Source organism: Miscanthus floridulus, chromosome 2, assembly GCF_019320115.1.
Source record: "Miscanthus floridulus cultivar M001 chromosome 2, ASM1932011v1, whole genome shotgun sequence".
NCBI classification, from domain to species: Eukaryota; Viridiplantae; Streptophyta; class Magnoliopsida; order Poales; family Poaceae; genus Miscanthus; species Miscanthus floridulus.
The window spans coordinates 155,387,826-155,458,816 of record NC_089581.1 but is presented as its reverse complement, the minus strand read 5'-3'; the positions used below and the strand labels follow the sequence as shown (position 1 = coordinate 155,458,816).

The following is a 70,991-nucleotide window of genomic DNA, read 5'->3' as shown; positions in this document are numbered from 1 at the left end:
TTAACCTATCATAAGAGAGTCAGTTACTGATATATGTAGGGAAAAGCAAAAAGGAGTTAAAAGAAACTTACTGCATCGTCAGGGATGGCATATTCAGGGTCGATCATGTGCCGATATGTGTGAGCAGAAGTTGCAAACAGTTGTTCCTTCCACTCTCGCCACCATTGCTTGTATGACTCGGTGATGAAGGATACTGGCGTCCAGGTGGATATATCAACATCTGTGGTATCGGCATTGGGGGAGAGTTGTACTACCTTGTTCCAATCTGTTCCACAGGTGATTGTTTCCCTAGGTTTGATCACATCGTCAAAGCAAAGTTTGATTGGCAGTTGCCCAAAAGCCAATTGGCGGGATACTGCCGATGGGTTGTAAAATTCATACGAAATGTTGGTGTTTTTCCCGCTACCAAATGTATTTACTGGAATTGCCCTGGGAGTAATGATGGCCATCATGAGTTCCTTATCCTGATTCAGGGTGTCATCGGCAAAGTTGAAAAGAAGGGGAAATCTGTTTTCCTCGTCAATATAAGGTACCCAGGCCCTATGGTCACGAGAAAGACCATTGTAGAAGTTTTGGAAGAATCTGCCGATCTGGTCTTCATTGGCCTCTGTTCCAGGAAGGACAATTATGGCTTCACCAAAATTGAGGGGTGAGCGTGTTGCCGATTCATCATCCCCAAGCACATGGTCTTCAGCAATTTCTCGTGGGAATTGTTGGGCAAAAAAGTCCCATTGCAAACTGTTTGTGCATATGGGCATTCAGCCACATGTTGATAAACCACCACGGGCCTCCTAGATTGCCTGATGGGTTCGCCAAGCAGAAGTTTCTGAGACACTTGATAAAGAAGATGATAAGTGGAGCTCAGAAGGTATCGGCCAAGAGGAAACCTTACACCATTAGCCAAAAGTTCAGCTGCGGGGAGGAAGGCGTTGGTTGGTCCTACTGATCGACCACAGAAGATAAATTTTTCTAACCACATATTCAAGAATGTGGCATGTTCCCTCTGGTTAAGTGTCCCAGTCTTCTGGTATTCTTGAATGTATCCCGTCCAACCGCCGATGTTGCGGGTATTCACTCTATATTCAGATTTTCTACCATAAATGGAGCCTTCATCGGCAGTTGAAATATCCAAGCCAGTGAGCATGTGGACATCGGCAAGTGTGGGAGTAGTTGGGCCATGTCCAAACATAAAAGTGTTTGTTGTGTCTGACCAGAAGTAAGCAGCTGCAATCATCATTGATTCATTCTTCTGCATATCGGCAACAGATAGCCTAATGCATTGGTCCAACTTCCGTTCTGCCCAGTATACTTGCATCGATCTATTAACCCTCAAGTACCAATCTTTCCACCCTTTGGTGGTTTTGGGCCAAGATCGGAATGTATCTTTCCATAAATTCAGAGAGAAATTTTGGGCTCTAAAGGGGATTCTGTTAACCTCTGCATTGATCAGATCGGTTGGATCTGGGTTGCCCATTGGTCCTAGGCATTGGACATGCGGTTGATCGGTTGGAATAACTAATTTGTTGCGCAGTTCCTAAGTTTAAAGGATCCGAAGAACAAAAGAAAGGAAAAATGACCAACTGTATAGATTTGCAAAAACTAGGGGAATCAAAGTAAAAGGTAATGGAAGTGAAGCGAACCGCGGGGACGTCAAAGTTGATTGCCATTATCTTGAGGAAGATGGGGGCACGAGCCGGAGACTTGAGGTAACGCTGGAGAAGAGTTCTTGTTGGTTGAGGTCGCGCAGTTGTTCGTCGGAGTCGCCGCCGGAAAGAGGAAATGTCAAAGATTGGAGTCTGAGGGTAGAAGGCGAGGGTTCCGAAGGAATCTATTTATAAGTCGCTTGGAGTAGGGGTATTTTGGACTTATCTCTATACCGTGCGCATGTAGGTCGAAGTGGTTTAGGTTGATATAGTAACTGTTCGCATGATAATCAGGGGATTGTACAGATGGGTTGATGGCAAGTAATCATGACTTGGAAGAGATATCAGTACAGGATATTTTAATTCTAAAAATGACAGCATTATCATGTTAAGATCTTGCCAATAGGTTATTGTTTCGGTATCTTAACCATAATCAAGGCAAGAGTGGTTGGCGATTGTGCGATATTTACTGAAGTGCGTGAATCAGGATTAGATTTGATTAGATTTGATAACAGATCAAGTTTTGGCTTGGAGAATGAGTTATGGTAATCGGGCGAAGGCAAGCGTTATCTGGAGTAAATTTCGGAGCATTAATGGTTTTATACTCCAAAATTGGGGGGCATATGTTGACACCATTTTTTGCACGTGTCAAAATAATCGGAGTTGACTAATCGGCAAGGGGAAAGTTGCTGAATACTTTGATAGCCGATGAAAGCCAGCTTGTAAAGATGGTTGCCGATAGCTGGTGATGGTCAATGGAAAGGTTGATTTGGACTCGGGCGTTGCCGATGAGGTTGGAGGTGTTACTGCCGATGAAACAGGGAGTATGCCGATGAAGGGAGGCTTGAAGACTACTGCCGATGAAACAGGGAGTATGCCGATGAAGGAAGACTTGAAGACTACTGCCGATGAAACAGAGAGTATGCCGATGGGAAGGAGGACGGTGAGATTTCCATCGTAATTGAGGCGGATAGGGAAATAGATAGGAGTCGATTTCCTTTTCTATATTTGTTAGAGTATGATTCATGTAAGAGTCACGTGTTTCCTTAGATATGGGATTGGTGTCCTAGTTGTGTTTGGTTGTGTCTCTTTAGATCAGGGTATAAATATGGAGTAAGGGGCAATGTAATAGATATATCAATCAATATCAAAACCAATTTTTACTCCTATTTGCATCTACTTACTTTTCGGCGACTTCGTCAATTTGCATTATTTTTCCTTTTTACGAGTTCTCATTGATTCGGCAAGCTGCATCGCTTCAGTGCGACCTTCGGCGATCCTCGAGTTCCGCGTGAGTACCTCTTGGCCGTGACTTCTAGGCGTATCGCTGTTGTCAGGACCAAAGTGCTCGTATCTTCATCCTTGTCGATTAACAGGACAAATCGACTGGCACGCCTTGGATATCGATTCGGGTATTAGCCCTTTGTGTTTGCGGATCCACTTTTGCATCAACAAGTCCATCGGCAAGCTTACTGCCGATGTAGCAGAAAGCCCCTGCTATGAGTCAAACTGGGGTTCAGTTCATGCCTCAAACTGGTTATAATTATCCAACAATGTCAGCAAATTACCAGCCATCGGTAAGTTTTGTACCGATGAGTTCTAATAATGGTTGGTCAGGACAGTTACATGCTCAACATACAGTTCAGCAAAATCAGCAGGTTGCAGGGATTCAACAAGGTCATATGCAAGCTGGTTTCTAGAATCAAGCATCGGCAGCTCAGCCGATGAATCCTTTCCAACAGGTTAATGGACCACAAGTAACGGCAAATATGCCGATTGCTGGAGATCGTGGGCCACAAAGATATGTGGAGGGATATCAGCAAGCCCCTCCTGTAGAAATTCAGCCAGTTCATCAGCAGGAAGCTGATGCTTTTTGGGCCGATAAGATAGCAGAAATTATGAAGGATCAGTTTGGGATAAAGCCCAAGGTCAATACTTATTCTTATCGGACTCCATACCCTCCTGCATATGATTTAATTCCTCTCCCAAATCGGTACAAGGTACCATATTTCACTAAATTCTCTAGGCAAGATGATACATCAAAAATGGAACACGTTAATCGCTTCATTATTCAATGTGGAGAGGCAGCTAGCAGAGATGAATTAAGAGTTCGATTATTTTCATCATCTTTGTCTGGATCGGCATTTACATGGTTCATTTCATTACCACCAAATTCTATTATTACTTGGGCTGATCTAGAAAAACAATTTCATAAGTATTTCTTTGCTAGAATCCATGAAAAGAAGCTTACCGATTTAGTAAAATTGAGACAGCGTAATGATGAATCGGTAGAAAGCTTTGTGCAAAGGCTACGAGATGTAAAAAATAATTGCTACAGCCTAGTGCTGGATGATCGGTAGCTTGCCGATCTGGCTTTCCAAGGGTTATTGCCACATCTTAAAGACAGATATGCTTCTCAGAAGTTTGAAAGCCTCAGTCATCTTGTGCAAAGGATCTCTGATCAAGATACTAGGGTCTTTGAACCTAAAAAGAATTGAAGTAAAAAAGTATCATTTGTTGAAGAAGTAGGAGATTCTGATTCTGATGAAGAACCAGTTATCGTCTTAGCTGAGTGGGTTAAAAATAAAAAGCCGATATCTTGTCCCTTTGGTCAGAAAGAGCCAGAAAAGTTTACCTTTGATATCACCAAGGCCGACAAGATATTTGATCTTCTGCTTCAAGAGGGCCAAATTAAGCTGTCACCTAATCATGTGATCCCATCGGCAGAAGAGTTGAAGAAGATCTTGTACTGCAAATGGCACAATACAACTTCACACAGTACAAATGAGTGCAAGGTGTTCAGGCAACAGTTACAATCGGCTATTGAATCTGGGAGAATTAAGTTTGGTACTTCCAATGCCCAGAAGCCGATGAAAATTGATCAACACCCTTTTCCAGCAAATATGTTGGAGGTCAAAGGAAAGACCAAGGTATTGACGTCAGAGGCTGCTGAGAAAAACGCATCAGTAGATCCCCAACATCGGATAACTACTGGTGATGCAAAAAGTAAGGGTTTGCTGGGAGAAAGCAGTAGTTCCAAAAATCCTCCTCGACCTGGCATTGTGATTACTCATCGAAGGCAGCAGGAGGGTTGGCGTCAGCGTAAGGACCGATATCAACAATAGCAAGAAGAGAGACGTTGGGAAGAATGGTATCGGCATAAAGATCATTGGAGGTGCCCGTTTTTCATCCATTGCTGGGAAGAAGGTATTAGATTGCCAACTGTTGAAAATTGCCCTGAGTGCAATGGTTATTATGGGGTCAATCGGTCAGAAAGGAGATTTCAGCCTGGCAATCAAGGTTTATTTATCAATGAGTTGATCAGAGGTAGAGCATCAGTGCATGATCGGCTGGGGGGCAGACTTAGTGTACATGAGAGGCTTGGTAAACGCGCTGGATATTTTCCAAGGAATCAAGAGGAGCTAGAGGAAATGGCAAACGCAAGAGTTCCCAATGAAGAAATATTCTACAGGGACCCTAATATACGCCGTGTAGAATCAACTAGGACCTATTATCAGCCGGTTTGGAAAACCAAGTTTCCTCGATGGTGCCCGGAGGGTCTGACAAAGACACAGAAAAGGAGGATGCAACGTAAGCATCAGGAGGATTTATACCGAGAGGAAAATTCCTCCAATGAGAGGTCCAGTCATCAGCAGTGGCAGGTAAAACACAAAAATAAGGGTCCATCGGCAGATGTTAATATGGTATTCATGTTGCTGATGGAATTTTTGGCACTATCTGATAATGTGGAAGAAGTTGTTCTCTCTGATCAAGTAGCTCAGTTGACACTAGATCCGATGATGGCTATTTTTGAGAAACCTACCGATGACGAGAGACAGCATCTTAAGGCTTTGTTTGTGAAAGGCAGAGTTGATGGGCAGCCTGTATCTAAGATACTTATCGACGGAGGGGCTGCAATTAATATTATGCCTTATGTGATGTATCGGAAACTTGGTAAGGGAGATCAAGACTTGACCAAAACCGATATGATGCTGAAGGATTTTGAAGGCAATGTGTCACCGGCTAAAGGGGCAGTATGCGTTGAATTGACCATCGGCAGCAAGACCTTGCCGACAACGTTCTTTGTTATTAATGGCAAGGGTGCATATAATCTACTTCTAGGGAGAGATTGGATTCATGCTAATTGTTGTGTTCCTTCTACAATGCATCAATGCCTTGTACAGTGGATTGGGGATAAGATTGAGGTTGTCCCTGGTGATTCTTCTTATATCATCGCATCGGCAGAATTAGATACTTATGAGCGAACTAAATGCATATCGGGAGAAGTTTGGGAAAAAGAGTTCCTTAGAGTTGCTGATTATGAAATTCCACCGATCCAAGCAGTTGGTTCTGAAGAAGAGTTTTAATGGATAGGTTTGCCGATGATGGAAAATTAGGTCAAGGGTTCACATCGGCAGATGATTTAGTAAAAGTAGATATTGGTGATGGCGATAGGCCAAGACCTACTTTTATTAGTGCTAAGTTAGATTCCAAGTGTAAGCAGCAAATAACTGATTTGTTAAAAGAGTATAAAGATTGTTTTGCTTGGGATTATACTGAGATGCCTGGATTAGACCGATCGATAGTTGAACATTGGTTACCTATCAAATCTGGATTTCGGCCACATCAGCAGCCAGCGCACCGATGCAACCCTAACATACTTTCTGACATTAAGGCCGAAATAACTAAATTAATTGAGGCAAAGTTTATTCAGCAGTGTCGATATGCAGAGTAGATCTCTAATGTGGTTCCTGTTTATAAGAAAAATGGAAAACTTCATGTTTGTATTGACTTCAGGAATCTCAACAAAGCCACACCGATGGATAGTTATCCAATGCCTATTGCTGATTTATTGATTGATGCTGCAGCCAGACATCAAATTATCAGCTTCATGGATGGTAATGCAGGTTACAATCAAATATTCATGGCTGAAGAAGATATTCCCAAGACTGCTTTCAGATGTCTAGGTCATGTAGGGTTGTTTGAGTGGATAGTCATGACATTTGGTTTGAAAAATGTCGGCGCTACTTATCAAAGGGCTATGAACTTTATTTTTCATGAATACATCGACACATTAGTGGAGATCTACATTGATGATGTAGTGATTAAGTCTGGAGATATCACAAAACATCTGGCCGATCTACGAAAGATACTGGAGTGCACAAGGAAGCATGGATTGAAGATGAATCCTAATAAATGTGCATTTGGTGTATCGGCAGGTCAATTCTTGGGTTTTATGGTGCATCAGCAGGGCATCGAAATCAGTAGGAAGTCTATTGATGCAATTAACAAGGTGGTTGCTCCTACCAATAAAACTGAATTGCAATCTTTGATCGGTAAGATTAATTTCATTAGAAGATTCATATCTAATCTATCGGGTAAGATCAAGGCTTTCAGTCCATTACTTAAATTGAAGGCCGATCAGAAATTTGTGTGGGGAGCTGAGCAGCAGTTAGCCCTAGATGAAATGAAGAAATATTTAACAAATCCTCCAGTGCTAGTTCCACCTCAACACGGGAAACCTTTCAGGTTGTATTTGTCAACTGATGATACCGTTATCGGTTCAGCTCTTATTCAACAATTTGAAGGGAAAGAACGTGTTATTTATTATTTGAGCAGAAGATTGGTGGATGCTGAGACAAGGTATTCAGCCATCAAAAAATTATGTCTATGTTTATACTTTTCTTGTGTCAAATTAAGACATTATTTGTTATCTGCCGAATGTACGGTCATATGCAAAGACGATGTAGTCAAGTATATGCTGTCGATGCCGATATTAAGTGGTAGAATCGGCAAGTGGATTTTAGCATTATCAGAATTTGAACTACGTTACGAATCGACTAAGGTAGTTAAGGGGCAAGTTATGGCGGATTTTGTCACTCAGCATTGTAATACAGTGGACTCTCTGGAGGTTGCTCCTTGGACACTTTTCTTCGATGGGTCCACATGTGGTGAAGGAGCAGGGATCGGCATTGTGTTGATTTCACCTCAAGGAAGGAAGTATGAGTTTTCATTGCCGATTGTTGCTACATCAACAAACAATCAGGCTGAATACTAAGCCTTAATAAAAGGGTTAGAATTGCTGAAGGAGATACGTGCCGATGCTGTTGAAATCTTTGGTGATTCTATGCTAGTTATAAATCAATTGGCTGGGATTTATGAATGCCGAAGTGAAGTTTTAATTTCGTATTACGAAAGATGTTTGCAATTGTTGAAAGGGTTTAGAGATTTTCGTCTTGAACATATTTCTTGACTGCATAATGAGGAGGCTAATCGACTAGCTCAGCATGCTTTAGGGTATCAGCCTATTCAAGAAGTGCTAACATCGGCAGTCGATACCGATGATTGGAGAAAGGAGATTGTCGATTATTTAAAGGATCCATATAAAAAGGTTGAAAGACGTATAAGGTTCCAAGCTACCAAGTATGTGCTCCTCGATGATGAATTATATTATCGAACTATAGATGGAGTTTTACTCAGATGTGTTAGCAGTGATGAATCGAAAAGTTTGATGGGTGAAATTCATGAAGGAGTGTGTGGAGCGCATCAATCGGCTTTCAAGATGAAGTGGATGATCAGAAGGAATCGATACTATTGGCCGACTATTCTTGAAGATTGTTTTAGATATTTTAAAGGATGTCAGGGGTGTCGAAAGTTTGGTAATATTCAAAGAGCGCCTGCATCGGCTATGAACCCTATAATTAAACCTTGGCCGTTCCGGGGATGGGCTATCGATCTCATCGGTCAGATTTATCCACCATCAAGCAAAGGACATAAATTTATTCTGGTTGCTACCGATTATTTCACAAAATGGGTTGAGGCAATTCCTTTAAAAAAGGTGACATCGGCTAATATGATCGATTTTGTGAAAGAGCATATTGTTTACCGATTTGGTATTCCTTAGACTATCACTACCGATCAGGGTACTATGTTTACATCGGGAGAATTTGATGAGTTTGCTGTAGGTATGGGAATTAAAGTTTTAAATTCTTCTCCATATTATGCTCAAGCTAATGGTCAGGCTGAGGCTTCTAACAAAGGGATCATCAAACTCATTAAGCGCAAAATTAAAGAAAATCCTAAGAGGTGGCATACAGTATTAAATGAAGCCTTGTGGTCATATCGGATGTCATATCATGGTGCAACCAAAGTAACGCCTTATCAGTTAGTATATGGACACGATGCAGTATTGCCTTGGGAAATTAAAACTGGCTCTAGGCGAATACGTTCTCAAAATCAGCTGACAGCCGATGATTATGATATTCTTATGAAGGATGAGTTGGAAGATGTGGCGGGTCATCGGTTAAGGGCTTTAGTTAGCATCGAAGAAAATAAGAAAAGAGTAGCCAGATGGTATGACAAGAGGGTGAAGGTAAAGGAGTTTGCCGATGGGGATCTGGTCTGGAAATTGATTTTACCGATTGGGACTAAAAGTTCAAAGTTTGGAAAGTGGTCTCCTAATTGGGAAGGTCCATATCGGATAAATCAGTCTGTTCCTGGTAACGCATATATTCTAGAAACCCTCGAAGGGGTTGTATTTCCCAGAGCATTAAATGGAAAATATTTAAAGAAATATTACCCTAGTATCTGGATGGATGCCTAAAAATATAAGTACCGATAACAGTCCTATTGGCTAGAATTATACAAGGATGTCAATGTCTCATAAAGTGCCGATGCAATAGACAAGATTTACAAGTTTAACAAGGATTGGATAGCCAATATCGCACGCAGGCGAATCTAGTCGGCTTCCTTCATTTCTTTGATGTCTTCATCGGCAGCACCCTCCACAGGCTTGAGTTTTTTCTTCATGGCCAAGGCTTTGCGAGCCTGGATGTCTCTTTCTTGCTGAAGGGCCTTGATGTCATCGGGTAGCTGGCTTTCTTCTTGTTGGGCATGAGTTAGGGCTGCCTCGACTTCTTTCAATTTAGCCAATAGAGCCATCTTCTTTGCTGATAAATCTAAGATTTTCTGCTTAAGTTCAACGCCCGAAGTCTGCAAGTTGCCGATGCCCTTGTGCTTCTCATCGGCAATCTGTTTCAGTTGTAGCATCTCTTCTTTGAGTTGAGCCTGAGCTGCTCTATCGGCAATGCGTTGAGCAGCTTGTTGATATTGCAGTTGGCGGCTTTCTAAATGGGCTGCTAGGAAGAGTGCTTCTTCAACATCGGCAGGGACCTGGCCACGGATTGTCTTGAAAATTGCCTTTGCGGGGTCTGAGTCCTCTACCAGTTGGGCGGTATCCTGCTGTAACAAGTCCTGGAGAGCTTCCAACTTGGACTTAATTTCTGCCGATATTGTTCCCAATGCAAGGGAAGAACTTGTTTCCTCTCCCTCATCGTCAGAAACATCAATGGCAAAGGAAAATAGGCTGTTTGGGGAGTCTTGTTCCTGAGAAAAAGAAAAAGAGGTCAGTTAAGGATAAGTATGAATGTTGTAAATCGACTAGGTCAATCGGCTTACCTGTTTCAAGGTAATTTCCTGTGATTGGCTAGAGGAAGCAGCCTGGAGTATGCCGTGTGGAGGATCGGCTGAGCTTGCCGATGGGATATCCTCTGTGGCCTCATCGGTGGTTGGCCCTTGGGGTATTGTAACACCTCTGGTGTTTTGACCTAATACTAAAATTTGACATGTCATCATGTGCATTGCAAAGCATTCATATAGTATCAAGTTTTGAATGCATTCACTAAATAAGGTCTATTTCATAATGTTGTTATTTCATGTGATGTGTTTCAAAAACCCTAAATACAGATCATGACAACAAGGGTCAAATTTCATGTGTTCATGTGAGGCCATGTGTCATTTGACTCAAATAACCCTAATGGGCCATGTTACTGGTCAAAAATCAAAATCTAAGTGAAAGGAAGACAAATCAAATTTGAATTCATATTCAAATTATAAAAGTCCTTTTTGCCCCTTTTTACTAATTCAAAATCCATGAGGAATTTGGGGTTGAGGCAAAAAGCAAAGTTGGAGATTATTTTATAAGGATCAACTTTGGTATTCAAAGTTTTTCAAGTTTACATACAAAATTTGGAGTAATTTTGAAATGATTCAAATCTTTAAATGTACCCCAAATGTGAAATTCAAAATGGAGGCAGAATTTGAAAATGTTTCTTAAATCAAAGTTGTAGTACTTGAAAAGTTGAGCAACTTTCATTTTTGGAGATTTTCAACTTCTTTAGAAAATTTCTGAGTAATTTGAAAAATAGACTCAGTGGCTGTTCTGTAAATAATGCAAAATTTAAAAACTACATCGTCGCTCACCGTCGGCGCCATGCAGTCTGCTTGCCGCCGACCTTCTTCGCCGCTTTCATGCGTGGTGACACGCCGATGTCACCGTGGCTAACCCGCCCGTGCGTTGGCGACACCGGACGCCTCCTTCCGGTCTATAAATAGCCACAGTCACCGCCGTCGCTCCCATTCTTCCCCTCTGCTCTGCTCCGCCACCGTGTAGCTCCGCCGCTCGCCGTAGGCCTCGTCGAGCCGCGTCAGTCGTTCCCAGCTACGTCAACGTGATCGCATTGGTCTTGCGCTCCTCCTCGACTTGCTCTCGTCGCTGGTGTTGGCCGGAATCGCCCGGCGCAACCCGTCTTCCCCATGACCGGTCGGAGCTCCGCCGCGACTGCCCTCACCGTGGCCAGGCTGCTCCAGACCATCTCCGACTGCACCGAGTCCACCATCGTGATCACAGTGAGCTCCTGAACGTGTTTATCACTTCGCTTTTGACGCTACCGCAGTTTTGCCGGGGTTACGCCGTGAGCCGACGTGCTCGAGCCGCCATGGCCGGCGTGGGGTCTTCTCCGGTGTGCCTACTGCCGTTCTGAGGACTGGGATAGATTCGTAGGATGGTGTAGATCATTTTGGTGCTATCCGCCTCGCCGAAGACTCGCCGTCGGCGCGTTTTGGCCATCCAGTATGGCAGCGCCGCCGTGTGTCCTCGTTGTGTCACTAACAGCGGGCCCAGGCTGTCAGTGAAGCCGAGGAAGAAGAACAGTGAGCTTTGGTTATTTTCTGATTTTGAATAGTGCAGCAATTTTGCAATTTTGTAGGAATTTATTTACACATCCAAAAATTCTGAAAATTTTTGTGTAGCTTCTGTACATGTTCTAGTATGATTTAAAAATTTGAAATTTGAAATTTGGATAAATTTTGAATGTTCAAATATTCAGTCCATTAATTGAAAAATGCAATTTCCATGATTTTTGTAGGTCACTGTATAATTCCAAAAATTATGAAATTTGTTTTGGTACACTAATTTGTCATAAGGAAGCTTACATAAAATTTTCAGGTCATTTGGAACAAGTTTATTTTTGGGCTTAATTCCAAATTAATTCAAAAATAGATAAAAGCAAACCCTAAGTATTTGATTAGTGTTGGATCTTGTTTTGGTCATGTTTTGTGACTAGTAGGGTTTCAAGATCCATTTGGTCAAGTCACATGTGTGGTTCATAATGGTAGGATTTCAAGTTGGTTTTGTTGGCTTGCAACTGTACCGTGAAATAAAATCATTTGCGGGTGTTTTTACATTTCATGTGCCGTGAAAGCATCATGTTTACATTATCATCATGTTAAAGCATATGTTATCATTTCATGTAGAACCCGAGAATGAAACGATTCTAGTTGAGCAAGTTCTGGAAGAATCTCCGGTTGTCACGGGATTTGATAATTGTGGTACTAATCCGGAACCGGAAATCGTCAACGAAGGCAAGCCCCGGTTTATGCATTAAGCCATCACCTTGTTACTTTGAAAAGTTTATCACCTATGTTACTTACTGCATTAAGTTGATTACTTCAAATGTTACCTACTTGATGCATTGGCTACCTTGTTAATTGTTTACCATCCTTGAAGATGTTTTTATTTACAAAGGCGTAGAATGCTTAGTATGCTTTATGATAGGCTTTCAAAGCAAAAGTTTTGATACAATCAAAGATGGCATACTGGCCAAAGAAAGAAAGAAGGTAGAATGAACTAGAGACTAGTCGGATAACTTATCTTGAATGTTGGGTAATGTTGCCGGCTATGTCGCTTAAAGGCCACTCATTGTGGATCTTCTGAACGAGACACTTTGTAGTACTAGTCACATACTCTGGTAAGCCTACTTCGGCTAATCCGATACTAAGACGAATGCCCGCACACTGGGAGTGGAGAGATGGCGGGAGTAGCATGTACCCTCGTGGCTGGAATGTGGCCAGATTTGAGGTGTGCTGTGCTCTCGGGTGGCGTGGAGACGGCTTAGTATAGGAGGATCCTGTAGCGAGGTTGATATATGCAAGATTAAGTTCTACATATGTCGTGTGATAAGGAATCCCCAGCTGGGACTTGAATCAATTCGAATTGCCGGTGCTCCACGGATATGGAGACTCGATTCATTACAGAAGCAATGTAGTACTGGTGAATTACTAAAATATGAGAAAAAGAATGGAATGAGAAGGAATGGAATATGGGAAATGTATATTTAGTTGAGATAATGAACTAAAAGAACTTAGTGGTAAACTTGAAAATAGAATGAAGGATAGTAAGCTTTTGGCAAAGAACTTTTGAACCTTGCTACATCCTTACCTTGCCCCAAATCCCTGCATCTCTAAAGTCTTACACCCCGTTACGTCGGGTTAGTCTTGTTGAGTACCTTTGTACTCAGGGTTTGTTAACCCTTGTTGCAGGTGAGTCGCATGCGCAGGCTTGTTTTGGTCCCTGCTGCATGTCAGTGTTTGAAGTCAATGATGATGAGGAGGAGTAATGAATGGCCTTTGGACAAGGCACTAGTTTTTATGATAAATAAAGTTAATGTAATATTATCCCGCTACTATGGTCGTATGACACTTATGGTATTGTAAGTTTGAAAACAACTGGTTTGTAATAATACTATCTTAAGACTTCCGCTATCTTTTACTCTGGTATATATTTGAATAAAATGTTGTAATCTGCAATGACTGTGATTGGATCCTGTTTGAAAAGAGAATCGTGGATGATTCGGGTTTCCTGAGGACACCCGACAGACCTATTGAGTTGTTGGGAACTCGTGTACGCTATCTGAGGTCTGTTAAGACAACGATAGGTGCATGTGGGCCCGATTCCTTAGGAGGTTCTGCCACAGCTGGTATCAGAGCAGTTCCCATCTAAGATCATTGTAGGTTACTTTGGAAAACCTTCAAAATGATTTGGATCAAGGAAAGTAAACATGATATTTTGAAAGTTCAATTTCTTTCTTCTTACCTTTGATCTAGACTCAATCCTGACTTATTTGAAAAGTTTGTGGTGGATAATATGATTAGGTTTGTCCTATGTAATATGAAAATCTAGTACTTATGATTATACTAATCTTTTGTACGTAGATTCGTAAGATCGATTCATGCATCATGCTTGAGCACATTGCATAATAATTCCCCTTAATAGTGGTTGGGTAAGTAATGTCAATCCCATTCTTGCTAACCTCCGTTATCCTCAAGCTATTCTTATAGTCCTACCCTAAATTCTTCAGGCTATGGCAAAGACCAAGAAAATCGCACGCAAGTCCACCGGACCTCATGGAGTCCTGCGTCACCAATTTGCGCCAAGAAATCACGAGCTTGGTGAAGGAAGTTCCAAGAACCTAGGAGAGGAAGGATCTTCGAGCAACCCCGCCAACGTCGAGAACCTTAACAAGGAGCTCAACACTCTTCGTCGAGCTCATGCCAAAGACCAAGAAGAGCTGGCGGAAATGCAAAGGGGCATCACCATGACCATGGAGCTGCAGAATGAAGCCTGGACTCGAGAAGATGCGGCCAATGAACGCGTCAATGAGTTGGAGTTCTACGTAGAGGACTTGGAGATGGACAATGCCATTCTGCATGAGAATGTCCATATGCTGTATGCTCAACTTCATCCTCCTCATGGGGATGGTGAAGTTACCGATGAAGAAATGATTGTAGCTCCAGGAGAAGTTGAGAATGAAGAAGAGGAGGAGGACCCTGAGGAGTTAGTGTACTTCTCAGAGGAAGATGAGGTTTCGTCCGATACAGGCACGGATGCCGAAGACTGAGAGCTTGGAGTAGAAGTAGTTCCTTTACTGCTTTCCTAGAAAACCAGGGTTGTCTTGTGGGATACAAGACATGTAATATAAATAAGAACCCTTTGTAGTATGCAACCTTTTAAAAGCTTTCAATAAAGAATAATGTAAGTAAATGTGTTTCTCTAACAGATGCCTCGTCCTATCACCCGAACTGGTGCTAGTGGCTCGTACGACGATGATGAGTGCCCAAATCCTCCACCAATGCCCTCGACTATGGCAGATGCCATAGCCGCACTCGTCAACGCAACGGCAGAGAATGCCAGACTGTTAAGGGAGTTGGCGCAGAACCAGCAGGCACCATACCCTAATCGTGGCCGTCGTAATAATGGAAACGACGAGTCAACTTATGTGGATTTTACTGACACACGTCCGCCTGTGTTCTCTAAGGCAGACGAACCTTTAGAAGCTGATGATTGGCTTAGGACAATAGAGCAAAAGTTCGAGCTGATCCACTGTACTAAGGTTCAAAAACCAAGGTTTGCGGCATAGCAACTCCGAGGAGCTGCTGGTGCCTGGTGGGCAAATTTGGTAGCAGTACAGCCCGTTGGTCACCAAATCAACTGGAGGGAGTTCAAGGATGCCTTTAGGGCACATTATATTCCAGACGGTGTGATGACCATGAAGTTGGAAGAGTTCTTGGCTCTTAAGCAAGGGGAGCACCCGGTGATGCATTATGTTGGGCGTTTCAACCACCTGCCGCAGTATGCTATTGAGTATGTCAATATTGACAGGAAGAAAAAGAATCATTTTCTTAGAGGCTTGAACACTAAACTTTAGACAATGATGGCAGCCTATGGTAATGCAACTTACCACGAAACAATCAACATTGCTATCGCTTCGGAAGAAAATTACCGCCGACACAAGGAGGCGAAGAAGAAGAAAATATTTGCTTCCGGATCATCAAGTGGCAAGCGTCAGAAGATAGTATACCATCCTCAGAATCATGGCCGTACGCCATTCCGCCCACAACAAGGCCCAAGCAGGCAGCAAATCTTCATTCGCCCTGCAACTAATACACCTTATACACATCAAGCACCGCAGCAGCAGAACCATACAAATAATGCAAACCGCAATGCTACTCCCCAGAATCACAATTTTCCATGCTATAATTGTGGTAAACCCGGGCATTTTTCCCGAGAATGTCCGTATCCTAGGAAGAACAATCCTGATGCAACCAAAGCCCCTGTTAGTCAAGCTCAAAATCAGTACAAGGGCAATGCTCAGAACCATCAAAAGGGTCCCGCTGAGAAGAAAACTGGAAGGGTATTCTATACGCAAGTGGAATCTATTCCAGAAGGAGAACCGGTTATGATGGGTATGTTTCCCATTGCTAAGCATCCTGCAATTACCTTATTTGATTCTAGTGCATCCCATACATTCATCAATCGTACATTTGTTGTGAAGCATGGGATAGCTATTGGGGAAACAAAAGAACCCTATCATATACAGTCGCCAGGGGGACGAATCTGTACAAGGGAGGTAGTTCAGCATGTACCTATTGATTTGGGAGGATATGAGTTCCCTACCAATATGCTGATATTAAAGGATCAAGATATAGATGTGATCCTTGGTATGAACTGGCTAACTCAACACGGGGCTATCATAGATGTCCTGCGTAGAACAATAAGGGTAAATGCACCTGACAGCAAAACCCAACTTCTCATCCAACTTCCTTTTCCTAAGAGTATAGTGGAGACAGTCTGTGCAACTAGTGTTGAAGGAGCCGAGGAAATTTCAGTGGTATGTGAGTTTATGGATGTCTTTCCCAATGACCTGCCTGGTCTGCCACCAGACCGAGACGTAGAGTTCAGAATTGATCTGAAACCAGGGACAGCACCAGTGTCCAAAAGAGCATATAGGATGCCACCGAAAGAATTAGCAGAATTAAAAATGCAACTACAAGAGTTGTTAGACAAGGGTTTCATTCAACCCAGTTCATCACCTTGGGGATGTCCTGCTATTTTCGTGAAGAAGAAGGACCAAACCTTAAGGTTATGTGTGGACTATAGGCCCTTAAATGAAGTCACCATCAAGAACAAATACCCCTTACCCCGAATTGATTTACTTTTTGATCAACTTGCAGGAGCTAAGGTATTCTCTAAGATAGACTTAAGATCAGGCTACCACCAGATTAAGATCAGACGTGAAGATGTGCCAAAGACAGCGTTTACTACCCGATATGGACTATATGAGTATCTAGTCATGTCTTTTGGGCTGACCAATGCCCTGGCTCATTTCATGTACCTGATGAACTCAGTTTTCATGCCTGAGTTGGATAAGTTTGTTGTGGTATTTATCGATGACATTCTTATCTACTCTAAGAGCAAAGAGGAACATGCGGAACATCTTCGTATTGTTCTACAAAGATTAAGAGATCACCAACTATATGCCAAGTTCAGCAAATGTGCATTTTGGTTGGAGGAAGTATAATTTCTGGGTCATGTGCTATCTGCTGAAGGTATAGCTGTTGATCCGAGCAAGGTAGAAGAAGTCCTTGATTGGAAAGCACCTACAACTGTTCATCAAGTTCGTAGTTTCTTGGGGTTGGCAGGGTATTACCGTCGGTTTATCCCGGACTTCTCCAGAATTGCGAAGTCAATTACTGAACTGTTGAAAAATCAAACAAAGTTTGTATGGTCAAAAGAATGTGAAGAGGCCTTTCAGACATTGAAGAAGTTGCTGACAACTGCACCAGTATTAGCACAACCTGATATCGAGAGACCATTTGATATTTATTGTGATGAATCTGGAATTGGTATTGGCTGTGTTCTTATGCAAGAAGGCAGAGTCATAGCATATGCTTCCAGACAACTTAAGAAACATGAAGAACATTATCCCACCCATGATCTTGAATTAGCTGCTGTTGTCCATTCACTCAAGATTTGGTGACATTATTTATTGGGCAATATATGTCATATCTATACGGACCACAAGAGTCTGAAATACATCTTCACTCAGTCAGAGCTAAATATGAGGCAAAGGAGATGGTTAGAACTTATCAAAGATTATGACTTAGAAGTGCATTATCATCCGGGCAAGGCTAATGTGGTTGCCGATGCCCTGAGTCGCAAGAGTCATTGTCATTGCTTGATTGTCGAACCGATGCAGTGAACATTGTGTCAAGAGATGGAGCATCTGAATTTACAAATCATAGAACAAGATTCCCTGTCCAATATTGTAGTTGAGTCCACTATCAAAGATCAGATCATTGCTGCTCAACAGAAAAGTAAGGGCATAGCCCATATTAAGGATAAAGTCAGATCTGGAAGACCAACATGTTTCAAGATTGATGAATAAAATGTTGTAATCTGCAATGACTGTGATTGGATCCTGTTTGAAAAGAGAATCGTGGATGATTCGGGTTTCCCGAGGACACCCGACAGACCTATTGAGTTGTTGGGAACTCGTGTACGCTATCCGAGGTCTGTTAAGACAACGATAGGTGCATGTGGGCCCGATTCCTTAGGAGGTTCTGCCACAGGTATGATGACCAATGGTATGTCCTGTATATGAGGATTAACTGCTTGCTCAGTTGCATCAACTGATTCTGGCCAGCTTGCAGACGTTGGGGCAGATGTGGGGATCAGCATGGACTTCTGTCATTTTGGCTGTGCCTCGGCATCTGTTAAGGCTTTGCGCTTTGCTTGGGCCTCAGCAACGGTTGGCTGGGGGGCATCGGCACTTGTTGGTTGTGGAGCTTGAACATCTGGTACGCTTGCTGATGTACCCATTTGTTGCTGCAAAATAAGTGTAAGGTATGATATTTAACAGATAAAATGTAAAATCAAAGGAATACCTCTAAAGGTTTGCCAGAGGTAGTGGTGCTTGATGTCGGAGGAATTGCCGATGATGATCCAGCAGCGGCTCTTACACCCTGATGATTAATGTTAATACAGTTTGTGATCGGCATGAATAGAAATAAATAGGGTTGTTACCTTGAATGCCTTGACCAGGGTTGTAGCAGCAGCCAATGGAGTGGCCCTAGCTGTAGCCAATTTGGACTTGGAGGTGATGGTTTTGGCACGGGTCTTCTGATGAGCCAAAGCAGCTAAGGTGGGGGCGTTGTAGCCGATCGGTGATATTGGGGAAATGGGCTGAAGATTGAAGGGTTTCCCACTTTTGCTCATAGATGGTGCTAGGTTGTTAACCTATCATGAGAAAGTTAGTTACCGATATATGAAAGGAAAAAGCAGAAGGGAGTTAAAAGAAACTTACTGTGTCATCGGGGATGGCATATTTAGGGTCGATCATGTGCCGATATGTGTGAGCAGATGTTGCAAACAGTTGTTCCTTCCACTCTCGCCATCATTGCTTATATGATTCGGTGATGAAAGACACTGGTGTCCAGGTGGATATATCGACATCTGTAGTATCGGCATCGGGAGAGAGTCGCACTACCTTGCTCCAATCTGTTCCGCAGGTGATTGTTTCTCTGGGTTTGATCACATCGGCAAAACAAAGTTTGATTGGCAGTTGCCCAAAAGCCAATTGACGGGATACTGCCGATGGGTTGTAAAATTCATACGTGATATTGGTGTTTTTCCCGCTACCGAATGTGTTTACTGGGATTGCCCTAGGAGTAATGATGGCCATCATGAGTTCATTGTCTTGATTTAGAGTGTCATCGGCAAAGTTGAAAAGAAGGGGGAATCTATTTTCTTCGTCAATATAAGGTACCCAAGCCCTATGATCATGAGAAAGACCATTGTAGAAGCTTTGGAAGAATCTGCCGATTTGGTCTTCATTGGCCTCTGTTCCAGGGAGGACAATTATGGCTTCACCAAAATTGAGGGGTGAGCGTGTTGCCGATTCCTCATCCCCAAGCACGTGGTCTTCAGCAATTTCTCGTGGGAATTGTTGGGCAAAGAAGTCCCATTGCAAACGCTTGTGCATATGGGTATTCAGCCACATGTTGATAAACCACCACGGGCCTCCTAAGTTGCCGATGGGTTCGCCAAGCAGAAGTTTCTGAGACACTTGATGAAGAAGATGATAAGTGGAGCTCAGAAGGTATCGGCCAAGAGGGAACCTTACACCATTAGCCAAAAGTCCAGCTGCGGGGAGGAAGGCGTTGGTTGGTCCTACTGATCGACCATAGAAGATAAATTTTTCTAACCACATATTCAAGAATGTGGCATGTTCCCTCTGGTTATTTGTCCCGGTCTTCTAGCATTCTTGAATGTATCCCGTCCAACCGCCGATGTTGCGGGTATTCACCCTATATTCAGATTTTCTGCCATAGATGGAGCCTTCATCGGCAGTTGAAATATCCAAGCCAGTGAGCATGTGGACATCAGCAAGTGTGGGAGTAGCTGGGCCATGTCCAAACATAAAAGTGTTTGTTGTGTCTGACCAGAAGTAAGCAGCTGCAATCATCATTGACTCATTCTTTTGCATATCGGCAATAGATAGCCTAATGCATTGGTCTAGCTTCCGTTCTGCCCAGTATACTTGCATCGACCTATTGACCCTTAAGTACCAATCTTTCCACCCTTTGGTGGTTTTGGGCCAAGATCAGAATGTATCTTTCCATAAATTTAGAGAAAAATTTTGGGCTCTAAAGGGGATTCTATTGACTTCTGCATTAATCAGATTGGTTGGATCTGGGTTACCCATTGGTCCTAGGCATTGGACATGTGGCTGATCGGTTGGAATAACTAATTTGTTGCGCAGTTCCTAAGTTTAGAGAATCCGAAGAACAAAAGAAAAGAAAAATTACCGACTGTATGAACTCGCAAAGACCAGAGGAATCGAGGTAAAAGGTAACGGAAGTGGAACGAACCGTAGGGACGTCGAAGTTGATTGCCATTATCTTGAGGTAGATGGGGGCATGAGCCGGAGACTCAAGGTTGACGCTGGAGAAAAGGTCTTGTTGGTTGAGGTCACGCAGTTGTTCGTCGGAGTCGCCGCCGGAAAGAGAAAATGCCAAAGATTGGAGTTTGAGGGTAGAAGACGAGCGTTCCGGAGAAATCTATTTATAAGTCGCTCGGAGTAGGGGTATTTTGGACTTATCTCTATGCCACGCGCATGTAGGTCAAGGTGGTTCAGATGGATATGGTAACTGTTCGCATGATAATCAAGGAATTGTACAGATGATTTGATGGCAAGTAATCATGATTTGGAAGAGATCTTAGTACAGGATATTTTAATTCTGAAAATGGCGGCATTATTATGTTAGGATCTTGCCGATGGGTTATTGTTTTGGTATCTTAACCATAATCAGGGCAAGAGTGGTTGGAAATTGTGCGATATTTACTGAGGTGCGTGAATCAGGACTAGATTTGATTAGATTTGATAACAGATCAAGTTTTGGCTTGGAGGATGAGTTACGGTAATTGGGCGAAGGCAAACGTTATCTGGAGTAAATTTTGGAGCATTAATAGTTTTATACTCCGAAATTGGGGGGCATGTGTTGACACCGTTTTTGCACGTGTCAAGATGATCAGAGTGGGCTAATCGGTAGGTGGAAAGTTACTGTGTACGCTGACAGCCGATGAGGATCAGCTTGTAAGGATGGTTGCCGATGAATGGTAGTGATCGATGGAAAAGTTGATTTACTCGGGCGTTGCCGATAAGGTTGGAGATGTTATTGTCGATGCCGATGAAGGAAGGCTTGAAGACTACTGCCGATGAAACAGGAAGTATGCCGATGGAAAGGAGGTCGGTGAGATTTCCATCGTAATTGAGGTGGACAGGGAAATAGATAGGAGTTGATTTCCTTTTCTATATTTGTTAGAGTATGATTCATGTAAGAGTCACGTGTTTCCTTAGATATGGACTTGGTGTCCTAGTTGTGTTTGGTTGTGTCTCTTTAGATCAGGGTATAAATATGGAGTGAGGGGCAATGTAATAAAATATATATCAATCAATATCAAAGCCAATTTTTACTCCTATTTGCATCTACTTACTTTTCGGCGACTTCGTCAATTTGCATATTTTTTCTTTTTCACGAGTTCTCATTGATTCGGTGAGTTGCATCGCTTCAGTGCGACCTTCGGCGATTCTCGAGTTCCGCGTGAGTACCTCTTGGCCATGACTTCCGGGCGTATCGCTGTTGTCAGGACCAAAGTGCTCGTATCTTCATCCTTGTCGATTAACAGGTCAAATCGACTGGCGCGCTTTGGATATTGATTCGGGTATTAGCCCTTTGTGTTTGCAGATCCACTTTTGCATCAACACCTTCATAGGTGCGCACAATCTGTTTAGCGTCGGCTACTATAGTTGGCCAGTATAAACCTTGTCATAATGTGTTTTCTACTAGGGTCCTAGCTGCGGCATGGTGCCCATAGACCCCACCGTGGATATCACTTAGCAACAACTTCCCTTGTTCGATGGGGATGCAGCGTTGCAGGATCCCGGTGTGGCTTCACCTGTAGAGCTCGCCCTCAATAACGACAAAAGACTTGGCATGACGCGCGAGCCACCGAGCCTCCATTTTGTCCATCGGCAGTGCCTCATGGAGGAGGTAGTTGAGGTAAGGCGTCCTCTAGTCGGCCATAGGGTCGGGCTCTGTCGCTGGATCCTTGTCAAGCTCCATGACTTCAAGATCGGATAGAGCCACTGGTTGGTAAGCCTCTGAGCCCAGGGCAGGCGGCCCATCATCGGTCTATTTTGGCTCCTCATAGCATATCGAGGGCTTGTACTAATCACTAGCGAAGATGCCCATCGGCACCAGCTCTCGGCCGGACGCCGTCTTTGCCAGTGCGTCGGCAGCGTCGTTGAGATGCCTCGGGATGTGATTGCGCTCGAGACCATCGAACTTGCCCTCTAGCTGGTGGACTTCTTAGCAATATATGGCCATCTTGGTGTTGTGGCAGCTTGATTCCTTCATGACTTGGTCGATGACCAGCTAGGAGTCACCTCAGACATCGAGCCATCAGTTGCCCAACTTGATGGCAATACGTAGGCCATTGATGAGTGCCTCATACTCGACCACATTGTTGGAGGAGGGGAAATGGATGTGAACCATGTACCTCATGCGTACCTTGAGGGGCGAAACAAAGACCAGCCCCATACTGGTGCCATTCTTCATCAGTGATCCATCAAAGTACATCGTCCAGTACTATTGGTCGATGACTGCTGGTGGCATTTATACCTCAGTCTATTCTGCAATGAAATTAGCCAACACTTGGGACTTAAGGGCTATCTGAGGGGCATATGAAATGCCTTGACCCATCAGCTCGAGTGCCCACTTTGCGATTCTTCCTATGGCATCCCGGTTTTGGATGACCTTACCGAGAGGGAAGGATGTCACGACCGTCACTGAATGCGACTCAAAGTAGTGACACAACTTCCTCTTAGCGATAAGGATGGCGTATAGGAGTTTCTAGATTTAGGGGTAACGAGTCTTAGAATTGAACAAGACCTTGCTAATGAAGTACACGGGAGGCTACACTTTGAGGGTGTGTCCCTCTTCTTCTCGTTCTACCATCAAGGTGGTGCTGCCCACTTGCGTGGTGGCCGCAATGTAGAGCAGAAGTGGTTCCCCGTGGGTCGAAGGGACCAGGATTAGGGCCTTCGTCAGGAGCTACTTGACCTTGTCAAGTGCCACCTAGGCCTTGGGCGTCCACTCGAAATGGTCGGCCTTTGTTTAGAAGCCGATAGAGGGGGAGACCTCGTTCGCCGAGGCATGAGATAAAGCGGCTGAGCGCGGCGAGGCACCCTATAACTCGTTGTACCCCCTTTATGTTTTGAATCAGGCCCATCCTTTTGATGGCTGAGATCTTCTCCGGGTTGGCTTTGATGCCACGCTCAGAGATGATAAAACCAGCAGCATACCCCTTGGGACCCCGAAAATGCACTTCTCGGGGTTGAGCTTAATGCCGTTTGCTTAGAGTTTTGAGAAGGTTTGCTCAAGGTCGGCCACAACCTAGTCAACCTGTTTGAACTTGACCAAGATGTCATCTACGTAGGCCTCAACGGTCCGCCCGATGAGATCCCCAAAACACTTGAGCATCAACGTTGGTATGTAGCCCCCATGTTCTTCAGGCCAAACGACATTGTGAGACATCACGAGCTAGTCAGACTCTTTCATCATGATTTGATGGTACCTGGAGTATCATGAGGACATGGCACCTTCGGATACGAACAATGATTATAAGGTGCGCTCGTTCCTACATTTGCATAGTGGCTTTGGTTATAATTCACTTGGTTCCACATGTACATGTCACTATTTGATTGTAGGTTCAAATGTGTTTCATTAAGTTCATCAAAGTTGAACTTTTTGTTCGTCGGTAGCCCAATAGTGTCTCATTGGGAAGGCCATAACTCATCCATCCGGAGTGCGATCGAGGTCAATGAGCACTTGATGGAAAGCTTGTTTGATAAGCTTTCAAATAAATCTGGTCCCATCTCAATATCACGTCGGCAAGGCCTCCAAATTACTAATATATTCTGTCGTTATTTCTGACGGGAGCTACACTGTCGTCATGGGCTTGTTAGACATCCTTGGGACCCCGGCCCAAGTTGGAGCACGCCCCAAGAAGATGGAGAACACCTAAGAGATGGCCTTGGACGTCCTCCTCCTTGGCCACCACCTTAGGAGGCCAGCAAGGACGTCCAAGCCAAGCCAGAGGCCCAGTCCAATCCGAGTTCGAGTCTGTCTCGGCCATGAGGACCAGTCTATAATAAAACGGACGCTCCGGATGCATCCGAACTCCGTTTTCGATGATCCACATATGGATGGAAAGATAATTTGATAAGGAAGCCAATCCAAGTGGTTTCACATCAAAAGCTCTTCGGAATCAACGGGAATCGTCGAAACAAGTCAGCGTCCAGAATCTATCAGGGTGCTGCGACACCTTCTTTTGGCCCGTTGGGCCTTGTAACGTGTTGGGACACCTTTAGGACGTGAAGAGGGATCCTTGGACGTCCCTTAGGCTATATAATCAGTAGCCACCACCTACTTTAGGGTTTGGGTTTTGTTTTAGATCAATCTGTCATTGAACAGTCGCCGTTATCGGTTTGCAAGACCCCAACTTCGAGTGCTTAATCATTCATCTGCAATTGCAACTTTAATTGAGTTGCTTTTTATCTTGTTCTTGCTTGTGTTCTTCGATTCGCAGCAGGGATTAGCCTTCTTGGCGAGGTCAACTGGATTGTGACACGGTTGATAACCAGAGGAGACGTGGTGCTAAGGTTGCAGGGTTTGGATCTTTGTGATCTGAAGCCGGATCGGTGTGTCGCTCTCCGAACAAATCGTTGTTTATCTTGAACTTGACGGAAGATCGGGATCCCCGTCTCCATTAAGTGGTAATCAGAGCTAAGGTATACCGTCAGGTTCACTTTTATTCCCTAGTTTGAGAGTTTCGCATTCGTCCTATAGTCCAGTGCCATACTTTTATTTCCTATCCTAGAACCTTCCGCGCCATAGCCTTTGCATATTTCAGTTTCAGAGTTCGCTTTGTTGAGTTTATGTCCTAGGTCAAAGTCTTGTTGCTGGTTTAGATTGTGTTCTTTTCTAGTTTGTGTTGATCCCTTCACCCGCCGCTATTCCGTATCACCATCGGTTTGCATCTTGTGTCCATTAAATCCCTGATTCGAGCAGCTTCCTTAAAACAGTCATAACTTTTGCATCCGAACTCGAAACGGGGAAAATTTTATATCTACGGAGAACGCCAGAAAATTTTAGATCTATTTCATCCCAGCGTTGCTGGGTTCGCAAAAATTAGATTTGCGAAATTCGATTAGAAAAATTGAGTTTCTGAGCCCACAAGTTTTGGTATGCTTTTTAGAGCACAGTTCTAATTTTCTATAGGCCACATCTTTTATTCAATTGAGCTCAAATTTTTTGTGGTTTATTCTTGTGTGCTCCTTGCTGAGAAAAAAATATCAAAAGAGCAAAAGCAAGAAAAAAAAGATTGGACAAAAAAATAAAAGAAAAAAATAGTAAAAGAGAATAGAAGATATCGAAAAGGAGCACATAAGGAACACTCAATAGCTCTATTGTTTGTGGTACCTTTTGCCTTGTTCATATCCGTTGCTACCTTTAATACTTGTTTCCTTTCATCCTTGTTTCCTCTCTTGTTTATCACAACTGGTGATAGGAACACGTATAGGCCAGCAACTAGGACAAGTGCTCTGGACATTTATTCAATATTGCTGTCTGTCACTGACTTGTGTGCCACATATATATATTTGTTCTTTTTTGTGCCTCCCAAGCTCCACATATACTTCAGATCGGTACAGAAAAAGACCCTTGCAATCTCGGTACCACTGCCTCACAGGTATCACGAACTAGCCGCCGGTTGTACCGCCACTGCTTGCGTTGGTAAGAACTTTGTAAGAGCTTGGTAAGACGCTTCCACTTGTTGTGAAAAGTGACACCACTGCAACCACGTAGTCATTTGGTAGGGATAACTTTCACCGTTTGTTCCTTGTTTTTGTGTTTACAATGACAGGTTGTTCGTATCCACCGACTTATGATGGTATAGGTGCTGATGAGTACATGGAGTGGGAAATTGCCATCGATAACATATTTGCTACTCGCTTTATGTGTCCAAGGAGAAAGGTAAAAAATGCAGCTAGTGTTTTGCTACATTCTGCTTTATCTTGGTGGGAGTCTTTAGATCCTTCTGATAAGCCTCAAACTTGGAATGATATGAAACTTCTTATGCGAGAAACCTTTGTTAATCCACCTCCTGTTTTGACTTCATATGATGAGGTGCACCATTTAGAGAAAGAGTCGGTTGTTATTCCTCCTGCTATGCCTAACCTTTTGCAGGACAATGTAGAAAAGAGCAAGGATGATGTGACAGAAAATGAGAAGCTCACAGCCTCATGTGAAAATTCAGAACCATCAACTATTACCCCTGCTGAACATGAGAGCAAAGGTAATGCCCATGATGCTAAACTCACAGAAGGTGAGAGTTCTCTTGATGTGCTGAATTTTTCCACCAATCATGCTATGATAGAGCAAATTTTAGTGGAGCATTCGCTTGATTTACCTTTGTCACAAGATGATTTGCTTGATGTTTCTTGTGACAAAGATGACTTGCATGATGATATTTATGTTATACCCATGCAATCATTGAAGAATGATCACGCTATATGTGTGCTGAAAATGAGCACTTGTGCTGAAAATAGACTTGTTATTCATAATGTTAGTGAAGTTGATGAGCTGAAATTATTGTCTTCTTTAAATACTTTGGGTTACATTGAATTTGATGTTCCGTGTAATCTTAGTTCTTTAGAGGAGAAACTTTATGCATATGCTGATTTGCCATGGTTCTCTAGACATACATATCATTTTATTGGAAAATATAATTGTAAAGGAGAGTATATGGTGCATCGTGTCTATATTTGTTCAAATCTGAAATCTCCTTATATTGAGCAAAAGTATGATCAACCAAAGGATTGCAATTGCTATAATCTTGTCATGTCGAGTTCCCCTAGTTTTGTTATAAAGAAACATGTTAAATTTCAAGAAGGGGAGCAATGTTGGCTACTACCAACAATGTTTTCTTCATCTAATCCCAAACCGAGGACGGTTTGTTGTCAAGAAGGGGAGGATGATGAGGACATGGCACCTTCGGATACGAACAATGATTATAAGGTGCGCTCGTTCCTACATTTGCATAGTGGCTTTGGTTATAATTCACTTGGTTCCACATGTACATGTCACTATTTGATTGTAGGTTCAAATGTGTTTCATTAAGTTCATCAAAGTTGAACTTTTGGTTCATCGGTAGCCCGATAGTGTCTCATTGGGAAGGCCATAACTCATCCATCCGGAGTGCGATCGAGGTCAATGAGCACTTGATGGAAAGCTTGTTTGATAAGCTTTCAAATAAATCTGGTCCCATCTCAATATCACGTCGGCAAGGCCTCCAAATTACTAATATATTCTGTCGCTATTTCTGACGGGAGCTACACTGTCGTCATGGGCTTGTTAGACATCCTTGGGACCCCGGCCCAAGTTGGAGCACGCCCCAAGAAGATGGAGAACACCTAAGAGATGGCCTTGGACGTCCTCCTCCTTGGCCACCACCTTAGGAGGCCAGCAAGGACGTCCAAGCCAAGCCAGAGGCCCAGTCCAATCCGAGTTCGAGTCTGTCTCGGCCATGAGGACCAGTCTACAATAAAACGGACGCTCCGGACGCATCCGAACTCCGTTTTCGATGATCCACATATGGATGGAAAGATAATTTGATAAGGAAGCCAATCCAAGTGGTTTCATATCAAAAGCTCTTCGGAATCAACAGGAATCGTCAAAACAAGTCAGCATCCAGAATCTATCAGGGTGCTGCGACACCTTCTTTTGGCCCGTTGGGCCTTGTAACGTGTTGGGACACCTTTAGGACGTGAAGAGGGATCCTTGGACGTCCCTTAGGCTATATAATCAGTAGCCACCACCTACTTTAGGGTTTGGGTTTTGTTTTAGATCAATCTGTCATTGAACAGTCGCCGTTATCGGTTTGCAAGACCCCAACTTCGAGTGCTTAATCATTCATCTGCAATTGTCACTTTAATTGAGTTGCTTTTTATCTTGTTCTTGCTTGTGTTCTTCGATTCGCAGCAGGGATTAGCCTTCTTGGCGAGGTCAACCGGATTGTGACACGGTTGATAACCAGAGGAGACGTGGTGCTAAGGTTGCAGGGTTTGGATCTTTGTGATCTGAAGCCGGATCGGTGTGTCGCTCTCCGAACAAATCGTTGTTTATCTTGAACTTGACGGAAGATCGGCATCCCTGTCCCCATTAGAGTACGCATCAAGGAAGCAAAGGGTTTCGCACCCTAAGGTCGAGTCGACTACTTGGTCTATGCGTGGCAAAGGAAACAGATCCTTTGGACATGCTTTGTTGAGACCCGTGTAGTCAACACATATTCTCCATTTCCCACTCTTTTTTCATACAAGAATAGGATTGGCTAACCACTCGGGGTGGTATACTTCCTTGATGAACCTAGCCGCCAAAAGCTTTGCAATCTCTTCATCGATCGCCCTATGTTTCTCCTCGTCGAAGCGACATAGGTGCTGCTTCACCGACTTGGAGCCTAGCCTGATCTTTAAGACATGCTCGACGACTTCTCTTAGAATGCCTAGCATGTCCAAGGGTCTCCACATAAAGATGTCTCTATTGGCGCGGAGGAAGTCGATGAGCACCCTTTCCTATTCGGAGGAAAGCGTGGTGCCAATGTGCACCACTTTGCCCTTAGAGCCGCTGGGGTCTATGAGGACCTCTTTGGCGCCTTCTACAGGCTCTAAAAACCTAGATGACCGCTTAGGGTCGGGTGCTTATTTGACGACCTCTTCCCTGATGGCCGCAAGCTCCTTGGATGCGACAATTGTCGAGGTGTGTTCGCAGCACTTGACCTCGCACTCGTAGGCACACTAGAAGGGGGTGCTGCTGATGATGACCCCACATAGACCTGGCATCTTCAACTTTAGATAGGTATAGTTAGGGACAGTCATAAACTTGGCGTAGCATGGATGCCCCAGGATGGCATGGTAGGTTCCATGGAACCCGACCACTTTAAAGGTAAGGGTCTCCATCCTATAATTGGTTAGATCCCCAAAGGTGACGAGCAGATCGATCTGCCCAAGTGGCATGGCCTGCTTTCCTAGCACGATGCCATGGAAAGGTGCCTCGGTCGACCGAATGCGCGCTCTATCGATGCCCATGGTGTCGAGCATTTCAGCGTACATGATGTTGAGGTCGCTGCCTCCATCCATCAGCACCTTGGTGAGCCGCTTCATGCCGATAATTGAGTCGACCATGAGCAGATATCTTCCCGGTTGTGGGACGCATTCTGGGTGGTCGGTTTGATCAAAGGTTATGGCATACTCCGACCATCAGAGGAAGGAAGGCGCGGCCAGCTCGGTCGTATAGACCTCATGGTGTGCAAGCTTCTAGCGGCGCCTGGAGTCATAGGCCACCGATACTCCAAGATCATGAGGCAGCCATCTAGCACCAGAAATCCACCATCCTTCCCCTCAGTGTCATTTGTGACTAGCTTGGGCTCCTTCCTATGCTCTGCCTTATTGGACAAGAACTGCTTCATGAGGATGCAGTCCTTGTATAGGTGCTTGATAGGGAAGGCATGGTTCGTGTATGGCCTTTCGAGTAGCTCCTCGAAGTGGTCTAGGGTACCCTCAGTGGGCTTCCATCCTCCCTTGAGGTCGGTGGTGGCCATGAGCGAGCCCTCGCACCACTACTTGTTCTTCTTCTTGTTAGGGTGGTTGGAGGCACCTTCGCCAGCGTCCTCGTCCTGCTTTGCCTTGACTTTGAGGTGGTAAAAAATTGCCCCGAACACCTCCTCGCCTAAGGCATGCTGGTGGTGATGTCGAGGAGCTCCTTGGTGGTTCATGGGCCCTTACATCCTAGCTTGTGAACTAAGGACTCATAGGTGGTCCTAGACAGGAAAGCCCCAATGACGTTTGTGTCGACGACGTTGGGCAGCTCGTTGCACTGCTAGGAGAAGCGCCGGATGTACCCCCAAAGAGTTTCCCTGGACTTCTATCGGTAGTTTTTGAGATCCTACGGGTTCTCAAGGCGCACGTATGTGCCCTAGAAGTTTCCCACGAAGATCTCTTTTAGGTCCGCTCAACTTTGGATTCGGTTAGGCGGAAGGTGTTCCAACCACGTTCGCGCCGAATCGGCTAGGAACAATGGAAGGTTGCGGATAATGAAATCATCACTATCCGCTCCACCGGTTTAGCAAGCAAGCCGATAATTCTCGAGCCACAGTCCAGGGTTTGTTTCTCTAGAGTTTTTTGGGATGTTGGTCGGCGATCAGTACCGTGGTGGGAAGACGGCGTTGAGGATATGCCGGCCAAAGGCCTGAGGTCCCAGCAAGTCAAGGCTCAGGCTTCGGTCCTCGCCGTTGTCGTAGCATCCGCCATGATGAGGGTGGTAGCCATGGCAAGCTTCCTCCTCGCATCGCCGTGGGCACGCCCGCGGGTGTCGAGGGTGTCACGCGTGTCACAGTAGAGCCTGAGATGCTCATTCACTGGGACCGCGGTGCGTGGCCTGCCGCCATGCTATGCCTGGTGGACTGACACATCCTTGTTAGGTCGCTCTAAGGGCATGCACTGGCTAGCGTCGAGCTTGCGTCGTTGGGACAGCGAGCTCTTGGCCAGCTGCGCTGCCACACGCTCAAGTAATGTGTGAATCTCATGATGGGCCTGACGGTCCTCGGGTGTCGTGGGCCCTGGAAGCCCCTGGAGCAAGGCAGGCACAGCAGCGATGTTCTGGCTTGCTCGGGTGAAGTGTGGGGGGCTTCATCGTCCTCGATAATCCTCTGGTTCATGTCGCGGGCACATCGCGCACGCGCCCGCTATGTCCATGGCGCTCGATATCTTGCTTGAGCTCCGCGCGTTCTTGCTCGAGCTAGAGTCATGCTTCCTTGATCTCTTGGTGCCGAGCCCTTAGCTGTTCTAGCCGTAGGCGAGGTGGGGCCCCTGCATCCCCCTTGACCTCGTCATTGAGGTCAATTGTTGGGGTAGCCTCTTCCTCATGGATGCTTTTGACGTATTCCTCTGGGATACCTGCCATGAAACATTCAAGCGAGGGGTGATGGCTCCCGCTGCCAGAGTTAGAGTCGGAGGGCGACTCTGATTCTTCCACGAGGAGGTTGTGGAAAGATTCCATGATATATTCGGTCATCCCTATGAACTTGTCATTCGTAGGGGATGAGGGCGTGCGTTGCGCCGTGAGGTGGCCAATGGTCTCCGCGATGTTGCGCAGATTGAACGGGAGCGCTGTCGGGGCGCTTCGGATGAGGTACTCCGAGGAGAGCGGCTCTCCTCCGGCAAGCTATGTCATGACATTAGCGAACAAGAAGGTGAGGCGGCCTAGGTCCTCCTGGGGCTATTAGGGTCCTAGGAAGGCTCCGAGCTGGCGCTCTAGCCTTCCGTAATCGAAGCCAAGGAGCTGGTCACTCCCGGGGGCGTGGGCCTCCATTACGTGCAGCCACAGCTCCTCAAGTGCCTCTATGATCGCATCGAGGCTAGCAGAGTGGAGAGGTTGGACTACGACTGGAGCCTACACCAACTCTCCTCCCGTCGTGACGATAAAGTCTAGGTTCCCGAAGTGCATGTGCGCGCCCGGGACCCAGCTGATGTCGTGACTAGCCATCCGAGGTCTGATGTGGACGTCGAGACGCGCAAAAAAAGCCTACGCGGCGTTTCAACTGTTGGTGTTTTCGGACCACCGATGAGTAAATTTGTATTTGCGCGTCTGACTCGGATGGTGTGCTCGGAGGACACAAGGGTTTATACTTGTTCGGGCGGAATACCCCTACGTCCAGTTTGCTGCTGCTCGTGTTACCAGGACTTGGTTTGCAGTAGGGGTTACAAACAGGCAAGAGAGGGAAAGGATCCCAAGTCTCTGATGGAAGGAGTGAACGGGTGCTGAGAGCTCGATCGCCCCTCAACCGTGTGTTTGTGTCATGCTCTTGTGTTTCTCTCTCGTGGTTCGGTCTCATGCGGATTTGGATCCCCCTTTCATGGGGCGTCCTGCTTCTCCTTTTATAGGCGAATGGAAAGCGCGGGTTACAGCGGAGGAAAAAGAGAAGAACGAGAGAGAGCAGAAGGCTTCCATGATCACCGGGTCCTTCTACCCCTTTATGCGGGTCCCGCCGATCCGGTAGATGTCGACAGGGATGGCTCCACATCGCGATCCTATTTGTCACTAGCGCCATGCGTAGGCGTCATCTGCCGATCATGACATTCCATTCCGTCCTAGCGGACGTCGTGGTGAACTGACGTACCTGTTAGCGTTCGTACGAGGATTAGGCAGAATAGCACCGGCACGCCCGACACTGTTCTTGATGTGAATCTTCAGGTATGGCCCGTTATGGCCATGTGTTACATCAAGGCATGCCAGTCTCCTCCCTGGTGTCAGAGTTTTGACCCAGGGCCATACGCTTGGACCTAGAGTGGTTGGCGGTGGTATGGGTCCCCATCAGACGAGACGGAGCCCGCGCCCAAGGGGTCGGGTGGGTCAGAGCCCACACCTAATGGGTCAGACGAGACATAGCTTGCGGCCTTAGAGTCGGGCGAGACAGAGCCCACACCTAAGGGGTCGGGCGAGACGGAGCTCTCACCCAAGGGGGCGGACGAGACAGAGCCCATGGCCTTGAGCGAGACGGAGACCGCGTCCTTTGGGTCGGGCGAGACAGAGCCCGCAGCCTTGGGCGAGACCCCCGCGACCTCAAGGTCGGACAAGACGGGAACCTCGTCCTTGGGGTCGGGCGAGACGGAGCCCGCACCCAAGGGGTCGGGCAAGACGGAGACCCGCGGCCTTAGGCGGAGCCCACACTCAAGGGGTCAGGGGAGACGGAGCCCCGCAGCCTTGGACGAGACCCCGCGGCCTTTAGGTCGGGCGAGGCCTTTTAATACATCTTGCTCCATCTGAGGAAGTCAGCATGAACGCTAACTTCCTTATTTTGGGTATCTCTACTATCGATACCCAACAGCCTGTATCTGAAATATGATAAAAAAACACCTTTTTTAACTAATAGCTTGCGGATCCAACATTATCTTGAAGCAACTTCGTCCAAAAATATCCATAAATTAGGTAGAAGAAATCCTTTACCAAAGCACTGCCCTCCCACAACAGCTCCCAATGTTTTCTATTCCCTCGATAGCAAATTATATTCTATCCCGATTTCTCTAGATATATAGCTAAATATCATGTGTATATGAAGCTATATATTTAAAAATCTAAAAAAATAAGTCATAATTTTGAATGGAGAGAGTATCTTCAATACTATTTGATACTCAGTATAGAAGGCAATTGTATTTTTAATCCCGTGGCCACTAAGCTGAGCAACCACCAGGAAGCCGACCACATGTTGTCTGCTAACCATGATATAATATTTTTCTCTCACAATGAATCAATAAATAATACTTTTCATTCTGACTTTTCAGCTAAGCGAGCAGGGCCCAAGTACTCAGGCTTCCCTCGTGCACGACCAGGAAGCGACCGCCAGCGTCATGCTAGCACTAGCTACTAGGGATGAAAACGGATCGGATACGGATGGATATCACCGATATTATATTTGTTTTCATATTTCTGTTCGGATTTGGATTTGAATACGGATAATATCAACTATGGCCCCGTTCGCTTGGAGGAATTCTGGAGGAATCTAGAGGAATTTGTGAGAGAAAAACACTGTTCCGGATTAAAAAAAAAGTGGATCTAAGTAGGGTTTAAGGGCACGCGAACGGGCCTACATCGGATAAGATACTATTGGGTGTCGACATCATAAATATATGATTTGAGTATTCAGATAAGGATACGGTATCGGATGTTGCATATCCAGACTCGGATACGGACAGATCTAAACCTCTCTAAACAAACTTGCTATCGAATACGATCGAAAAATATCTGTACGTTTTTATCCCTACAGCCTACTACCTACCAAGCCCATTCGCCCATGTACGCCATATTTGGAATGCCAGAATTTTTTTTTCTCATTTGTGCTTTGTCTAATATGAATTTGAACTGATCGTTTGAGATTTCCTACACTATTTATTTGAAATTCTTGCGTCCCTGCAGGCTGTCCTGCTGTCCAGGCGTCCAGCACGCTACAATATGAAAGAAGCCTGTCTATCATGTGATCTGATTTGTGCGGTCCTGTTCGGCTTACCCCATATTCGATTTATTTGGCTTCTTTTTTTAGTCGGAACGGTGTTTTTCTCTCACAACCATTCAGCCGAAACAGTGTTTTTCAGCTAGTTTCAGCCAAATTTCAGACCAGCGAACGGGGCCTTCGCTAATTTTCCAGAACTTGTGCTAATTGAAAGAACTGTTATTATACTAAAACTGATTTGAGTGGCCGTAAGAATGAAATGAGACACCGGTGTTCCACTTCGATGACAACACCTTCATTACCCGTATTAGAAAAAGTGCAGAGGAGCTCAGCGGAGTTGTCAGCAAAGTGGAGCTCGCCGGAGGTGTTGTCGCTCCTTGTCCAGCGGACCTGACCGTCCACGCGGCAAGGATAAGGGAAATTTCCTCCGTGAGTTGCGATTTGCAAGTGATTTGGAGTTCGGAAATTCTAAATATCTGCCAGCAGATTTATTGTGTTGTTTTCTTCCACTTTTATATGGTTCAGATCTTCATTAAGATTCGTGTTTTTTTGTACAGGCTTGACTAAATTACAATGGGCCTGTCCTTCTGTTGTTCCGGCCCACTTACGTTGTGTTGCCGCCTGCTATTGTACCGTATGACACCTTCCGTTGGTTCAGTTCGAATTTCGTATTCCCAGAGGTGTCGACGGCGGTTGCGGCGTTGCCGGTGGCGACGGAGCTGTCGGTGCCGGCGGAGTTGTCTGAGGCGGCAGGCCGGCGGCGGTGGCGGTGCTTTCGGCGACGGTGTTCGCTGCAGCGGCTGTCTGCAGCGGCGAAGCTGTCGGCGCCGGCGGAGTTGTCGGCAGCGGCGGAACTGTCTGTGGCGGGTGGCGGTGCTGTCTGCGGCGGCGGTGTTGTCTGCGGCATCGGCTGCATCGCCTCGACCATGCTGTGTCTACCACATCATTGTCTCTACTCATGTAAGCTTACTCATGCTTGATGATCGTCTGTTCTCAGCCCATGGGCCTGTGCAGCGTGCTCACTCAGCTCGTGTTCGATGAAATGTCCCCCTTTCAAATCAAGATTAAAAGAAAAAAGAAAATAGAAAAAAAATGCCCCAGTGATTGCATTGCATTTGCAAGTGGGGAGTGGGTGCCTCCAGTTACATTGGCATGTTTGACATGTTTCTTTTTGTTCAGAGAGTAGCATGGTGCTGTAGGTAGCAGGCTAGCAACTGCCTGCACCCTGCAGCCTGCTAGTTGGATGTTTTATTAGGACAATGATGTGGTTCCTTGGTGGTACATGTACAGAAGTTCACTTGTTTTCTATACTTATATGATGTTCCTATTGGCTGGATACGTGTTGTACGTGTTTTGTCTTTTTTTTTTCTTTGTCATTCTAGATTTTCATTTTCTGTTGTAAGCTGTCCCTATTGGTTGGACACGTGCTGTACATATGCTTTTTTTTGTCCTTCCAGATTTGGATTTTCTATTGTAAGTTGTTCCTATTGGATACGTGTTGTACATGTGCTGTCATTTTTTTTTATTTTTGTTTTATTGTTTTTTCTGGTTCTATTTCTACAGAAGCACAGTTTCTGGGTACTTTTTTTAAGTCACCAGATTGTAAAAAATATCCAGTCCTTCTTCTTTTGTCAAATTGTCCTAACTGACTTTATTATATATCGTTCTAATAGCAATAAAAGAACTCTGGTGGCATTTAATTTGTTCATCAATTTTTAATGGCAATCTGTTGAAACAGTTAACATGTCCCGGTAAATGTGCTTCTTTTTTTCTGTTTCATCATGGGTTCCTGTTTTGGTGATTTGAGTATTAGAAATGCGGTGGGAATGATAGTTGTCTGTTTTTTCAGTTACATTAGCTGCTAGAAAAGCCTTCCCGCTAGCTCTATTTTTGTATCGGTTAGAATGGTTGTTATTTGGTTTTTCTGTTACATTAGCTGCTAGAAAAGCCTTTCACGCTAGTGCTGATTGTGTATTGGAAGTGAGTAGACTGGAGGGTTCTTTATTTAGCTGTTATAATGCTCCCCCTTTTCAGTGAAATAGCTAGTGTCATCCATTGGTATTATTAGTTGCTAGTGGCATCCATTTGAGAAAGATTTGTTCCTGTCTGCTTGTTTATTTGTTAGTGGCAAAGAGTTGGCTTTGGCTATTAGCGTCTTTGTTGTGATATATGATTGATGATTTGATGCGCTGATCATATATAGAGAGTTTTTTAGCTCTACTTGATCGAGTTTACTTTGGTTTCATTTTTTTAATGGGAGTTTTACCTCAGCTTTTAAGAAAGCAAGTGATATTCAGATTTGGATTTTTGGTCAAGTACTATGGGTTTCTGCAGTACTAGTTGAAAAATCCCCCAAATAACAAGCAATATTGTTAAGTGTTAAAGTATATGGAACTATAATTTCAAAGAAATTAAGAGTGAACAGAGTATGTGCTATTTCCCCTTGTCCTAACTTTGTTGAGCCTTTGCCTTTCAATCTTGTATATTTAAAATGCTTCCAGTTCTGTTTTTGTTTTATTGTGTTGGACATCCCTCTTTTTATTTGCAACTTGGTTGATAGTGGTTCAGTGAGTCAAGTATTTGATGACTGATCTGAGTGTAGTTTCATTTTCTGTGCTAGGCTTGTCTAGGCTGTTTTTTTTTTGTTAAAGTTTGGCAAATGTGAGCTTCAAGTATTGCGTTTAATCAAAGTTGCCTTGTGTTTTTCAAGCTGTAGCTACCGTTAATTTTTTTTCTTTAAATAATTAATTTATTGTTTGCACTTGTGTTTTAGATTTCTGTTTATGTTAGTTTGGAGTTTGAGGTTCAGTTATTCAGCTATGCCTTGAAGGTTCAGTGATTCAGATTTCAGTTTTTGTTAGTTTACAGGTTGAGGTTGAGTGTTTCAGTTATCCCTTTCAAGGTTCAGTGTTTATTTCAGTCCTTTTGTTTTTAGTATGTTGGCATTTTTTCCTCTAATGCTCAGTGCAGCAGCAACCTGATAGTAGACACTGCCCAGCTGCATGTTCTTTTCATCAATTTCTACAAGGATAAGGGGCTGCAGCTCACTTTGGTTTTTGTTCTGTGCAGGTAAAGCAGGTTAGCAGCACGCAAATCTTGTGGTATGTGCACGTCCTTTTCATGATCTAGAGAAGCAAGTTTAACTTATCTAATACATGTTTATTACTTCAAGTACAGTTTTCAGTTCAGGTCACCATGTGTCTTGGGTCTTATGTGCTGGATCTGTTTTAAGCTAAGCGTGGGAGTTTGAGTTCAGGTCTGGATTCCTATCGCTACTGGTCTCTCCTTCTCCCTCTTTACGGACCTTCTCAGATACGGGGATGAGCTATTCGGTGACCCACTCTTTATCCTGTCACCCATAACCCATTATGTGGATTGTCAAATCTCACCTACTAGATCCATTTTCAAACTCAGATAATGATATGCTAGTATAGTTGTACAGAAGTCGCAAAGTTCAGTGTCCTGGTATGCACATTTGAGGTTTTGGAGCCAAGCACCGTAGAATGACAGATTGACAGGACCTGATGACTTTAGAGAACTTATATTTACCAACAATAGACAAATGGCTGTTTTAAGTTCAATGTTCTCTTGATCTTAAGCCTTGTACAACTCGGTAATACTATTTTGGTTGCCCTTTTCTTCACAAGAAACTAGCTGAACTTTAATGGTTTGCTCCCTTTCAAAAGAAATTGTGATTCTTAAACGCTGGCGGCAGATTGTTTTTTACCAAAGATTATGAATTTCTATTGTTCTTATTTGACTGTTCTGATGTAGCCACTTGGATGCACAAATGCATCAGTACTCTTTAATTTTAGGATGCTAAGAGAACCTGCTAGAAAGCGAACGGGTCTGATAAAAAGGCGAACAGGCCTGCAGATGGATATGTGCTGTCGTGCAACTGTTTTTTTATTGTTATTTTCTAGAAGATTACAGCCGTAGAAATCTTCCGGATCTTCCAATTCTGTTTCATGTGACGTACATGCGCTGCTTTTTCTTTTTCTTTTTTTGTTTGTTTGTCTCATGTGACGTGTCAATCACTGATTTGCTGAAAATGTGGAAGACAACAAATAGCAAAATCTTCCATGAGATGTGTAGCCAGTCCCTTTGGAGTTTCGGATCCGATGCGTTCTTAAGCACCTCCAAAAATTCCAATGGCGTTCGTGTTGATCTCTTCTCAAGATCCAGCCCAATTTAAGGCCTGTGTAGCAGTTTTGGGCCATGTACTGTATCCAGCCCTCGCTTTACCGATTTTGTTTGGAGATGGACAACCGAACCTGGCAGACAACTAGGTGAAGCCTACGTGGAACGTGGTCACTCGAACAAGCGGGCATCGTGAATGGACAAAACGGCCGCCGTTGCCTCGTGAAGGAAATCAGAGAAGTTGTCGCCGTAGTCGTCATACGCATAAAAGTTTCCCAAGCACAAGGCGCGATTCATAATCACAAGAGTACTGCTGCATATGCATCGCTTTGATTGGTATGCTACCCTGGGACTTCAGCTTCCAGCATCAGTATCCGTAGTCAAAAACCAAAGCAGCAGATCAACAGAATTGTCAGTCCAGATGGAAAAAAGAAAAGCAAAACACGAATGAAGGCTGCAACGTTAGATTCAAAACACGTGAGACATCACATGGTCCAGATTTCAAAGTTTCGAACCATGTGGTTCCCATGAACTCGAACGCTAATGCATGATAACATTGTACGACGAAACAGCGTGCCTGATGTATGGCGTATGACTGTGCGAGGCACGCTTCTTTTGTCCACAAAATTCAGAGTGTTTCTTCCTCGTTTCCGCCGTGCGTCGCATCTTTTTCTCCGGCGCGGACCGCGGAAAAAAAACAGCCCGGATATGCCAAAATCACCCCGGCGCGCTCGGGCCTACCGTCCAGGTGCCCAGTCCCGTGAAGCGGCCAGCGCTGGGCTCTTTTGCCGTGCCCCACGCCATCCGCGCACACAAATCTCGCGTCGGGGGCAGCAGCCGCGCGTTAGCGGAGCACACCAAGGGGCACGCCACTTTACACGCCCAGCAGGGGCGGCTGGCGAGCGCGCTGTCTCAGACATTGGGATAGAAGACCAGGTAACAGCAGACGCATAATCTAAATCTGACTATCTTCTTTCTCGAAGATCTATCTGTAGAAAGAATTATTTTTTAAATTTGATTGTTGGAGAAAACATAAAAATAGATATTAAATCCTGTGTCTATAGCGCTAAAAAAACGAAATTGTATTTTGGGTTACGGTTGGTTGTTGGAGACAGTCGGCAGAAATTGTACTTAGGTCGGGACTCGACAGGGAGCTCCCAGCTTCCCCCGAGCTAAAGCTAGGGGAACGACGCCTGCAGGCTGCGGCACCAACGCGGCCTTCGCCGCGACCCCTTCCACCTCTCCCTCCGCCGTACCATGCGCGAGGCCCACGCCCACGCTCTCCTGTCGGACACCCAGCTCCTCCCGTGCCTCCGAGATGGCGAACCGCGACAAGGTCGGGTGCTCATCGGCCCCGCTGCCCCTCGACCGCGTCCTGGCCGCGCTGGTCGCCAGCGCCGAGCAGCTCGGGAGGCGGTGGGAGGCCGCCGCCTGAGTCCGATTCGGGAAGGCAGCTGGAGCGGCGGGGGTCGGGAAGGCGGAGGGGAAAGGGGAGGTTATAAAGATGCACACGCCGCTGTTCTACGCTACCTGCGCCCTCGGTGGCGTCCTCAGCACCGGCCTCACCCACCTCGCTGTAACGCCTCTCGACCTCGTCAAGTGCAACATGCAGGTCCGTCGCCGTCAGCGAGAGGTTCCTTTGCTTGTTCTCCTTCTCATGTCTCAGTGACTAATGTAATGGCGCTGCTGCTTGCTTCAATGTTCCTTCACTCAGGTGGATCCTGGCAAGTACAGGGACATTCCATCTGCCTTTGGTCTCATGTTCCATGAGCAAGGCCCCCGTGGCTTCTTCAAGGGCTGGATGGCCACACTGGTTGGGTACAGCTGCCAGGGGGCCTGCAAGTTTGGGTTCTACGAGTTCTTCAAGAAGTGCTACTCTGACATTGCTGGTCCCGAGAATGCTGAAAGGTTGAGGACTTTGATCTACCTTGCAGCTTCGGCGTCTGCTGAGGTGATTGCAGATGTAGCTCTCTGCCCCATGGAGGCTGTCAAGATTCGAGTCCAGACACAGCCGGGATTTGCTCGCTGCCTGATCGACGGGCTTCCGAAGATTGTCCAATCTGAAGGTGCCTTTGGGTATAGATACTGCATGGCTTGTATGATTATGATGTGTGTTATTGTTCAAGGTTTTGGAGAGCAACTCTTTAACACTGGGTGCAAATTTCAGGCTTTACAAAGGACTGCTTCCTCTTTGGGGCCGCCAAGTTCCCTGTAAGTCAAAATGTCTTGTTAGTTCTTCCATTACAGTTGCTTGGTAAGGGTCATCACTGCTCATTTCGTACACCCAGTATTTGTCATTTGGTCAGTACCAAAACTTCTGTAATTTAGTCCTGTGTGCAGCATTTGCTCCGCTGCTTTGTTTCATTGCTTACCCATGTGGCTGGTGCCAAAATACTAGTACGAAATATAGTTTTGGACTGGATGAATTGTTACAGTAACAGCTTTTAAAGATCCATGCAATTCATTGTACTCTGCACTACTGTACTAGAAATCGATTTTTTTTTTTTGCGAGGAGAAATCTAAGTTATCAAAGCACACAATGATTACTAGTGTAAAGTATGTCTCTATGTATCAGATTTCGTATACTTATTTCATTTGTTGTACTTTCTGTTCCTGTGCTAACCATGTAAAAAAATGAAAAAAAGAAAAAGTATGGCACCAATTATTTGTTACATTTTTCTTACTAAGAGAAAAGTACAGAAGATAATCTTCGAGTGTGGTGTTTATGGATAACTTGAATAAATAAATTGTTCAGATGACTACCTAATGTCCACTCACCTTTGAGGCACTGTGCACAAAACATTTGTCATGTAGAGATAATCTGCACAGAAGCCTTATATTGACCTGTGCTCCCTAAGTCCCTAATTACTTTATGTACTATCCTGCAGACACTATGATGAAATTTGCTTGCTTTGAAACCATTGTTGAGATGGTCTACAAGCATGCAGTACCAAAACCGAAAGACCAATGCAGTAAGCCACTACAACTAGCAGTGAGCTTTGCAGGGGGATATATTGCTGGAGTATTCTGTGCGGCTATATCTCATCCTGCAGACAATTTCGTATCTTTCCTGAACAATGCACATGGAGCCACCGTGGCCGATGTAAGCTTCTAGCCCTATCTCAAAATAAAGAATAAAAATTCAAGGTTGAAAAATTGCTATATAATTTAAGATCACATCTAATTGTCAGACCATATTATTCTTTTCCATTTTGCTGAGTTGTTCAATTTTGGCTTCTGACCAATTCATCATACTTCCAGGCTGTAAGAACTCTTGGAATGTGGGGTCTTTTCATGCGCGGCCTTCCTCTTCGTATAATTATGGTTGGTACTCTCACAGGAGCGCAATGGGCAGCCTATGACGCGTTCAAAGTATTTGTTGGATTGTAAGTACACCATGTTACGTCTCTAAAGTGACCGTCTATGCCATGATATCAAGTCATTTCATTGTTTTTTTGGTTTTGTTATATAATTGTACAGGCCAACATCTGGCGGAGTGGTTCGTAGCTGTGCTGCTGCCTCCTCTTTGCGCCAAGAGGGTCACGGAAAGCAGAACTGACCACACTGAGAAGACTTGCTGAACCAACGCAGAATAGATGTACCGCACTGAGAGGCTTTGCTGAACCAACGAAGCAGAATAGGAGATGTATTGCAATTTCACTGAATTTTGTAGGAGTTCGAAATCAGATTGTTTTAGCTAGTAGAGCAAAAGAGCATTCACTGTCAAGGGACTTTCGTTGGAACCTCTTGAATAGCAGACATTGTAATGATATAAACAGCTTTTAGAAATGCAAGTGGTTTAGCCATGCCTGGTGTAGCAGTACGCAAGCACCCCGTCTCTATTAATCAGTGTCAAATTCTGCTTGTGTGAACATTCTATTCGTCACGCGTGATTATGGTTATCCAGGAGGCTATAGGTTCGACGTTTGGTTACGACCATGTAGCATGACCAAGTAGATACAATCGTTACCAAGAGCATGTGTGAAAGAACGAAAGAAAACGAGCTTGCAGCATTCTGCTCATCCACGAAGGTCACAAAGGCACAACTGTAACTGGTCGCAAAAAAAAAGCACAACTGTAACATGAGAATATGAGATCAAGAAACAGAATACACGCGCACTTGCTATTTTTGAACAAGTATTTGGATTAAAAGTGGATACAAAAAATCCAACAAGCTGGCATTTGAGTATAGTCCCGGAGACAATTTAAGCCTATGACAACATACAAAGTTTTGAGTTGAAAAGCATAAGGCAACACAAGCAAGCGTGAAACCTTTGCTGCCTGTCAATTACTGGAACATTGCTAGCTAAGCAGTCAACTACTGCTGTTGCCCAGGAAAGCCTTGCATTGGAGGGCGCGGTGGGGGTGCTCCGGGAGTGAAGTTAAGCGGTGGTGGAATCATTGACCGCGGACCATTTGCCACTGGTGGTGGAGGCGGCGGAGGTTGAACACCCCCAATAGGTGGTGGAGGAATCCTAGGGGGCATTCCCATAGGTGCAGGAGGCGGGGGCGGTGGAACTTGTGGCGGGGGTGGGGGAGCTTGCCCCGGTGGCCTTGGTGGAGCACCAGGAACCCCATTCCCATTAGGTAAAGTCCCAGGAGGAGCTGGTGGTGGTTTATGAGCTTCTGGCGGTCTTGGCTTGAAGTACAGTTGCAGCTGTTAGCAAAACACAAAGTATAGTTGTTAAACCAAGATTGCTAAAAAACAGTTAAATTCAAGGTAAAAATTTGTTAAAAAAGCAAACTCACCAGGTATTCCTTCTTGTCAGGATCCCAGTAAGAGAAGAATTTGCTCGCTGATTTGTCAATCTCTGTACTTGGTATCTGCAGCAACAAACAGTGTTAATAACACTAATTGACCAGTGTACCTGATGCCCTGACATTAAACTTCTGGAAGAGATTACCTTGAATGCAATGATTTCGTAGGGCTCTGCTGCAAAAAGTAGGTATTGATACCTCTTATCCCAACTTTGGACTTTCTGTACAAATAAGATGAATAGATTTTAGTGAACCAGACAGTACATACACCAAATCAACACAGCTATAGTTCAGAGGGCATGCTCAGAGTCAGAGATCAGGTTTACCTGTTCATATGATGACATGAAACGATGCCTTGGCTTGCAATTATCTTCGATTTCAGGGTAACCAATCTAAAATGAAAAATGTCAAAAGTTATTGATCCAAGCCTCCAATGTACAAAAGTATTTAAATGTATCGTAACAAAATAAACAGTAAAGCAAAATTTGCAAATTATGAGGTATGATGTCGTTAGCTAGTGTTGTATTCATCAAGAGTGCATTGTATTATATTATTCAGTCAAATGCATAAAACTAATTACTTCTGAAGGTAAGAATAGTTTCAGATGAGAAAGACTAGTCAAGGAACAGAGTTAAGAAAATATAGGCAATTACTTGCATATTATAATTCGGATAACCTATCAACTATGCTAGTTTATCAGAGAGAATGCCTTATCAGAAGATAAATTCCAAATCAGATAAACACTTGTTTCAAAATTTAAGCTTAAGCATTCTTTATATATAAAAAGAGACTACTACGTGAAATGATCTGTAAATGCAAACAAGAAGTAACTTTAACTTTAATCAATATAAGATCATTGGCATATGGAACTTGTTAGGTGCCCTAAATTACATGAGAAAAATAGAAATACACCAAAAGTTACATGTAGATATGTCTGATTGAAGTTAAACCAAATTCCTGCATTTTTCAATATTCAACATATAACCATGTGTGAGGTGAGGACTTGGTAAATAATGCGAACACAAGGAATACTAACCTCAAAGAGAAACGAGTGTTGCTTCGTCTCAGGATCATATTGTTTGGTTACTTTATACCCAGGTCTGCCAATCTTAACTGCAAAGGGAGGAAAGAAAGCTAATGAGAACAACTGACAAGAAAATACAGTGTTGATAACTTCAGTTGTACTGTACTACCAAAAGGTGACAACAAAACAGGAGGGACTAATAGCTTATAAAAAAATTGCTCGCAGTAGAGTAATCACTACTCACTAACTCAGATAAATTTTGTCTCAAGGAACATCCACTGGTATCAGGGAAAACCAGAGAACTTCAACTTAACAGGAAATCTAGGAAAGAAAGCTAAAGAGAACAACTGACAAGAAAATACTGTGTTGATAACTTAAGTTGTAGTGTACTACCAAAAGGTGATAACAAAACAGGAGGGACTAATAGCTTATAAAAAAATGCTCGCGGTAGAGTAATCACTAACACTAACTCAGGTAAATTTTCTGTCTCAAGGAACATCCATTGGTAGCAGGGAAACCCAGAGAACTTCAACTTAACAGGGAAGCTTTTTATTGGGGATTGGGCAACTACAGAAGAACAAGTTCAGGTTTGCTCTTCATACTCTTAGGCCTCCTTTAGAACCCACAGATTTGACCAAAAATTTGCAGGAATCAGTTCAATTCCAGCAGAATTCAGGGGTGGAAAACACAATACAAAGGGGATGTATTGTATAAAGTAAAATTATAAGAAAAAACATGGAAAGGTCGACACAGCAAAGTTGAAGTTGAATAATCTTCCAGGTCCACTTGCTATGCATCAATATTGGGCGAACAAAATTCCATTGATAACTTGATATGAGTATAGTTTTGCTTCAATCTTTAAACTTACATATTAACCACAAAAGGAAAGAGATTCTACTCGTTTCTTCATTCTAAACACTCTGAACAAGCATAATAGCATACTTCTAATTGATTGGACCATACAAAGTCCAAGTAACTGTAGAAAGTAAATAAGTAGACCTAGTTGGTAATTGACGATTCTAATTAACAACAACAATTTTGCGGATAAAAGGGGAGTGGAGATTCTGTTTTCTTTTTTTCACGCACCAGACTTGCGGGGGGCAAGCTTGCGCTTGTTAGGCTGGGGCTGCGCGGGCGCGTCCTTGGCCTCGCGGGCGGCGCGCTTGGCGAGGTTGGTCTGGTGCCGCTTCCCCTGCGTGTGGGCCAGGTAGTTCCCCTCGTTGTTGTGCAGCGTCAGGCACAGCTTGCACTCATAGCTACAAACAAGCAGAATTAGATCGAAACAAATCGAGACGGGCGCGAGTTCGAAGAAGAAGCTAGGGTTTAGGGCGGGTTACCTGCCGAGGTGGTTGCGCATGAAATAGGGGTCCTTGGCGAGGTCGATGGTCTCAAGCGCCAGGCGACGGAGGCGCTCCCGCCGGTCGATGGCCTCATTCTGGGCGGAGGCGGCGCCGCCGCTGCCGGGCTTGGAGCCCCACTCGCGATCCATGGCGTCCGCTCGGTTTGGCTCGCCGCCGTCTTTCCCCTCTGTTCGATTTTTATTTAGTTCGGCTCAGGTCGGTCACTACATTGTCGGCTAAATCAAACCGAGCCCAACTCCGCGGTCGCGGACCCTTTCCTTTCTAATTCGGCCCAATTACAGGGGTGTTTGGTCCACCTTCTAAACTTTAGTCGCTGCGTCATCGGATATTTGGACACATGCATGGAGTATTAAATATAGATTATTTATGAAAATAAATACACAGATTGAGACTGTTTTGCGAGACGAATTTTTTAAGTCTAATTAGTCCATGATTTGACAATGTGGTGCTACAGTAACATGTGCTAATGACATATTAATTAGGCTTAATAAATTCATCTCGTGGATTACTGACGAATTCTGTAATTTATTTTTTTATTAGTATCCGAACACCTCATACGACACCTCTATGTGGCATCTCCTAAACTTGAGTTACTAAATCCAAACACCCCCTATATTCTGTATTACAACTCTAATTTGAGATTTTCTTTCTCTCTCTATATACCAGGTATATGTCCATACATTTCACCGGGACCATAAATTTTTGGATTGAATCTCAATAATCGGATGTAGACGCGTGAGTAGAGCACCGAGAACTTAGTATCAGACACGGATACGTTCATATTGAAATCAGGTACGATGCGAACGCGTGAGCCTCAAGTGGAGCATTATTGACTTTGTATCACCGGGTATAAACGATGACATTGCAATCTTTTAAGACGTAGAGGAGAGATTGAGATATAAATTTGTAACCTGGATCTGGATTTGACAGGTCCTTTACTCCAAGCTGGAGCAAATCGTAGCGAAGTGAGGACTGAACACGATTCGATTCAATTAGTATGCTGCTGACAGCAACAATGCCCATTTTTATGCGATCTGAATCTGTCCATTATTATGCCAATTTGACAAATACAAACAAGATTACGACCAGTCACTACATATTAGGAGGCATTGAAACAGGATCATGGCTAGTCCAAAGGGTAGGGGATGGTAGCGATGTGGTTGTGCGCCACGGTTCCGATCCACAGCTTGCGGCCCACCTCCCGCACCTCGCTCACCAGCTTCATCACCTCGCGGCCCCGGTCCTCGAGCACCTCGACGACGCGCCCCTCGTCGTCGAGGAGCGCCAGCACCGTGTGCATCCTCTTGGCGGCCCTCCTCGTGAGCATCTTGAGCGTCAGCGGGAACTTGAAGTAGAGGGTCCGGAGCCACGGCCTCTTGGCGAACACCGCCTGCGCCGGCGTCCGGCAGCAGTCGATCGCCACCCAGAACTGGCCCTTGCCGTTGGAGCGCACGTTGTCGGGGAAGCCCGGCAGGTTCGCGAACACCTCTACCTCGCCCTTTCTTGGGCCTTCCAGCCAGTACCTCATTATCCTGATCAAGGCCAGATGTGTGGTTTGTGTTCATATCACTCCTATGAATATATTAGAATCGTGAGCATCGTCAGATTATATTTTTGTTACCTGCAATTTGTTGTCTCGGAGAAGAGAAGAAACTGTTGGTCCTCTGAGATCTGCACGCCGTTTGGGAAGACCAGCCCCTTGAGCACGACATGGACGGCATTTGTTTCTGGATCATACCTGAGCAGCCTCCCGGTGCCTTCTCCTTCTAACAGGATGTTCAAATGGTCCCTGTAAATTCAGCTCTTGTCTGGTTAGCTAATCTTTCAGCAGAAATACAGAGGCACTAATTTTTAGTTTTTTACTCAACAGAAAAAGAGAAGCCAGAGTGTTTTGCTTTGCTCACTTTCTGCTGTATCTCATGCTCGTGTCAGTGAAGAATACGGATCCATTCCTGTGGACATCGAGGTCGTTCGCGAACCGGATGCGGTCCCCGTCGGCTTCCCTCGCGATGGAGGACGCCACGCCGCCGCTCTGGCCAATGACCATCAGACCGTAGTACGCGTCGGCGACGTAGAGCTCGCCGGTCTCCCTGTGGAACCTCAGACCGAGCGGCCGGCCGCAGAATTCCTCCTTCTCGTGCTGCTTTCTCGTCGTTGAGTTCACTCCATTGGCACAAACTTCCTCTGACCTTTGCCAAGAAATAACAAATTTACATTGCATGATGTTTTCCCAGTAATGCAGAAAATCAGATCAAATATCTTTGAGTTTGTAACTTTTGTATATATAGCAACAAACGAGTGCACGCCGGAGGGAGCACTTACCAGTAAGGATTCATGACGGCAAACGTCTCCCACCCGGTCTCCTCGCCCATCCACCGCACGACGCGGCCGTCGGCAAGGCCAGCGTACGGTCCGCGGCCCTCGAGATCGAACTCGATGGACTCCGGCCCGAACACCTCGCCGACGAACTCCAGCCTCCCACGCCTGAGCCGGCTGGCATTGTCTCTGGGCCAGCTGCCCATGACCTCCCCGTACGGCGCGAGCTCATGCTTCACCGGCCGGTAGTCGACCCCGGCCAGCGGACTGAGGCCGAACGGGTCCGCGACTACGAGGGCCAGCGCCAGGGCCGCAAAGAAGAGGTGAGGGTACTGCACGATGCCGTCACGCCCTCGCCGCCACTGCAGCTTCCTCTTCTCTTCCATGGTGGACGAAAAAGATCGGCAGGGGTTCGGTTTGCATGCAGAGGAGAGACGAGAGAGGGAAGCGGGGGAGGTTGTGATCTTAATGGATTTGTTCAGGAAACGTAGTGCGTGCCTCCATCGACTTGCATGGAAGTTGCATGAGTAACATGGATTGTTTGGGAGTAGGTGTCCTCTTGGTTCAGAAATCAGAATAGCCAGGGAACGTGGCACTTTATAGAGTTCTCGGAGTTCATGTTTTCGTTGCTTGGACGATGGTCCAAGACGAACGGTTGAACAAGCATGTCTGCCGTGTGAGATGACTATAAGCCTAAGCCTGTTTGGTTGGTGTCGTATTTTGTTACGCGTAACTTTATGAAACTGTGGCTGCCACAGAAAATGTGACGAGCAAAATCGAAGCCACACTCGTGGCAAAATTTGGAATGAAGATAAGTCTATGACATGTGCCAGGAAAGTGTGTCGCACTATAGTTGTGACAGTGAACCAAACAACTATAAAAAAAACTATGTTATGATCAATCTTTGGCGTGGCAAGTTTTGGTCATGAACCAAATAACACTTAGGGTGGGTTTGATATATAGAAGAATCATTGCCAAACGACACGAAGAGAGTGTTTTTTGGACAATCACTCGAAACAGATTTCATCCTTTTTTTTTGTTAACCTTCAAATGTTTTCAAGACTCACTCCTAATCTAAATTTTTTGGCTAGATTAAAAAACTGCTCTCTAACAACTCCTAATCTTTTTGCACTTAGAAAAACAGTCAATCAAGCAAAAATATCCGCGCGCATGTCGATACACCAATCTGGAGGTGGAAGGACATGAAAAGAATAAAAAGTATAATACGGTTCCCAATGCAAATGTACATGAGACAAAAAGTGCAAAAGTGATTGAGATGATTTACAAATAGTTTGAGATTTCTAATGTAAATTAAAATTATTTTCTATATTTTAGGAGCGAGATTTTAGAAATTGTGGGAGGAATCCAACAAATGTGATCTGGACATTTTTTAGCCAAAGCATCTCCAATAGTACCAAAAAATAGTTGGTAAAATCAATGAGTTTTAGAAGTGACAAAAAAAGTTAGATGCATATTTATTGTCTTCCTCTAACAGTTTCTAAAACCTCACTCCTAAAATATAGAAAAAAATTTGCATCAGAAATTCTGAACTATTTCTAAAACACTCAACCACTTTGTACATTCTTTTTTTTTCTTGTACATTTGCATCAGGAACCCTGACTTACTCTTTAATCTTCTCTCCGCCTTTGATTGGCACGTCGATTTAATTACTGGTTCATTGAGGTAGCCTTGGATAGCTTCTTGTCACTGACAGGGAGTCCCAGAAACTTCAATGGGAATTTAACCAATTTGCAATTACAGGCATCTACCATAGAATCTACCAACACCTCCTCTATGCACACTGTAAGCACCTTTAATTTGTGGTAATCATTCTGCATGCTAGAAAGTTCCTATAAAACAAAATAACAAGAACTTATAGTTTGCGATATTCTGAGTAGAGTTTTCCATGAAAAGCACACTGCAGTCATCATAATAAAAATCAATTAAACCTCCCTCCACCAGCTCAGGGCCTAAATAAACCTGCGACAACTCCTTGCTAACAATTGCTTTTAGTATTCCAGCCATACCATCGGCTACTAAGTTAAACAAAAGAGGGGACAACATATCTCCATGCCTCAATCCTCTATAGATTCTAAAAAACTATTTAGGTTAGCAGCCACTATACCTCCCCCATTGCTTTCATTACCCATCACATGAATTTTGATGTAATGGTACATTCCCACATTTTCACATGTGCACTTGTTATATAGAACTTCTCAAGAAAAAAGAACATCTAGTGAATACTCAAGTGTTTAAGGGTCTCTTAGCACTTGATTTATTGGATAAAAAATTCAAAGTCTCGGACGAAGGATCAAGGAATACCGACTAGGAGAGAATGAATAGAAGGTTTCAACTAAAAACACAAACATTAGTTAATTTTAATTAGGACAACAAGAGTCTTAAAATATTGTTCACCTCTCTTTTATATTTATAATGATTATTCTTGATCTTGAGCCAACTAGAACTAGTATCCTTTTAACTTTTGTAACTTAGCTTGCACTTTTTTCACCAATTTCTAATCCCATGTTTTACTCTATAGTTTGCAACTTTATTCACCTTCACTATCATCAAAAGTAGTTGTTTCCACCATGATCAATCTTGCATGATATCTCTCTTTTTTGGTTGGTTAGATCTATAATCCAAGGCTATATATTTATACCCAAAGCTTGGTACAATAGCTCATATGCTCTTGTACAATTCGCTTCAATATCCTGGTTGCATATTAATAGCTCTATCAATGTCGTCTCTTATCATCAAAATGTCAAAGCTTTATCATTAGCCCTACAGATTATCCTTCCTTAGTTGCCACGCTATCAAGCCTTATCTTTTTAACCTTTCTATGTTTATTTTTTAAATTCTCTCATTGAACTATATTTTTTCAATGAGGTTGTGCAACTGCAGGAGGAAGGGTCGTGTGTGAGGTGGACACTGCAGATCCATTGAATGATGAGCGTTGGATATGGTTGAGTACGGAAAGAGAATGGAGGAGAGATGATCTGGTGTGTACGTTTTTAGGATAATGTATTTCTGGGTGCATTTGGTGGTGTGGATGTGTTAAGCTCATCTCTGAAGAGCAGGTAATTGTTGGGTGGATGTACATGTAGAATAATTTGAACTGATGTTTATAGAGATAGAAATAGAGATAGAGATAGAGATAGAGATAGAGAAGAGAAGAGAAGAGACAGAGATAGAGATATAGATTGGAGATGTTGTAAGAATCCGGTAAACTAGCCAAACAGTTTTACAAAAAGTGATTTTGATTTATCAGGACAACATTTTTTAAGAAAATCTAGATCTAAAATGTTTCTACGAGAATCTACAACTCTGTTAAACAGGCCCTTAAACGGGAAAATGACTTCATGGTCAAATTATAAAACCAAAAAAAAAATCAGTCTACCATGTGACGGTGAAGAAGAGAAATATATGCTGGAAAAAAGCAACAGGGAAACAAGATAAAAAAAACAAGTCTGAATGTCACGGTTTATCTTTCAGTAGAATTGGTCTCTCTTAGAGTTTTTTAAGAGCATTTGTCTTTTTGCAATATACTTGGTTTTTTAAGAGGATTGTGTTTTCAAAACATTTTATAAGATATATTTTTTGAAACATGATGAACCGCAATCACTTGATCGACTGCATGAGGTCCTTTGGCTCTCTTTTTCTAAACTTGTTTCTGAGCAGTGCCTCGATGCCCTTTTGGTGGAGCGTGGCAGCAAAACAACGTGGGGGTATGATTTTCAGTTTTTCTAGAATGCGCAAAAGCATTGCGTATCATTGCATTAAGAAAAAAGAGGTTTTTAGTTACTACACTGAAGGCTTGCGAGTGCTATTGGGCCGCACCTTTTGTTTTAGTTGAGCCACCAAGGCAAAATCTACTCAGCCATACCTCTCCAATGTCTCTTGCACCATCTACAACACTTGTTCATCATCTTACAATACTCCAACAGCAATAGATGCAACGACTGAGTTCAATGAAGCCACACAGGGAAAGAGAGGGCAAAAGCCCAATTTCGCCTCCACTAGACTTTACCCCCGATGCCCCCACTTAATCATCTATTGACTCTACCGCTCTAACCCACAAGAGCGAGTTCCTTCGGCTCCAATCGTCTCCGCTATCTATCGTCTACTAAGTCTAGATAAATTTAGGGTGTTAATTTGGAAATCCAAAATTTTATGAATCTGAATTATTTGACCTGAAAGGGTAACCTGAATGGCCACTCCTAGCGATAGGTATATATCAGTTTACCTTCACAACACCTATGGATTTCTTGGTGCTAGCATATATATGGAAATAGGTATCAATTTACCTTTATAGCACCTAGGGATTTCCTCGAGCTAACGCATTATATGGAAATCACAAGTAAATTTATAGAGCTTGTTTGGTTGTCTGCATTAGCTAGTATATAGGTTTGTGCAGTGTAGTTTGCTCATAGTTGATTATTCGCAGAGGCTCTTATACAGACTTGCACAATTTTTAAAAGCATGTCTAATGCAACATTAGCTAGTACGTCAAATTTGGACGTATTAGAGCATCTTCATTAGCTCTAAAAAAACAATTGGTAAATCAATGAGTTTTCAAAGTCACCAAAAAAATATGGAGCATATTTGTTGGCTTTCTCAAGAGGCGGCTACTAGCCGGACAGTGGTGGCCATGGCCCATTGGCCCTCCAAGCTGTGGTGTGGGTGGCCAAAAGCCTGTGAGAAGTCGCGGCAACCCCGATCCAAGTTGTGCCTACACGCGTATCTTTCCGCGTGTCTCGATCGAATTTCCCAAGTGTGGAAAGATTGGGATTTGGGATAAGGAGTTGTTAAAGAGAGCTTTTTTTTCAATCCCGTAAAAAAACAAGATTGAGTGAAGAGGGCCAATTTTGGGAAACCCTTAGAGATGCTCTTAGGTAATGCAGATCTGGTCAACCAATGTGCTACACAAAAATGTAATATTCTTAACTCCCTTATCTTTTCTAGAACTTACCTCTATTAGAAACATGAGACCTCTTCTAAAATATGGAGGCGATTACATGCAATATAATGTAAGCAACCAAACACAGTTTACCAAATACAACTTTCTTGTGTATGACAACAAAATGCCAATGAACATAGTTTACAAATACAACTTATTTGTGTATGATAACCAAACACCAAGACACTGGATATGTTTATACTGTCTTGAATTGTGTTGCATACTAGCATAAGTTCTAAGTAAAGATGGCAATGGGTACGTACCCAACAGGTAGTAGGAATCCATACCCGCACCCGTCAGATGGAATTTTACCCGTCGGGTTACCCGTACCCGCGCTCGGGTAGGAAAATGCTCCCATACCTGCACCCGCGCGGGTAATTCTACCCGACGGGTAACCCACACCCAATAATAGACCCAAGATTTACATATATTTATCATACATTCACATGCAAAAATAATATCATTCCAGCAAATTACATACTAACAAATATTCATATTAAAAAAAGGCATCATTGCAACAAGCTGACATTAGCATAGAAATATAGCATCATTGCATCATGGTCAAGCTAGTAGAAATATAGTAGAAATGCCTCATTGGCTCATTCCAGCAAGCTACAATTTAATAGTATCATGTAGCAAATAAGTTCCAGCCTTCCAAGTCTAGGCTTCTAATTGCAGCATAGTTCCTAAGCACGTAGTCCATTACAAGTTCACATACCACAATAAAATATTACAAGTTCACATGGCTTTATCCACCATGAATTAAAGAGAGACCACACAGGTTACAAGTTCACAAATGCAATTAACAGATAAGTCATCAAAAGGAAGCACAAGCACTTCATCCAATTCTTGCATCATTTGACTTGTTCCCTGTGACCAAAAGGGCGCTATGAGGCCATCTCACAACCACTTCATTTGTCCTCAGATTGTAAGTTCCTACATTAGGATAAACAAATCATAACTTAGCTATATAATATCACACTCACACTTCACAAAGTTGCTGAAAATGAACATATTTCAGTGCATATCACCTGAAACCCCTCTTGTATGTCCTGAAGACATGACCAAAAGGTTGCAGGCTGCTTATTTTTCTCATCAACTACAAAACATAAATGACCAAATGAGTTGGTTTGCATGAATAACAGTAAATATTTGTAGAAATTAACAGCAAGCTAATCGACATAAGAGCAGTGTTAAATATACCTTTATACTTGTTTCTTAGCCAATCCTGAGAGAACATTAGGGTCTCCAACATCTTGGAAGTGAGCCTGTTGTGATGCTCACTTAAAACCCTACCACCAGTGCTAAAAGCTGATTCTTAAGCAACTGTTATAACAGGAATAGCAAATATGTCCCTAGCAATCTTTCTCAAAGTTGGGAACCGAGTTCCAGACACCTTCCACCAATCTAAAACTTTGAAATTCTTAGTATGCATGTCCAATAGCTCTTCATCCAAGTAGCGATCTAACTCAGTTTTGAATCCCATTGTTGCTGACCTTCTACTTGCAACACGAGCACTAATGGAAGATAAAAAATCATCATTATGTCCTGCTGCAGGTGCTGCTACTGGAACAATATTTCCTACATCATCTTCCCCATGGTACTCAAGCATCGAATCAGCCAACAAATTCTTCACCTCAAAGACCCTATCCTCACACTCTGTACCAGTTGTCCCAAGCAAATCCTCAAAGCAAATCAACAGCACTGTGTGTGGTAGAACCGCCTGAAATAACATGCTTTAGGAGGCGCTCGTCTTGCACTAGACGCTAAGCACCTCGAAAGTTAGCTACGTCGGACAGTTCCGTCGAGCACACCCCAAGGGACAACTCAAACAATCCACGTTTTACATCCAGGATCCAATAATGAGAACGAGTTTACAACACTTAGTCCATTTCATAGAACAAGAGTTCTCAGAAATATATTATTACAATACCAAGTTCAGAGTGCAGAATTTAAACAGTGGAATTGGAATAAACATCTAACAATAAGATAAAAGGATCCATCTGTGCCCACCAGAAGAATCCTCCACACAACAACCACTCCTCAAGCTACACCTACAACATGGGTAAATAAACCCTGAGTACACAATATACTCGCAAGACTTACTCGACTAGTGAGAATAATTTCCCGACTCTAAAGGGTATGATAAGCTTTATGGTTTGCTGGGTTTCCTTTTTGTGAAAAGCATTACTAGTAGTGAATCCTTATGTATGTTTCTTATTAGCAGTCATGATTAGTTCATCAGCTAACCATTCTATGTAAGCACCTGTTCTACTTCCAAGCAAGAGTTTAGCAATCAGATCCATTTCACCATCTTTCATCTTACAGTTCTTACTATGGTGCTAGATCGTAGACAAGTCGTACCATATCACATGACGATTCATGAACCATTGTATCCTAGCTGGGTACCCCAAAACACATGCCCCGCTTGTACCCTAGGCACAAGCAAGACCAACCCACCACTCTCTTGTCAAGGGATCTAGGTCCCCGTCCAAACTTGGACTCCAAGCCCCCACTCCTGAGTCCAGGACTTAGTGTGATGCTTAGACCTCCACCATTCCCACCTCCAATCAGTTGGTCTGGAAAGAGTCAGAACCCACGATAAGAGAGCAACGAGCTATCCCGCTCCCATAAGCAGGTATGTGCTCAGGATAATAAGTCTCTGACCTGACTAGAATCCACATCAATGGACGGTCCTTAACCGACATGGACAGGAAAAATAGTGTAACCAAGTTATACTTCGTTGGCCGTAGGACACAACCTATTACACCCACCAATACCCATACCATATCCCTGCCCGGTCTCCATTTCCTTTCACCATTTTATCATGAGAGTAATAATAATAATCACCGATTGTGAGTAACGACAGGTTACTCACGGTACCGATAGCCTAAGCATAGCAGCTACTTGACCTATACTAGTAGGACTCATAGGTAGATTTATCTATGCATGTAGTTTCAATACAAATCCTATAACATAAATGCACATCACATATATATATCCAGTGATCATTCAAAATAAGGGTTATGCACCGAGGCTTGCCTTGGGTAGGCGGATTGTCAGCTAAGTCAGTCAATGACGGCTCTGGGACCTCCTCCTACACAAGGACCTCCTCCTCGTACTCCTCGATCACCTCCTCGTACTCCTGTTCTCCAGCGGTCACGAACTCCACCAACTCGTTCTCTACATGCATGCAATGATGATGCAACACTTAGTATTTTGACAATAGCAACTCTTAAAATAAGAATACACATGCTAAGCTACTAAGCTGGCTCTAATAACTAAGATACTAAGCTAATCATTATCTCTACCAAATAGATTCCAAGCTCACCCTACAAGTACTTATTTTTCATAAACCAATATCATGTCATTATTCATTTAGCCTTATGGGTATTTAGCTACCATATTAAATAGTCTAATTTAGGGATACAAAAATTATAGTGAGCACATAATAATACAACGAAGCTACTATAAAAATTTTAGGGTTTTTGCTATCGCCAATCTACCACAAAAATTACTACAATAATTAACCTAATAATATTAAGCACTCTCAAATGATTTAATAGCTCCTGATATCAATAAGCATATATATGAACTAAATACACTAACAAATAGAGCACAATTTTAGGAACCTAACAAAATTGGTTTCATAATTTTTGGATATCTACATAATTTTATATTAATTACCAAAGTTCAGCTCAGAATTAAAATGAAAAGCTATTTCTATTTTTCACGAAAAAGATAAACCTATTTCGGCCCAACGCGGCCCACACAGGGCGTGGCCCACACGCGGAGGCGGCCAGCGGTCGGGAGCCCATGCGTGCTGACATTCTTACGAAATGCCCACGCGTTATCAGACAATAGCGCGAGCACTACACATACTATTTCTATAGACAGTGACTTTGCAACGGAGCCCTCATATCTTTTCATTTTTGCACCGGAGAGGTCCCCGAGATGCCCCGTGCTCGCCGGCGTGGCGGGTGATGGCACTAGGCGGCACGCCGGCCATCCGAGACCCTTGTAGACCTAGCTAGGGGACCGATGCTCACCTATGGGCCGACGCACTACGATGGGTGGTGGTTGCATGAACAGGGGTGAAGCAGAGCGGGCTCTCCCCGGCGACGGTGACCTGCAGCAGCAGCAACCGTGTTCCGATGAGCCACAACATACAACAGATAATAGAGGTGATGGGTAAGCATCAGTGACGCACCACGATCCTACCCATGGTGATGTCCTGGCCGGAGATGCCCCGAGCAAGTCTGGCCACGTGCGCGCGGCGAGCTCGACGGCAAACCGTAGCGACACGGCCATGTCAGTGGCGTGGAGGCGGCACTAGGGCTATGACTAGTGTGCACACAATGAAGAGGGGTTCTAGGCGAGGCTAGTGGTGCAGTCAATTCGATGCGAGATGGTGAGGTTGGAGTTGGCCACGATGAGGTGGGCTAGGCCTTAATGGCATGGCGATAGGAGCAAAGCTCCAAAATTAGAGCTTGGATTAGCCATAATCAGGGTGGGGTGGGGGCGATCAGCAAGAGGACGTAAAGGCGAAGACGCGGGCATGAGGAATTGATAAGAGGTGTTGGCTCTCTGACTCACCATGACCGCGACTCAACGGTGGTAGAAAGCAGAGGAAGAAGAGAGAAAGAGAGAGATGGGGCGCAGCGGGTGGGCTCGGCTCGTCCTCGCCTTGGCGAGCACGAGCGGCGAGATCGCAAGACCCACACACCGGCGCTAGCCGACAGGCACGCGCGCGCCCAACTGGTGTGGCCCGTGCGGCCATAGTGTCTTAATTGACATGGCGATGGCGGCTTGACCACGTGTGCGCGGCAGAGGCGACACGCATAGGACCGACAACAGCACAGAGATGAAGCAGATAGGCACGGATGTGATGATGATGCGACGGTAGCGGCAGTGTCGTGATGCGACGTGAAGCAATAGTGGACGAATGTGATGGCAGCACAACACGGCCACGATGGCACCAACAGCGGCAGCGCGAGGGTAGGCAGTAGGGTGCGGGGACAGCGGCTCGCTGCGGTCGGCCTCAGCCAAGCCCAGGCGGCACAATCAGCCAAGCGTGGCGGTATGGGGTAATCACGTGGGACACGGTCATGGGCGGGGCACGGGGTGGCCGCACGGTGACCGCGCACACAGCGCCACCATCCCAAGACATGTGACGTGCATGAATTTTAAAGCACTCAACACGACCAAACGGTCGCTTTAGGACCTAAGCCATCTTCACCATGCTCAAGATGGCATATGAGACTACCAAGTCGAGCTATAACACTACACCACCCCTTAACCCAATCTCTCACAATAAATTGCTAAACATAGCAATGTCTAGCTGTTGGCAGACTTGAGAATTTCTAAGTTTTTGAGCTAAATTTGATTTCAATTTGTGATTTCTAAGCTAGTGGAAATATTAGCTAGTAATATCATTTTTTGACCGTAAGTATTTCACTGTTATCTATAAAGTTTGCACTTCCAACTTTATTTAAGTATCACACACATGTTCTATAGTATTTTTGTTTAATAAAAATTAGTTTCAAACCCTACTTGATATACATGAACTATCGAATCAACTTTTGTTTAGCATTTTTATTGATCATTTTGAGTTACAGAAATTGATCTACATACTTTATCACATGCATTGACACATAAACATGATGCTCATGATATAGTTTAGCAAGTTGTTTAAACGGTAACACCGAGGGTGTTACACTATGGTCTTAAATCTAGGATCAAGAAGGGTTGCAATCCCCATGAACCCTTGAATATCAGTCCAATATTTGTCAAATTTGGCTACCATATTGGCTGACATGGCTTCCACTAGAGGATTTCCACAAGTTGACCACTCCCTAATCTCCTTTCTAACCTCAGCAATTCTAGTGAAGTATATGTGCCAGTGTTTCATAAACCGGACTAGTAAATTAAGACGATTACCGTGCTGCTCTAGGAAGATGATGGTAACATCCAATAGACACGAGGATTTATACTAGTTCAGGCCAGAGCCCTATGTCCAGTCTCAAAGAAGATTGAGTGCGTGTTCCTCACTTGAATGCTCTAAGGTTCTTACAATAGAGGTGCAAGAATAGTAAAAGAGGTGGTAGAACCTATGCTAGACGAGGGGCAGCCCGAAGAGAAGCTCTAGGAGCCCTACTGCTATGGATGGAATGGTAGAGGATGAAGAATCATGTCCTCCGATGGGTACCCTGGCCGCCCTTATATAGAGTTCGAGACTAGGGCTCATTACAAAGAGAAGGTTCCCTCGACCAAAGGGTCGAGAGCCTGAGGGAGGTCCTAACTAACTTTGCTTACAAGCTACGCCATCTTCTAGTGCTTGCCCAGGCATGGCTATCATCATGGTCTTGTGGCCACATCACGGCAAGGTCTGATGTGGTGCTACTGTGCTAGCCGTGGCAGCAATGTAGCCACGGTGATGGTTCGTCTGCTATCCTGTGCAACGTGGCATCCGTCATGGTCTTCAATATTGTCTTTAGGTTTCTCGGGGCATCATACCAGTAGTAGGTAGCTGCCCTAGGTCGTTGTTCATCCAATCGCTTTGTGGGGCTAAGGGTCGTGACCCTGATTGTTGGGATCAGGGCCCTCCGCCAACCAGGAAGGTCTCTAAGTTGAGACCCTTGTCATGGATCCCATCCCGTAGCAGGTGGGATAGTACACGTGTCCTGTCGATCCATATTTGAATGGTGGGTTTCATACTCATTGTCACTGCTGTGCGGTGCTGTCTCATTGGTATGACGTGGCATAGGGATGGCGTCTGACCAGACCATGGTGGTTGTCGTCCCTTTGGTCCTTGTGAGATCAGTGTGGCGTGCTTGCTCTTGTCAGAGCAAGCGTATTGAGCCATGCTCAATCTCTCCCCGTCCTGCCTAGGGGTCATGATAGGGGAGAGATCAAGCGTCTTCCATGCGGTTAAGGTGACCATAGACTTGGCATTGGCTTGGTGTGCTCGTCCTAGCTGGGCCTCAGTTGTTCGGGCCGTTGTTATCCTGATGAGTAGCGGGCCATGTAGCCTGCCAACTAATCGGTGCCTTGAGACACCTTGGGGTCATAACCCTGATAGTATCCCTCAAGCATTTTTGCGATCATGAAGTGATCATGAAAGTGCTGATGCGCGTGCTTGTATGGAACATGGGCCCATGGTCGTGGCCCACTCGAGCTTTGTTGCTCGACCCCTTGTGGGCTGATGCATTAAATATGGTGGGTGGCCATTATGATTTGTCCTGTCAGGACATCCTATCATCGTGGTACATGACTGTCGTGCCTTGTCGCGTCAGTGGGCTGTGTACTAGGGTTTGTGATCTAGGCAGGGCCGAGCGTTCTCATCGACGCTGTGTCACTCCTGCCTTTGGGAAGATCTTGATTTTTCTTGACCTCGCGTGGGTATCTGACATTGGCTATGACTCCCCATGGTTCGCCATGTGGCACGGGGTTTTTAAGGCCGTTGGGTCCACCTTCAGACCTATAGATAGGGGTGTTCCTTTCATCTGGTCGTTATATAGCCATTTCGGTGAGTTGCTTCCCCAACTCCTTTAAGGGGTGTGAGTTTGAAGGAAAGAAAAGAGAGATTATCGAGGTGAGCTGTGTGGTTCTGGTCATGCAGCCCCCTGGGAGTCGCTCCCCCCGACGCCTGGTGTTAGAAGGAAATTTGCGTGTAGGGAGGTGAGAGGCAGAAAAGATGTTAGTTCCTCATGAAATCATTCGAAACCCGACATCTCCTCCTCTTGCCATCCCTGTTTTTCTTGGTCCATGGGCTATGGTAGCACATCGAGATCTAGAAGACAATCTATCTATCTTTCTCATGCCTCCACAGCCGACAGACTAAGAGGCGCTCGCCGTCACCTTCATCGGTGTTCGGTGTTTTATGCCCCTTATGTGGCGTGACCGCACCTGTAATTGTCAGGCGGTGAATGAAGAGGGATTCCTCCTCATCCACACCTTGCCTCGTAAGCGGTTCGTCCATTTTTTTTTGAGGATATTCGAATTCTTTCTCCATGATTTGTGGTTTTTTTATCGCACCGAGCCCCTAGGCTAACGGGTCGGGGTTGCGCTTCCTGTGCAAAGTCGCCGAGTAGGAAGGGTATATATATATATATATATATATATATATATATATATATATATATATATATATATTCTTTCGAGGAGTCATTTTCTTGACCTTTGGTTTGCACGGTTGTGAGGACTTTTTGCAACAATGCCCTGGCTCATAGGTTTTTGAACCTTTCTTGTTTTTTCTACGTGATCGAGCCATGATCACGCTTTGGGCTTCACATTGCACATCACCCTAGCCTCTTTGCTTCATCGATCTCTCTCGAAGAGGTCATAGACCCTTGACGGTTTGTGAATCTCTAGAGCAGGCCTTAGGTCTGAGACCTAGGACACAGAGCAGAGTTGGTCGAGGCTTGGCCCCAACCTCAGTCAGGGTTGTAGGGACCCAACTCTATTTTTCCCTGGCGTCCTTACAGACCTTGAGAGGTTGTGTTGCCTTGTAACAGGCAGGTCTAGTTTCGCCCCACGCAGGAAGAGGCATGTCCACTATAACCACATGGTCAGAGCGGTGCGCCTCATCGGGGTCTATGGGTAATCCGAGTGGGACCCGATATCCTCCCTAATCGATGTGGAGTTTGGCTGTGCCTCATGTGAGATGTCCCATAAATCATCGGTCGTTAATCTCATTGGTCCCCAACCACCTCCACAGCGGCCATAGGGCAAGATGCCTCCCCTAGAAGGTGTCAACCTGGGAGACTTCGAAGCGGATGACTCAAACACAGGAAGAGATGGTCGTGTGGCTCCGCACCACCGATTAGAGCCACAAGGGCCCATCTCCTCCCTACCCCTATCCCTTTTGTGGCCTCGAGCCCTTCTAAGGATAGGCCAAAGAGTGGGTTTCCTAAGTATGATGTGGGGTCATGGATGCGGAGGGTCACTCGGTGTGTGAACCTAGGGGGTTGTCGACCTCCCCTGGCCACATCGCATCTTGGCAGTGCCCTCTTGTAAATGGTCATGCGCCATAAATCACAGGCACGTGAATCGAAGGATAATGAAGGCAAAAGGTTCAAGGCTTTACTCGGGATATGTTGCCATGCTGGCGCCCACTGCTCAATCTTCTGCCCGACCGCCTTCCCTACGCTACAAGAAGATGGTTAGTAGTTGGCGTATCAAATTGCGCGCATTTGATGTACCTTCTGTGACCGCTGTTGGGTATTATGCTGCCTAGAAGACTGAACTATTGTGTCTTCTGCCTCTTGATTGTGAGTGCGCCTTGGGGTTCACGCCCGTCTTGAATGTCGACTGCCACCTTCTCCGCCTTTGTCTTTGCACTGCCTATTTAAGTCGAGGGAGAGGAGGGTAGCAAGTATCAACCCCATTTCCCCCTCACTTCTAAAATTTTCCCGGCGTCCAATCCAAGTGAGAGAATGGCTATCTTCTTCGAGTGTCGTGGCTCGTGGTCTGTCCTAGCGGCTCCACCACTGCAAGGAGGGATCTTCAGAGACTGGGCTCCATTGCACCCTGTCGGTGTTTGTCCTCCACTAGTGTTAGAGGGAGTTTCACGAAGATGGAGAGGAACGTGGCCATGGGAGGCCTAGGTCACTGGGTTCCCCCATGGTTGGTGGGCACATGGCTCCTAGCTCTAGGTCTAGGAGCATTCGAGCATCGACTCAGTGGCCCTCTTGTTGGCTCATCGCCAGGCGTTCCTCCCCTGGCTCTACCAAAAGTGGCATTAGGGTGGTTTCTAGCAGGCTCCTCTTCCTCGGATGTAAGAGGAAGCTCTGTGAGGTGGTCATCCCCAAGGCTTCTCTCGACAGTCCTCTCCTACTCATGGTGTGGCTCTAAAGCCTAGAGACACCTTGTACCGGTCTTTCTGCTTCATGAGATGTCCATCGCGAGTGGGAGGGGATCCAACGATTATTATAACATCAGGTCCATTTAGTCCTGTAATGCACTAGACTAGGTATCTTTGTTCATGGCTTTAAAAGCCAGTGATCCTAACATCTTAGGATAGTGTTGTGATCGGCAAAAGTATGAGTCCTTGAGGCTCCGATGTATGTGTTGCTTTTTTAGATTTCCCTCTTGTTATTGCCAATGTCAATTTTATTTCAGTGATCCTTGGTGTGAAGGGTTTTTGCCCAAGTTTTTTGCTCCTTGTGTTGTCGATTCTCGTAGATTATTCTGTCCAACTAGGCTCATCGTGGAGCCATTGTTGGACTATGAGAACTCATGTTCACATGCTACGGCATGCTCCGTCACAATTAAGAGGGGCAGCGCGTTTGTCATTTCCCACTAGGCCTCCTTCCAGAGGAGCAGTTGCCGTAGACCCAGATGAGGTGGCCTTGGTAGACCGTTTGGGCGTGCGCCAAGGCGCTCGACATTCCCGAGTGGGTCGTGTTTCTTGGAACCATAAGGGGTCCTTAACAGTTTTGTTTGACTAGATGACATGTCCGCCGTGGTCGTTCGGGCGAGCGTAAATGCTCTGTAGGTGAATCATGTCTTCTGACTCGGGCCTTGTTAAGCTCGTCGTGCGGGGTTTGCTTTTGCCAAGGTCATTTGTTTGGTCTTCTTTTCTTGAATGTGCGGGGTCAGTCGCGAGCGACTGTGTGCTTCTGGCTTAGGATAGGCCGGCTTGCTCGAGCGCTATGCCCGCTAAGGGTTGCTCAGTTGTTGCGATGCTTGTTGCTTCCACATGTGATGTTGCTGGCGTGTGATCCCACATTGTTGCGTTGCCACCTATGTCCCTCTTGTTCAGGTTGGAATGTGCTCCTTCTCCATTAGCCTTGTGAACGTGGGTGCATGTTCGAGTCTGGGGGCTGGCCTATAGAGCTAAACATTATGAGGCCCAATGTTGTGGTCGCCGATCTAGTTTGATGCAAGGGAAAAAATGAGGAGAGGGCGTAGGCCTCGATTTTCCCCACCCACTCGGGCAGAGTGGCGCTCTGTTTCCTTTCGCTCCCAATCTGCGTGAGTGCCTGACTTTGCCCTACAGGTGGTTCAGGAGGCTTGTTCTGAGAGGCATCTTGTTGTGGTGGGGAGCTTGGGAAAAAGTTTGTTGTTCCATCCTATCATGGGTATACGTGGAGAAGCTCAAAGCAGGTCTCTCGTCCAATGATGGACGGTGATTGGAGTCTTTACATCTAGAGTGCAATCAGCGTATTCGCTTGTCATTACGCCATTCTTCTACTTACTTTCCATCTAAATTGGAAAGTGCTTCATCCCCATGGGTCTATGCTTGCGAATGCATGTCTCAGCCTGAGGGCTGGCCCGTAGGGCTAAAATGTGCATGATCCATTGGAATGATAGGATGGCGGAGGATGATCGCAGATCTAGCACGATGCGAGATGAAAGCAAGAGAATGACATGAGCCCCCTTTCTTTTGCTCCCCTAGTCCTGAGCGAATGAGTTTCCCATTTCCTCTCAGGCTCGTGCATGGGTGCCTGGTCTTTCCTAGGAGCTGGTCCATTGGGTTGGTTAGGGTGTCCCGAGAGAGTGGCCATGATGTGGGTTACCGGCTCGTCATGGCATGGGAAGCGATCAGAAGATGCTCAAGAAAGGGGTAACTAGGACGGTGACAAGCAGTGCTATGTTTTGGGACACATATATGTGTCCTCATGCATGTCCTTCATGGGTGACTCATGTCTAGCTATTGGCGCGAGCCAGAGCAAGATGCTTAGGGATCAAGGCATCTCCTAGACGGAGTGCTCGAGCGCACTATCTTGTGGTTTGCTCCGTAAGTTGGTCATGATTTTTTGAAGCTAGGGGTGAGCCTACATGTGTATGTGGATGTGTTTGGGTAGAGAGGCTAGAGCTAGATATAACGTTACTGACCGACGTGTCGGGAGCCATTGCGGATCTGGCAGTCGTAACTCAGAGCGCGTTAAGCCCCTAAGCATCTATTCACGGTGGAGTTGCTGCTCGAGGCGCTGCAAGCTCTCGAGCGCTTTCTTGAGCTAGAGTTGTCGTGGTCCCTAGGCCATGAACCAATGAGGTTGCTTCTCCACCAAGCGATCGTAGCTCATGAGGATCGACCCCCCAGGTAGCCTTGGTCCGTTCCTTGCTGACTCGATATCCTCGATGGGCCCACGATCCCCTGAGGAAGGCCTCTTTGCGTCCAACTTGGTGTAGTTTCTGGCTAGAGGAGCTCATGTGTTTCAGTGCTCGAACCCTCCTAGCACGATGGTTTCTGCTCTCGATGGAGAGCCATTGTGACCTATCACTACGGGAGCTAGCCTTGAGTGCAACCCTGTTCAATCCGCTCGTCATGGCGCACGGTGAGTTTGGAGAGCCCGCTTCCTCGAATGCACGTGCATCCGAGCGATGGCTAATAGTTTGTGGGGGTACATTGTACGGCTTGTCTGTTACACGAGGTTAGACCTATGTTTTGGGTTTGGCCCTACGTGGCATGGCGCTGGTTGGCCACCTGAACACCCATGATGCTGCTGTGCGGTGGTGGTTGACTCTGCTTCTTGTGCATGCCCCGGCTCATTACGTCCTACCAACAACAGAGGCATTGTTGAGAGCGTGGTTCGATTGTCGTGTCCAATTTCCTCATGTGGCGAGTCTGGACTAGGCAGTGGCCGATGATGGGCGTTGACCCATTGGTTTGAGCGATCTCGTGATTCCCTAGAGGATTGCGGGCACCTTGGGCCATTCATCGGGTTAGGTCGCCATGAGCCACCGCCGTCTGGCTCCCTGGGTGGAAGTCTCGATCGTGGCTGGTGGTGAGAGAGGGCCCTAGGCCCCCTACGTAGGTAAACTCTAGGATGTAGCCTCTGTAGGTAGTTCCAAGAGTGCGCTCGCCATAGGCCATGGGACCCAAATTCCCAAGGTGGAGGTCTAGGTCGTGGCCAAGGGCGGGCACTAGCATCGACCCTTTGGTGTGGTTAACCGCATGGTTCCCTAGAATGATGTGGCCGGTCGTGGCCATTCCTCGAGCGAGTTCGTCGTGAGCCATGGTCCTTTGGTTTCTCAGACGGGAAACTTGGCCATGATGAAGGTACCGTGACGCCTAAGAGGGGGGGGTGAATTAGGCAATTTAAAAATTCTAACTCTAAACTTTTTCTAATTCTAGCAAAACCTATGCAATAGATAAACTATCTAAATGTGCAACTACGGTTTTGCTAGTGTGTTGCTATCTCTACCACAAAAAGGAGTAAAGTAATCAATGTAAATGCGGAAGCTAAAGAGTAGGGTAGAGATATGCAAACTCCCGTCGACGACTCTGGTATTTTTACCGAGGTATCGAAAAGCGCGCAAGCTTCCCCCTAGTCCTTGTTGGAGCCCCTTGTAAGGAATCCCTCGCAAGGGCCAAGCTCCTAGTCAGGTAACTCCGTGGATAGCCTCGGGCCTTCCCCACGCGTAAGTGGGTCTCCGATGTGCCTCTCGGTAAGCCTCTCCCGGATGCTTCTCGCCGTCTTCACTATCAAGCTTCCGGCCGAAACGCCGCAGGCCTTGTTCCCTCCGGTACACGGTGGTGGCCACACCACAAACACGGTTGGTGTGATCTCGCAAGACTTCAAGCCCCTCCGATGTACAACACTTGTGCTCGCAAGCACGGGGTGGCAAGAGGTATGCAAACCTCACTAAACACTAGGCATAAACCTAGAGCAAGCGCATAAGCGGTGGTCTAATCAACCTAAGCACTTCGCAAAGCACTTATGCTAATCACCTAATAAAACACTAAGCACTATGCATGTGGAGATCACTAAAATGGTGTATCAACACTCTTGGTATATTTCCTTAGCTCCACACATCTCAAATGGCCGGTTGGGGGTTGTATTTATAAGCCCCACTGAGAAAGTAGCCATTGGGGTCGAACTCCCGCAATTCTGCTACTGACTGGACGCTGAATCGTCCTGACCGAACGCGTCCGGTTGTCCCGACCGTTGAGCCAGCAATATACTGATCGGACGCTGGCCAGCGTCCGATCGCCTGCCACCGGATGCATCCAGTCACAGATTTGCCGCTCTAGAACCTTACTGTAATCGATCGGACGCTGCTGTCCTATGTCCGGTCGGTTGCCGTCAGCGTCCGGTCTAGTGTCCGGTCACCTATCTGCCGAGCCACTCGCCCAGCGTTCGGTCGCAGCGTCCGATTGCTTGTCCAATGTCCGGTCCTGCATCCGGTCACCACAGTGAGGTCATTTCTTCGCGATCTTGCATACGGCTTGGTTCCAATCTTCATGCTTGGACTTTGCTTGATCTCTTGGGTCTTCTCTTGTGCTCCTAATGTCTTGCTTAAGGTGTTGATCATTGGATCATCATGTCGCCTTCGTCCAAGTTACGTCTTGCACCCTATTGAACTATAAAACAAACGCTTGCAAATTCATTAGTCCAATTTGGTTGTGTTGGTCATCAAACACCAAAATCCAAAGTAAATGGGCTAAGGGTCCATTTTCCTTACAATCTCCCCCTTTTTGGTGATTGATGCCAACATGACCAAAGCAAGCAAATAATAAGAATTTGAAAGTTTAAAAACTACCTACTTGCTAGGATGCAATGCAAAGGGCAAGTTTATTTGATACTTATAGATACCAATTGAAATCATATAAGATATTAAGGAATACCAATTGAAGTCAATTGTAAGATACCAATTGAAACTTGTACTTAAAAGCTTGTCTTGCCCTTGCAAATGTCCCCATGTGATATTATGGATTAAGGCCTAGCTTTCTAAAAAAATCTTCTATTACTTGGACTAACCCATAATTCACTTTCCTCCCTTTTTCGGACCATTACCACTTGTAGACATCAACTTGATGTTTGCCTTTGGTCCTTCAAATTCTCTCCCTTTGGCATCAAACACCGAAAAGAAAGACATTAGTAGCACAAGGGAAGGTCAAATTTCATGATCCTTTGTGTAGAGAGTGAAATGGATCACAAAATTTGACTCTCACATTATATAGACTAAGCTCCCCCTAAATATATGCATTCATATGGTAGAAAGCAAAGCATATGCATAATTAGCAATTTATTGTACAAGAGAGTTTAATCTATATAATGCATGGAGAAAGCATATAAATATGAAATGAAATCAACATGATGATGCCAATTGAGGAATGATGCTTAACTCTAGGGACTCCAATTTCCTTACAATGAGACTACTACACATGTGATAGGTTTGAAAAATTGATACCATTTGAACAAGTGTTAGTCTCAAAGCATCCAAGTTGTAGAATTAAGCTCCCTCTAAATTTGTGCACACAAGTGTTGAATACTTGTAAAATTTGTGCACATTGATTTAAGTATCAAAATACCATTTGAAAGATGACTTCTCATGAATGAGAGAATCATTTTCAAAAAATGATATTCGGGAGAGATTATCTACACTTTGGACTTTCGCACATATTAGATAAATAATTGTAAAACAAGCTATGTGCCGTGCTTCTAAACAATTTTAAACCATATAGGTTTGCTCCAAGGGTTGACAAGGAAACCGAGCAAGCCTACCATATGATATACCTATTGAATGCATGACAAAAGATTTAAGCATGTAAATGCAAACATAGGCATGAAAAATAACTAGATGCTTTAAGAGTATATCAATTGAAAAACAAACAATTGAAATGAAAACTAATTGAAAGTAATGACATCTAGTTACCTAACATGGGAAGGGGAATTTGGGTCCATAGTATCCACTAACCTACTTGGCAATTACTTTGTCCATTATGATGCACCCCATGAAATGCACCCATTATTTGCCAAGTCTCCAAATTCCCTGTTGTCCGACGGACTTCTCACTTCCCTTTCGGGATCCAAACCTTCTTGGTGCTCTTCATGTTTGAAATGATTTCCTTTGGCACCCAAAAGCGTTTGACCCCATTGTTGGCTTGCTTGTTCACCTTGATGGCCACCACCTTGTTATTTTTCTTCTTCTTCTTCAAGAGATAAGGTGTGGAGGCCTTCTTGTCCACATTGTTGGTGTAGGTGTTGGAGAGCTTGCTTGTTTGCTTTTTCTCCTTCTTCTTTGCTCCTCCCCCATTCTTCACCTTGCACTCATAGGACTTGTGACCTTCCTTGTGGCACACGTAACAAACCATGGTTTGTCCTTCATCAAGCTTCTTCACTCCCTTGATGGTGTTATCTTGATGAAGTTGGGTTTGCTTCGCCTTGCCTTTCACTTGAGTCAAGTCCTTGGTGAGGCGAGCTACTTGTTGCTTGAGTTGCTCATTCTCCTTTGCAACCTCTTGTGTGCATGTATCTACAACAACTTTCTCAACACAAACTTGGTTGCACAAAGGTGAGTCTAAACATAAATCATTACAAGAAGTAGAGGCATCCCTTTTAGACATGTTAAAGATAGAACTTTTCTTTTTAGATGCCTTGGTGGGGGTTGTGCTAACGGCTTCAAGACTAGCAACTTTATTAGTTAGCTCATCACAATGTTTGCACATGGTTTCCATTTTAGCAAGCAAACTATTATATGCTTCTTGTGAGCTAGCTAACTTTTCTTTTAATTTTTCATTTTTCTTTAAGAGTTGCTCATCATTGATTGTGCATGCATTTGTTGTTGCACTAGTCTCAAGTTTCTCAATTTTAGTAGATAGTTCAACATTGAGATTAGCAAAGTTCTCATATTGTTCAAGCAAGGTTTTGTATGCTTTTTGTGAACTATCTAGCTTTTCTTTTAAACTTTTGAGCTTCTTTTGTTGACTAGTGCAAGCTTTAGCATAATTAAGATTTTCTTGCACAAGTTCATGATAAGAAGGCATATCATCATCACTATCACTCTCACTAGAGGAAGAGCTTTCGTTACCTCGTGCCATAAGACACACACGAGAAGAGCTTGATGATGAGTGCTTGCGGCCTCGCTTCTTGTGATGGGGTTCTTCTTCACTTGAAGAATCATCCCATGATCTTATTGATGTGAGGGCTTGGTTCTTGCATGCCTTCTTCTTTGTCTTGGGTGTGGGCTTGTTTGGAAAAACTTCTACAAAGTGCGCATACTCACCGCATCCACAGCATCCTCTCTTTCTTTGCTCGTTTCTTTGATTAGTGAAAACGAGGTCTTGAATTTGGATGGGCGTACCCTTGACATTGAGCCTTACGATCATCTTCTCCACTTTTTTGATAAGTTTGATTGATTCTTCATCAAGGTCGGAGGTGGAGGAGGAAGATTGATCATCATCACTTGATTCTTGTTCATCATCATCATCATCCTCATCTTCTTCTTCACTTGAGGAGCTTGAGCTTGACTCAATTTTCTTGCCCTTCATCTTTTTCTTCTCGCTACAAGCGAGAGCTTTGCCTTTGCTTGATGAAGATGCTTCTTCTTGACCCATCTTACATGACATTTCAAATGCCACTAGCTTGCCAATGACAATGCCCAGAGTCATAGTGCTCAAGTTCTCCATATTGTGAAGGATGGTGATGATGCTTGCATATTTCTTTTGTGGTAGAACGGAGATGATCTTCCTCACGATGTCCGCATCATCTAGCTTTAATAATCCTATTGAATGGAGCTCATTGATGATTAGATTCAATCGAGAATACATATCACGAACAAGCTCATCATCATTCATAGCAAAGGAATCATAATTTTGCTTAGCTAGACAATGTTTTTGCTCATGGACATTACTTGTGCCATCATGGAGCTCTTGGAGTTTTAACCAAATTTCATGTGCCGTATTTAAGGTGAACACTTGGTTAAACACATCCATGCTAAAAGATTCAAACAAGCAGTTCTTAGCTCTAGCATTAAAATACATTTCTTTTTCGTCACTCTTTGTGGGCTTTTCAGGATTCTTAATGGGTTTCATCCCATCACGAGTGACTCTCCATACACCCAAATCAACCGCCTTAAGGTGGCAAGCCATTCTAGCTTTATAGTACGGGAAGTTAGTGCCATCAAATTGTGGAGGCCTAGCGGTATCCATCCCAACCACTCTACAATAGCGTCGGCTCAACGGCGGTTAAGCCAAAGGTCCAAATATGAGCCAACTGGCTCTGATACCAATTGAAGGTACAGTGACACCTAAGAGGGGGGGTGAATTAGCCAATTTAAAAATTCTAACTCTAAACTATAGCCTCTTTTTCTAATTCTAGCAAAACCTATGCAATAGATAAACTATCTAAATGTGCAACTACGGTTTTGCTAGTGTGTTGCTATCTCTACCGCAAAAAGGAGTAAAGTAATCAATGTAAATGCGGAAGCTAAAGAGCAGGGTAGAGATATGCAAACTCCCATCGACGACTCCGGTATT

The 70,991-nt window shown here is 44.7% G+C and overlaps 3 protein-coding genes and 1 long non-coding RNA gene across 4 annotated transcripts; 2 read left to right on the top strand and 2 right to left on the bottom strand.

Moving 5' to 3' along the window:
* The first annotated feature begins 34,867 nt into the window (after positions 1-34,867).
* On the top strand, positions 34,868-37,955 carry LOC136540215 (uncharacterized). Its single transcript, XR_010779907.1, has 3 exons — positions 34,868-35,184; positions 37,294-37,325; positions 37,402-37,955. It is a non-coding gene; the product is annotated as an uncharacterized lncRNA (long non-coding RNA).
* Positions 37,956-39,184: 1,229 nt separating this feature from the next.
* On the top strand, positions 39,185-42,170 carry LOC136540214 (mitochondrial phosphate carrier protein 3, mitochondrial-like). Its single transcript, XM_066532220.1, has 6 exons — positions 39,185-39,976; positions 40,079-40,440; positions 40,532-40,575; positions 41,253-41,467; positions 41,626-41,750; positions 41,845-42,170. Exons 1-6 carry the CDS (start codon positions 39,869-39,871, stop codon positions 41,921-41,923), a joined length of 933 nt encoding a protein of 310 aa, XP_066388317.1. The 5' UTR covers positions 39,185-39,868; the 3' UTR covers positions 41,924-42,170.
* A 290-nt stretch (positions 42,171-42,460) lies between these two features.
* Positions 42,461-45,706, bottom strand: LOC136540212 (uncharacterized). Its single transcript, XM_066532217.1, has 7 exons — positions 45,484-45,706; positions 45,233-45,402; positions 44,159-44,235; positions 43,449-43,514; positions 43,269-43,343; positions 43,114-43,188; positions 42,461-43,021 (listed from the first exon to the last, which is right to left on the bottom strand). Exons 1-7 carry the CDS (start codon positions 45,633-45,635, stop codon positions 42,683-42,685), a joined length of 954 nt encoding a protein of 317 aa, XP_066388314.1. The 5' UTR covers positions 45,636-45,706; the 3' UTR covers positions 42,461-42,682.
* Positions 45,707-46,530: 824 nt separating this feature from the next.
* On the bottom strand, positions 46,531-48,360 carry LOC136540213 (protein STRICTOSIDINE SYNTHASE-LIKE 13-like). The gene is made up of 4 exons (XM_066532219.1): positions 47,830-48,360; positions 47,412-47,696; positions 47,129-47,296; positions 46,531-47,039 (listed from the first exon to the last, which is right to left on the bottom strand). Exons 1-4 carry the CDS (start codon positions 48,207-48,209, stop codon positions 46,634-46,636), a joined length of 1,239 nt encoding a protein of 412 aa, XP_066388316.1. The 5' UTR covers positions 48,210-48,360; the 3' UTR covers positions 46,531-46,633.
* Positions 48,361-70,991: the final 22,631 nt, after the last annotated feature.

What these genes read in the sequence shown, in the direction of transcription:
- LOC136540214 (XM_066532220.1), top strand. Translation starts at nt 39,869, where the DNA reads ATGCACACGCCGCTGTTCTACGCTACCTGCGCCCTCGGTGGCGTCCTC. An exon ending in CAATCTGAAGGTGCCTTTGG is followed by an intron (nt 40,441 to 40,531) that starts GTATAGATACTG and finishes TGCAAATTTCAG; the next exon opens with GCTTTACAAAGGACTGCTTC. An exon ending in TTCAAAGTATTTGTTGGATT is followed by an intron (nt 41,751 to 41,844) that starts GTAAGTACACCA and finishes ATAATTGTACAG; the next exon opens with GCCAACATCTGGCGGAGTGG.
- LOC136540213 (XM_066532219.1), bottom strand. Translation starts at nt 48,209, where the DNA reads ATGGAAGAGAAGAGGAAGCTGCAGTGGCGGCGAGGGCGTGACGGCATC. An exon ending in GCCGTCATGAATCCTTACTG is followed by an intron (nt 47,697 to 47,829) that starts GTAAGTGCTCCC and finishes TTCTTGGCAAAG; the next exon opens with GTCAGAGGAAGTTTGTGCCA. An exon ending in TCCGAGACAACAAATTGCAG is followed by an intron (nt 47,040 to 47,128) that starts GTAACAAAAATA and finishes GGCCTTGATCAG; the next exon opens with GATAATGAGGTACTGGCTGG.
- LOC136540212 (XM_066532217.1), bottom strand. Translation starts at nt 45,635, where the DNA reads ATGGATCGCGAGTGGGGCTCCAAGCCCGGCAGCGGCGGCGCCGCCTCC. An exon ending in AACACTCGTTTCTCTTTGAG is followed by an intron (nt 43,515 to 44,158) that starts GTTAGTATTCCT and finishes TTTTCATTTTAG; the next exon opens with ATTGGTTACCCTGAAATCGA. An exon ending in ACGAAATCATTGCATTCAAG is followed by an intron (nt 43,189 to 43,268) that starts GTAATCTCTTCC and finishes TTGTTGCTGCAG; the next exon opens with ATACCAAGTACAGAGATTGA.